Below are 72,089 nucleotides of genomic sequence, written 5' to 3' on the forward strand. Positions count from 1 at the left end.
CTTAATTAATAAACATCATCAAAAGATGTATATTTAGTCTAATTTCACTTATGCATATAGGTATTAGTTTTCCATATTTAACATATTTAATTGTTTTTTTTAAATAAATATTAGTACTCAATTAAATCATAGGAAAAGCTTGAATATATATATATATATTTTTGATTTAGTATAACTTATTTTAAATAAATTCTGTTATTCTAAAATTACTATCTATATTATTAATATTGGTTAATTTAATAAGATTACTTATGTTTTAAAATATAAACATGAAGAATTTGCGTGTAAGAAAATAATGATACTAAAAATATACTTAAAATTTATAATTTACTTATGCAAATTGTCTTCAAGCTATATTATGCATTAACATCATAAGTGTAAGAGTTAAATATTTTTTTGATCCTTTAAGTATTACTGATTTTTTGTTTTAGTCCCTACTCAAAACTTTGATGGCTTTTAGTCCTCATAGTATTGAAACATGTAATATTAGTCCTTAAAAATGGACGGCGTCAACTTTTTATTGATCTGGCAAACGGCGAGGCCACGTCTTCTTCTTAAGTATCTACCACGTTGCTTCTTCATCATCTCAGTTGGGGGCAAAGCTGGGTTCTTCTTCTGGCTAGCAGGGTGCAACCTTGTAGGCCCCATTCCTCCTTCTCTAGGAAACTTGACGAAGCTCACAAACCTCGACTTGTCCATGAACGAACCTCGACATTACTTTGCTTTATGAGTCTTCGACATTGTCTGCGGAGTTTCTCATACCGCTTTCTGTGTATCAAGATATGGAATAAAATTAAAATGATGTTAACACCCCTCCCAGGAAGGAAAAAATCCAAACAATATACATTTTAAGTCTAACAATACATGATGGATTGAGCACAAGCAATAAAATGAATCAAACATTTGGAGATAAAACTTGCATTCCCACCTATTTTGAGTTCTTATAACATTCATCCTTGGTGCTGCCTAAGTCATACCTGCATGTTTAAAGTATTATCAGTAGTTGTATAAATTTTATCTAAATAAATTTCAATCATAGAATTACCATCTTCTGTAAACAAGGATTTCCATTGATGAGATGACAAAGCGTGTTTTCTTCTCCTTTGTGACCATGGTGATTTAAGCCGGCCCCTAAAACACGGGGTAATTAATTACTACTTGCAGGTTAGAGAATAAAGGATAAGGAGCCAATTAATCATAAAAGTAACGAAAGTTGCAGAAAAATGCACATACAACTGTATCCCAAAAATAAAAAGCACAGATAGATATTCTTCCACAAGTAAACAACAATACACTAGCATGAAAGACAACTTCTACAAGTAGTTGTGTCGGTGTATGGGAGCTTACGAGATGAAGGCGCGGCGGAGAGGCTTAGGCGATTTAGGGTTCGTCGCAGCACTCACGATTTGAGATTTCGCTTGGCCGTGGTTCTCGATTGGTCGGAGCGAACTCAGTGTTCCGGCACGGTGCGATTTGGGATTGGGGTTGCTCGCGTTTTCTGGATTTGTTTGAGTTTCAGGTAATTCTGGGAATGCCATGGATGACTCGCGAGGAAGAAAAATGGGCTCGGCTGTTTGATTCTTTGTAGGTGAAGAATGGAGATGCTTGCTTGATCTACGGCTTGGGTTGTTGCGCGATTGGAGTGATGGTGCACGAGAAGCGAAATCGTGATTGCTCTGCCGGAGAAGATGAACGAAGTTCAAGCACAAGCAACGTGGCAGAGAGTGAAGAGGCAAGCTGGCATAAGACGTGACCTTGCCGTTTGCCAAATCAATAAAAAGTTGACGTCATCCATTTTTAAGGATTAATATTACATGTTTTAATACTATGAGGACTAAAAACCATGAAAGTTTTAAGTAGGAACTAAAACCAAAAATCAGTGATACTTAAGGGACGAAAAACATATTTAACCCTAAGTATAAACTTATTTGAACTAAAAAATTGTTGCTGCTTTATATAATGTTCTCATATAATATAACAATTTACCTATGTGACGATTATTTCTCACATTAACTTGTAAATTATGTAAATTACAATTTTAGCTATATGGTTAAATTGAAGAATATATAGAAAATAACATCTTTTTCTTTATAAATTTCACCTTATTTTTCATTGAAAATATAATATATCTTTATAATATATTTAGAAAAAAACATTTTTCTTTTATTAAAATCCCTTGATAGAAACTAGTTTTCAGAAGAAACGCAAGAAAGAGGGAGAGAAGGGGGTGAAAGAGAGAGAAAAATGCTAAGATTGAATGAGACGAGGTTGTTGTACTACATGACTCCCAGACAGGAACAACTTGGTATTGGTCCAAAAATAGAAGATAGAAAGAAGAAACCTAACTGCCACGAATGCACGCACACCCAACTTCCACGAAAAACCAGGCCTTAAAATTCTCTCCACCAATCACCAACAAAAAAGGGAAGAAGAAAAGAAAAGATAAAAGGCAAAGAGCGTTGTTCAATCTCCCCTCCCTTCTCCCTCACTTTCCCCCACAAAATGAGAGAAATCCTCCACATCCAAGGCGGCCAGTGCGGCAACCAGATCGGAGCCAAGTTCTGGGAAGTCATCTGCGGCGAGCACGGCATCGACTACACCGGAAACTACAGCGGTGACTCCGAACTCCAACTCGAGCGCATCAATGTCTACTACAACGAGGCCAGTGGCGGAAGGTACGTTCCACGTGCCGTCCTCATGGATCTGGAACCCGGCACAATGGATTCGGTCAGGTCCGGCCCCTTCGGTCAGATATTCCGGCCCGATAACTTCGTCTTTGGGCAGTCCGGCGCCGGAAACAACTGGGCCAAGGGTCACTACACCGAGGGTGCCGAACTCATCGATTCCGTCTTGGATGTTGTGAGGAAGGAGGCCGAGAACTGCGATTGCTTGCAAGGTCTCCACAAAATTCTATTTTTATTTTACTTCAAATTTCACTTTCAACTCTCTCAATATCAAAATTACTTCAATACACTATTTTTACCATATTAATTACCCATCTGGAATGCACAATTCTTCGTTTGTGTTTTGGGAATTCAAGTTTTTGTTTGTAATTATAGGGTTTCAAGTGTGCCACTCTTTGGGGGGTGGAACTGGCTCCGGCATGGGAACGCTTCTGATATCGAAGATCAGAGAAGAGTATCCTGATCGTATGATGATGACGTTTTCCGTTTTTCCTTCCCCCAAGGTATCAGACACAGTTGTGGAGCCGTACAATGCCACCCTTTCTGTTCACCAGCTTGTTGAAAATGCCGATGAGTGCATGGTTTTGGACAACGAGGCTCTCTACGATATCTCTTTCCGTACCTTGAAGCTTGCTAATCCAACTTGTGAGTTTCAGATTTCTTTTGGTGAAACTTGTGCGCTGAATTTTGTTTTTGGTGCCCTTATTAACATGGTATGCTCATTTTAGTTGTGATTCAATGCTTGGTTTTGTTTTTCTCGTTTGTTGCAGTTGGGGACCTTAACCATCTCATCTCTGCTACAATGAGTGGAGTTACTTGTTGTCTACGTTTCCCTGGACAGCTTAACTCCGATCTTAGGAAGCTTGCGGTGAATCTGATTCCATTCCCTCGTCTCCATTTCTTCATGGTTGGATTTGCACCCTTGACATCAAGAGGATCCCAGCAGTACCGGAACTTGACTGTGCCAGAACTCACTCAGCAGATGTGGGATGCTAAGAACATGATGTGTGCTGCAGATCCACGCCACGGTCGTTATTTGACCGCATCAGCAATGTTCCGTGGGAAGATGAGCACGAAGGAGGTGGATGAGCAGATGATAAATGTTCAGAACAAGAACTCTTCTTACTTTGTTGAGTGGATACCCAACAATGTGAAATCCAGCGTGTGTGATATCCCTCCAACGGGTCTTAAGATGTCATCTACTTTCGTTGGAAACTCAACATCAATTCAGGAGATGTTCAGGAGAGTGAGCGAGCAGTTCACAGCGATGTTCAGGCGCAAGGCTTTCTTGCATTGGTACACTGGTGAGGGAATGGATGAAATGGAGTTCACTGAGGCTGAGAGCAACATGAATGATCTGGTGGCCGAGTACCAGCAGTACCAGGATGCTACTGCTGATGAGGAAGAGTACGAGGATGAGGACGAGGATATTGCTTGAGGCGTCTTTCAGTTCTGAAGGTTGCTTCTAATTGCAATGTTCATGGATGGATTTCAATTGTGAAACAGTGAAAAAACATTGACTTATTCGTTTGTTTCTTGTTTTGTATAAATTGAGGGTCATTGTTTAACCTGGGTTTTTGTTGATAAGGCCTCTGTTATTTAGCCATCGGATGTTTTTCTGGGTAGAAAATCATATACATTGACGTCTGCAGTTCTCGTATTTCTGTTCCCTTTAAAAATATTTTCTATCGCCATCATGATTATGACTGCTTCGCTTTATAATTCATTCTTTTACAATGTCACTCGAACAGAAGAAAATCAGAGTGGGATATGTATGATATATTAAAGAAGAGTAGTAATACGGTGACACGCTTACGTGTCACTTACATTCATTTGACACGGTCCACGTCAGCTTTTTTAAAAAAAAACTGCAAAGTGATGGAGGGTAAAAGTGGAAAAACACCTAGGGTTTGTGTTTTCAGATTCGAAATCCCCATTTGAGTTTTCTTAAGAAACTCGATTTCCACCACTGTCACATGCTTCTCAGTTTCATCTTTCAGACACCTTTTTCGTTTGATTTTACGGTCCAGGTTTGGTCTTCGGATTTGTGTCGCGCGTTTCGTCTTCGGATTTGTGTCGCGCGTTTCCATCAAGAAACTCCATTTCTGTCGCGCGTTTCGTCTTCGGATTTTACGGTACAGGTTTTTGATTTTTTATTTTCTGTGTTAGGCTGTGTAGTTTTTGTGGCAATGTAATTTTTTGGTACATCGGTTTATTGATGTGGGGTTGTGGGGGACCAATCTCTGATTTTTGGGTTGATGAGAGGTGGGGTTGGTTTGTTGGTGATGTGTTCTATGTTGGAGGTGGGGTTGGGGTTGCTTTGCTGGTAACGTGTTTTATGTAGGAGCTTTATGTGTGGTGCGACAGGAAGCAGAGTAGTAAAAAGGTTGAGTCTTTTGAGTTTCATTTTGACCCTAGGGTGTAGGCGTGATACGGGTCCATTCGGTTTAAAATTGGGGAGGTGGTTTTTTAGACTTTTGAGTTTGTTTTTGTCGCTATGCCGTTGACTGAGGTTGGTTTTTAAGACCCTTTATGCATGCATGAGTTGAGTAACGAGCTGCAGGAAGTGGTTATGTTGTTAATCGTATGTGGTTATTTGTAAATCTGGTTTTGTACTGCCGTAGAAGTTTTTTATATTCAATGAGACAATGAGAGCCTTAGAAACAACGAGACCCTTCACAACCTGCTAAGCCAGTGAGCTTGCAGGGCAACCTTTTCTTCCACTCCCAAACGAAATCAGATTGCAATATTCTCCCTGCATTAGCTGGTTATCTTGTTAGTCGGATGTGGTGATTTGTAAATCGGTTTTTGTACATCTGTAGCAGTTTTTATATACAATATCAATGTCCACATTTTAAAGTGCAATAAGTGGTGTTATGGTTAGTTATGCATGCATTAGTTAGAAACATTGTATTTTTTGGTACAGTAAGTGGTCAATGTTCAAATTTTAATATCACGATTCCACTTTATGCATGCATTAGTTTGATACATTGTATTTAACCAATTTATTAATTTGAACATGTGACTGTCAAGTGAGATACATAGTATTATACAATCAATTTTATTTTGTTTTGTTAAATTTGCAGGATATAGTGATATGGACAAAGAAGTCAGTGAAATGGTAAGTATGGTGTATTTTTATTAATTTACCATTAAATATGCACAATGTTGTATTGAATTAAGTAACATACGGTTTGATTTATAATTGCAGGCCTCACTTAGAGTTAGGCATCGAGTCCAGACACAACATATAGTTCAAGTGAACGGTTGCCTATCATCCTTTCAAAAGGAACGTTTAAAGTCAACACCTTTCAAGTGGTTGGTGGATATGGTTGATGATATGGTTATTTCTAGCCCTATTCTTATAGAGTTAATCAGTAGGTGGCAAAAAAATGCCCGATTACACAACGGTTGGTCTTCTTTAAGTATATGTTTGTATTGTTTTAAATGGTTTTTTAAAACAGGTTATTAATTATAATATTTCACTACTGTAATATCAATGCAGGAGCAGTTACAACTTATTCGACAACAAACGGTGTGTGATTGGGTATTACATGAAGGAAATATGCATAGAAGTACAGTAATGAAGAACTGTGGAATGCTATAGCAAATGAAGAAGTCATGAAATAGGATATAACTTGTAATGATGTTGCTGGAATATGATAGAATATGAAACAATTTTTGTTCTATGGTTTTTTAAGTTGTTTACTATGTATAGTGAAGGATTAGTTATGCACTAGTATCACCAATGTCCATTTTGTGTACATAAGCTATTAACTAAATTAGCAGAACTTGCAGTGAACAAAAGTTATTGAGCAAATAACCATATAAAACTTAACAGATAACCACTAACTGTTCGAAAAATATTTGACATTGAAATTGAAGTTGAACACTTGTATTGTTGTGTCGTCCGTCTCTCTTCGTTCAAGCCTTGCTTCTTCTCGTTCGTTCAAGCCTTGTCTCTCGTTCGTGTTCTCTCTCGCTGTGTGACTGGATCCTGGACAATGAGAACATTAGCAGAATGGAAGCCCTAAATCTATACGGCATTGTCTAGGATTGCTAAGAAATTATCAAATTTTGACATGTATAAGATGTTCAAATATGTACCTAATGTTATTTGACAATTTTGACATGTATAAGATGTTGAAATATGTACCTAATGTTATTTGACAATGTACACTATGTGTTTGTAATAAGAATAGTGGTTGGATTTCGAAATGAATTGTTTTTACTTTGCGTTTGTGTTTGTTATAATGACAAAATTAGTGATTGAAAAATCAACGCAGCATTATAATAAAAATTTGAACAGTACGAGACCATTTTCACTAAAATTAATGGTAATTAATGCGAAGGTGTTGGTGATTGATGTGAACGCAAGAAGCGTGGAGTGACCCGTGATGAGTAGGGGGACGAAGTAGTGCAAGGAATGAGTGAGACTGCTGAAAAAAGGGTCTGGTAATCGTTTACAGGACCCCTGTAAACGATTACCCGAGAGAAATTGTGAATTTGTACAGAAAGTCCAACACAGGTACTCAGTCAGATGAACACAGGTCACCATTGGACAAAAAACTGACGTTTATGCTAATCTGCACCTGTCTGAGGCTTGTGCAGGTGTTCCAGAGGTGGGAGAGGGTGGATGGTGATGTGATGTGAGGCCAAGGAGGGTGGGGAGACCCCTCATGAGTTGGAGGAGCAAGCTGTGCAAGGAATGAGTGAGACTGCTCAAAAAAGGGGCTGGTAATCGTTTACAGGACCCCTGTAAACGATTACCCGAGAGAAATTGTGAATTTGTACAGAAAGTCCAACACAGGTACTCAGTCAAATGAACACAGGTCACCATTGGACAAAAAACTGACTTTTATGCTAATCTGCACCTGTCTGAGGCTTGTGCAGGTGTTCCAGAGGTGGGAGAGGGTGGATGGTGATGTGATGTGAGGCCAAGGAGGGTGGGGAGACCCCTCATGAGTTGGAGGAGCAAGCTGTGCAAGGAATGAGTGAGACTGCTGAAAAAAGGGATTCAATTTTAGGCACCCCTCATGAGTTTTAGGCACCATTTTGTATGACATAATTAAATTCATTATAACACACCATTAATAGAGATTCAGTTACACAACATACACAACAAAATGATACATTGTACGTTTCAAATATTACAGTTATCCATGAAATAGTGTTAAAAGAGTGTTAAAAATGTGTTGTTGGAATATCGCGGTCCTTCAGTAAATAACCGAATAAAGTTGTCCATATATCCAGTTAGTGCATCAAAGAATTAAAACTTTGATATTGAATTTAACCAGTAATATTGTTGTACAAAATAAAATTCAGAAATAACCACAAAGGTCTAACAACATAACCATTTATTGTAACCAAATCAGCGCCTATGCATTTAGTGAACGAGCGCTCTCTACACGTGACCGAGCGTTCGTTCTGTACAACTGACCGAGCCTCCAGCGTTTTCGCACATCACCCTGTCGCCCAGGACGCTCGTCACATAGCGAGCGCACGAACATTTCATAGCAAGCTGACGCTCGTCGCCCCCTGCACGCACAAGAGGACGGTCGTCCACAGAAGATCAAGTCCACGCTCGATCTGCTAGTGGACGCTCGTCCATACGTCCGTCGCTGGCACATGGACGATCGTTTAAAGGTCGTGCAGACGCTGGACCAGATGGACGCTCGTCCAGACGCTCATCCAGAAGGACGGTCGTCCAGATGTGGACGCTCGTCCAGACGCTCATCCAAAAGGACGCTCGTCCAGAAGATCGTAGAGAAGTGGACGCTCGTCCATAAAATTGGACGGTCGTCCAGAAAATTGGACGCTCCTCCAGAAAATTGGACGCTCGTGGTGGTGTACAAAACCAAATTGCATAAATAACCACTTGTATTGTTGTAGAAAACCAATTCAATAAATAACCGAATAAAGTTGTCCATAAAGTTAAACACTTTTAATTTTCACGAAATGAACTTCATATAAAACTTATAACATAACGAACATTACATAAGCACTTAATGCAACAACAAATTGATCAACATAAGTTAAGTAGTTCACAAATTTTTCTAAATAACACATCCATGTGACCACGCACAATATTCGACAACAAACAACAACGATAAATCTGAAATACAGGCAAGGAAATTATGAAAGTTTTAAAGTTGTTGCATTTATATTGTTCTTCTTTCATCCAGTGCCTTGAGGTTTGTGAAGAGGTGGAATCAATTTCGATAGAATGTCATCAACGGAGCGTGTTGGAGGCTTGTTGGTATCAATTGGTATTGATAGACGTACTAGGTCATCAGTTGGGCCCCCAATATCACTTCCAAAAACCTGCACAATCCGAGAGTATCATTTAAAGTCATAGAAAAGTTTACAACATATATAATAGTACAATAGAAAATTGTTCACCAAAATCTTTACCTTGACAATATTCCTCAGAGTTATGTCATAGGATAATACATGCAAAACAATTAATTTCGTAAGAGCTGATTCCACAAGGACACTAGAAACAGAAAAAATGGAGAAAGAAACTTTTGGTGTTAATCAAGCACTTAGCTCTATGAAAGAATAATCTATATTTAAATTCATAAATTAGATGAAACTATTCTCTACATAAAATCCAAGGAGTTATAAATAACAGTGGCCAAACACCATATACAAACCACAAACAACATAATCACGCAATATATCTAGGGGCAAACAGGGCACAATGCAAAATGCTAATACAACTGACCAAGAAAGGGCAACCTAGTAGTGATAGAAATAAAATATATGTGATGGATTCCAAAGCAAATTTATCACTGAGTAAAAAACAGTGGATGCAGGTAAATAACATATACAATACATAAATTAAAAATAAAATGGTGCCAGAAGCAAATGTATGAAAAATTCAGGACACCTTAAACTGATGTTCAACTCTCATGACAATATTTCCCTTTTTCTAACTCAAAAAAAATATCATCAAACAGATAATAATGAAGGAACACAGAGGGAGCCAATGCAGCATGGACAGGGAGTTTTCGGACTATAACAAAAAGGGGAATCATTTCAATCAGTTCATGGGAAGTAGCTCCAGCATTGGCGCGAAGACAGTTAGAAACGTTTGCGTTGCATTTCGTGCTGCTGCTGAGCAGAATAACCGTGCTGGGTGGGTGCCATTTTGCAAACTATTCCAATCACTATTCCCTCTGATTTCGTGGAACTTTTTCACTCTCTAGCTCTCCATCGACACTACCCTTTTTCCATTTCTTGTAATCATCTCACACTTTATCCATTTATTGCAATATTCCCTTTTGCAAATAAGCAAACCAAGCCCAAAAACACTAAGGACAGTAAATAATCCTACAGGTTTGCCCAATCCAGAATTTTATCTCTCACGACATTTCCCCCTTTAGTCTAGGGTTTCCGATAAAATACCAAAAATAAAAACAAAGATAGACAAATTCTGAGAAAAGAACAAAGGAACAACAGTATCATACTTTATATTATTCAAACGATACAAAGGGGAGAAATAAGAAAGGGGACAAACCTTCCGCGCTCCACATCGATCACGTCCGGTACGAACTTTGCCTTCGGCACACCTTCGCTGGTACAAACTTTTCCTATCACGTCCAGCCTCCGGTGGCAGCAATGGAGTAGGGTTTGTGTTTTCTCCCTCGATCTCTCTGGTTCTCTCGTTATCTCTCGTTCTCTCTCAATCCTAACCCTAGCTCGAAATTTCGAAATTTGAAATCCCACACACGATCCTAAGCCAGCAAGTTAACTCGAGCGTTTCGAAATTTGAAATCCCACACACAGATCCTAAGCCACACAGTGAAACGCAACGTTTCATTTAACTTTTTTACCTGCCAACTCAGCACCAGCCCATAATGTCAAATGACCAAGCTATCCTTCATGATGTTGACAGTTTTCGGGGCCCACCGCGTGTCAAATGAATGTAATTTGCTTTAACCGTGTCAAAGAATCATTTTTGATTAAAGAATGTCGATAATGCCCACAAAGTGCCCGTCCAAGCATATAAAGCCTCTGCTTAGCCTTTTTCTTTAGATTTTCAAGAAAAAAAAATCTTAATTTTTTTAAGTATTAATTGCTTTAGAATTTTAAGAAAAAAAAGTCTCAATTTTTTTAATATTAATTGATTTAGGCCTTAAAAAAGAAGTTTTAAAAAAATTAAAATATAAATTTTAAATAAAATTATGATAAAAAGAACTCCTTAAGTTTACTGATTTTTAATGCACAAATCTCTTTACAGTATTTGACGTGATCTTATTTCTTTGTTACTTTAGAGAAATTGTTCTAATTTAATTTACCTTGACTTAAATGGTTAATTAAGTAATATCTCCTTTTAATATTAAATATGCATACAAGCTTATTCAATATTTTTAATTTGAATTGATTCTGTATAAGTAGCTTTTATATTCATGTAAATATAACCTGTTACAAGCTTCATGTTGGGGAGAGTTATAAGTTATGGAAAGTGTTTTCCAACCATATTCTCCATGCAAGTCTATTATTAAAGTTTTGAGAAGTAATTGTAAAATGGAAACTTTACATCAAATAAAATCTTCAAATTTTTATAATTGATCTTGAATGATGTTAAGTAACGTGTGTTATAAATTAATTAAATTTCTTTGTATTTTAATACATTTTAAATCTTTTCAATGAATGAGTGACTATTATTTGTTTTAGTTAAAAAAAATAACACTTTTAGTTTGAATTTTAGGTGTTACAACGAACAATAATTGTAGAAAGATTACCACTGAATAAAAATTGAATCGAATAAAATTATATAAATGTGAAAATTTGCTTTCAAGATAACGACAAAGATTAATCACATAAAACCAGATACAAAATACATGATGAATAGTAATTAAAGGTGGGAATTAGAAGATAAGAACAAGAACACATAAAAAGGTCAATTAAGAACATTAGCAAAGATGCAAAAGTGAAAGAAACTTATACAAATGGTAAAAGGGTCATCTTTATGATAAGTTCAAGGAAAAACCGTCACTTGTTTTTAAGAGTTTTAAATAAGATTCAAAGTAAATTTTCATTTACAAAACAATTCTCAAACAAGTTCAAATTGTCATAAATTTTAAAGTAACATCATAAGTAAGAGAAATGCCTATTTATAGCCAAATGGTTGGAACATTACAAGCCAAATGACACTCAAATGTGTCTCTAACTAAATGCAAATAAAGGATTTATAATCCATTCATATGTGGCCAAAAATTATTAAACAAAAAGGAGGGGGGAAACTGAAATTTAAAATTAGAAAAATATAAAAGGAAGGAAGTTCTCTCATGCTTCAATTTATATGCCTTCATGCTTCCTCATACATGTCTTTCTCGCCCTTGATTCTTTCATCGAGATTTTCTTTACATTTAGACTCTAATTTTGCCTTTTACTTTATGTAAGTTATTGATCTTGGATACCTTTTATGGTTTTGAGAAACTTGTATTACCTTATTCCCTTTTTATTATTTACAATATCACAAAGAAATACATCCTACAAATGATAAGTTCAAGGAACACAAAATATAGAAGAAAAGGAAAGCTTTTGTTGAGAAAAAAATGTGTCTTGTCATGCTTCTTGTGATTATTATAGGAATGATATGTTTTTGTTCATTTTTTTTATCTATTTATGAACTCATCACTTTTGGTTTCCATATGCTAGATAAACTTCTCAACACTTTATCAATATGGTTAGGAATATTAATATTTGTTGAGTTCTTTTTTAGTATGGTCTAAAAATGAAATGTTAAGACAAAATTATTTAGAACCATTTAGTTTGAAATTTAACAAAAGTGTTTAATGAAGTATGTCTACCAAAATGACCGTCTAAGATAACACATTAAACGATATATATGTCTAGACAATATCCTAAATGCAAGAAATATAAACTATTCTAAACAATTTGATAAACAAACTAGCATAAACATTATAGTACAAGGACTATGTTAAACGCTATAATAAACGTCTAACATTTTAAATCCAAATATACGAATAGTATTTTTTGTCTATTGTGGTATTTCTCTTTATCTGCGGAGATCCATAAAGAACAAATGCTTTATTAAAAAATTTTGCGTTGATTCAAAAGAACGTTAAGAGATACGAAGACATTCTCAGAATGTTTCATCAATGCTTTTTGTTTGTCAAATCTGTACAAGTAGCATAGTTTCCTCTACAAAAGCAACATAACATCTAACCTCATACAAAAGGCTACACACCTACATCAAAGTCAATGCTTCTAAGTAACAAATATTTCTTAAAGTGTCTATATAAAGAAGACCGCGTGAATAGAAGAAAATTGGAAAAAACTGCATATATTATCACGTTGCCAAAATTCTTTTGTTAGTGTATTGTCTAACTCTTTGAAGAAAAAAAATCTTTGTAACAAGTTTTTCAGATATACTTTGTATTGATAAAAATCGTCTCTAAGAAAGCTTTTCAATATGTACTTGTTTAAAAACACTTAATTATTTTTGGATAATCAAAAGTAATTTGAAACACTTGATTGTTTAACTTAGGGGTAGTTAAACAGTTTTAGCTAATTGGGTCAATGAAAAACCAAAAGTGATGAAACTCATTGTAAAAGCAGAAGTGGTGAAACTTGTTGTAACTTTTTAAAGTTAGTACTGGACATAATTCAGTTGGAGTGAACTAGTGGAAAATGAGCTTTCATCTCTACTATCTTTTTACTGTGTTTTTAAACGCTTTCAAAAATCCTTAAGTGGTAAATATTGTTTGTAGACTGTCGAACCTCTACAAACAATTATTTTCTTTAACACTTTTAAAGACATGAACCTTCGAGTATTCATCTTTAAACAACGAACATAATAAAGCATTGTGTGCTCTCAAGTTTTACAGGTATCCTTTTTTTTTCTCTTTTGTTCATGAGACCATTAGTGTTATTGGGAGAAAATGGTCAATCAAATGTTAATATGGTGCTGTTTGATGGCTTTTTAAGCATGTTCACAAGCCTTCTTTTAATTGGTAACCAACAAGAAATGCATGTGTAATTAAAGGTTAAGTAATAACATAACTTTTATATTAGTTCCCTTCAATATAAGCTACAAAAAGTTATCTAATGCTAATGACAAAAGGTTCCACCAAACAAATCAACTATAAGTATTATTATTGTTACTTATGTCTAAAAAAGAGAACATAAAGTCACTCATGACTATCCTACTGTGCAAGACATCTCCAAACTATCATTTTACAAACTATTCATTTAAATGTTTAAGCATGGGTACATAAAGCCTTTTCAAGAAAAATGCATTTGGCCTCTCTAAATTTTACAATAAAAAGGTGTTGTTTGAATAGAAGGTTCACACTTAACTTAGTGAATATTAAATAATTCATTTTCCTTGCTTTAAAGGTACCATTTGACGATAGTGAAAAATTTACAATGACAATATTTCTTTGTTTAAGACATCTAGAAGATGAACAACAATTTTGAAACTTCAAAGGCTTTTTCATTATCTCATGCATGTGAGACTCTCTTATATTTAATAACCTTTCTTTTTTTTTTCTTTTTTTTGTAAGGAAGAGCTTTCTTACATAGATGTCTAAAATGGACTATTTTAGCTTTTCTACTTCAAAATATCTTGATGTGAGTTTTTTAGAGGTTCATTACGTTGTGATGACAACCTCTGCTTATAGTACTATAAGGAGTTAGTGAAATAACACTATTTTTCTCTAAGATGTCTTTATAACATTAAAAATACCAAATTGAACTTCCATACATCAAAGAATGGTATCATATATTGATGAGTGGTACAATGAGTTAAAATCTTTCTTGAAAGACGTTATCAGTTAACTCTTAGACCTTATCCTGTGTAGCATGAAAATGACGTGTCTTATTCTAGGTACATGTGAAATGCATCTATTCAACTATGGATATGTCATTTGTTGTTCGTACTTTGTAGAGTCGTATGTTCTTTGGCTTAGCGTCAAATGTTATATACATATGTTTTTTTTCTTTTACGTTTCTACTTATGTCTTGTACATTCGTTCTATTAATGTTTTCTTTGGAGATGATTGCTTCACATAGAAACTTCATGTATTAATCTTATTTTGTAGGATAGCGTCACTTGATAAGATCTTCTGTTAGAGTAGAGCATCTAATTACTAATGGTTTGGGCATTTGTTCATGACGTAGTCAACTAACACTTATTGCTTTTGTTGTTAAGTTATTTATTCTTCCACTTGTTTTTTCACTAAGCATGTGTCTATTCCGAGCTTGTTTGATCTTATAATTTATGTTTGAATCTTGTCAAGATCTTGTGCTTTATTTGTGATAAAACATCATATTTTGTTTTCTCCAATACCTTATTCACACTAGGTAACCTACATTAAACACACTAATTAATAGTCTTATTTATCATGACCAAAACTTTGATAATAAGGTAGAACTGAAAAATTTAAGACTTGTCTCAACATTTCTTCTTATTTCGAGATTAAGATTATTTACTCCAAGAACATATCTTACATCTTAACATGTGAATAAATCTACCTTACTTTTATACCAATTTATTAAAAAAAACACACATAATAAAAGAGATTTTTTTTTAAAAGAAGTTATTTATATTATAGATTCCTATATTTTACAAATAATAGTATTTTTCATATCACACACCGATGTATACCAATATTGTTTTTCACAAAATTCATAACTTTGTGAGTAAGAATCAAATTACACTACAACATAATAATATTGTTAATATTAATTTAATAAAAGTACTAATATTATATTTCAGAAGAGAAATTAGTTTTAAATGTGAAATCCTTAGAAAACAAAAACCCGCCTCCCATTCTCATGCTTTCTCTCAACCTCCATCTTTGTTTCCTTTTCAAGCCCTCACCCCTTTTTCTCTTCTTCTTGGTCAAGAGCTCATCTAAGATAGTCATGAAGGACCCTTTAAGCTAAACCATCGATGGAAATTAAGAACAGAGTAAGTTTTCTTCTCCTCGACTTCTAGATGCTCAATCTGTGTTCTCCATTTTTTAAGTCTTTTTCTAAGTTGCATGTGGGTTTTCTTTACTCCCACGAACTCTCTACATGTTGGTGAGTTCAACTTTGTGTCTAGATCTTTGACTTGACTCCCTTAGTGTAGATTGAGTTTCATGGGTGGAAGCTATGAGATAACACGAGTGAGCTTCAAGGACACTAATTAAAGTGAGGGAAGCTAATTCTTCTTAGTTTTATGTAAATTTGTGCTTGCATGTTGTGTTTTGATATATAAGTTGGTTTGAATTGTTGTGGTGCTTGATTTTGAGTTTTGGATGTTGTGAATTAGGTGAAACTATGCTATTTTCTCCCAAACGAGAGAAAATATCACCTAAGCAACAATATTACAGTGTTTCACTTTACTCTTTATAGAGATCGCCCAAGCGACAAAATGTGTCACCCCAATGATAGGCTTCTTGCTTAGGCAAGAAAGCCACTACACTTATTTTGGTTTCTATCGAGCCATTGCCTTGGCGATAAATTTGTTGCTCAAGCAACAACCCATTCCCACCCATGTACGAGTCCCTTACTCTAGCCAGAGAACTCTAGTAGCTCATGCTAGTCTCTGTTAAGGTGTCGCCCAAACAACAGGATCTCGCCTAAGCGAGACTTCCATTGATTTTGTTTTTAGTTTAAATGTGATTATGGGTTATTGATTGATAATAACATGTATTTGGTGAGTTATTGATGAATATAAATGTGTTATATGAAAGGTAAAGTAGGCTAGTGTGATGAAACATTATATATGTACGTATGTACACACATAAACACACACATACACACATAAGTGATGGATAGTGCATGAAGTTTATTTGACTAAAGTAAGGTTTAAATGTTAATAATACAAAGAATGCATGTGGGAATGAGAACCTTATGGAATTTTGTTACAACATTCGTAATTTCAAATGGGAAGATTATATTGTAGTATCAAGCAATGTATGCAGTGTAAAGGTTCGTGAAAGTAACTGTGAATTGTATTCTAAGGAAGTGTGATGACTTTAAGAGAGTAAAAATGGATTCGTTGAATGGAATGAGACAAGTTTTGAATTATATGATTGTTTTGGGTTTTGTCTCATAAGGAAGAAGTACAAATCCTTATTAATTTCGTGTTATGTATTGATTATGGACACATGTCGATCATGTAATCACATACTTTACTAGGCATATAAACTCACATAGAGTGTCATAGCCTGAGTGGTAAAAGTTGAAGGAAATTTTTATAATGTGATTAGGGGTGGCATCCCTTGTTTAGCGATACCATAACTTACCTTGTCTAGATGGATTTTATCGATTTATTAGGTTAGGTGGAGCCAAAGCCTTTGTTGCAATCCATTAAAAGATTTTATGACAGATGGAAGACTTCTTGTATCCAAATCAAGGCATAAATTTGGATATTGAATCTAGTATTATATTCTGCTTATATGTCTGTGAATGTTTTGGTGATGAGATCATTTGCTATATGAAGTTATAAATTGTTTATGTATGTTTAATGTTATCATTAGGTTATCCTTTCTTACTTGTTTGTTTTTGTTGTGTTTGTGTCATTTTTTTGCAATGATCATCATTCATTAGTGTAAGCATGAGATGGTGCAAGAGTGGATACATCTCTAAATGTGGTAAAAAAAGAAATTTGAATCATAGAATAATTGTTATGTGTAATAGGAAGAAACTCTTTAGTAGCACAGTAAACTTCTTGAACATGTTATGTTGCTATGGTGATTTCTCTTATCACTATACTAATATTTTATATGTTGTGTTATTAAATTTGGATATTATACGGTCTTTCCTAAATTTAATATTTAAAAAAAAATTGAATGATTAAACCAACGGAAAATAACAACATAAATAAATAATATTAGAGAAGCATAAATGTCCTTAAACTATATTAATAAGTCATCATAAGATTAAATAGGAGAAAACGTAGTCATTAGTAATTAATTTAATGATTAAACACAATAAACAAAACTTATCGTAGAGCATCTTGGATCTCATAATATTAAGATAGAATAAAGTATACACATACATATGTATATAAAAGCAAATTATAATTAATAATAGTAGAAAGCTGTTTACGGTTCATAAACCATTTGCTGATACCATAAAACCATTTTCTGATATAATTGGTGTGAAGCAAAGATAATGCTGTAATGCTGCTGTCAATGTCAAGCTGAAGCGAAGCAAAAGGGACCTTTTATATATATTCATAAACCAACAACAGGGACTTTAGCCAGTAAAAAAATAATAGCTTCGATTTATGGTTACTTTCTGGATATTTTAAAAGGCGAATATTTAAATTTATTTCGTTTACAAAATAAATTATATAATTTTATTTCGACCATCACAGTAACCATTAACATTTTAATATATGTAGCATATATTATTACAGTTCAGCATTGAATAATAATAAGTAATATCAGTAGTGGATGGATTATTTAATTTTTTCTTAATTAAATTTAAAATATATCATAAATTTATATATAAATTTAAATACTCTTAATTGAGTTATTATAAAAATTTAATGCTCAAAATATTTTTTATTTTTTAATTCATTATTTGAATTTTGTTCTCTTAGTTTGTTCTTTTCTCGTCATTATTTCTTCCAATGTATTAGTTAATTTGCGTATTGCTTTTTAAAAGGGAGTTGATCAATAGATTAAAAGAAAATAGATACGAAAAAATTGTTAATCTGCAAAAAGATAAAAGTACTAATTATAGTCTTGTTTGATTATAAAACGAAACTTCAGTGCAGTTAGATAAAATAAAAAAGTATTACATTTTTTTAATAATAACTCAATTAAAAAATATTAAAAAAATTACTTACATTTAAAGGTGAGTAATCAAGAGGAATTAGTTTTAAGAAAATAAAATTAGAAGAAAGAGAGTGATTAAGGAGGATGATGCGCTGGCAGTGACGGAAACCAGAGACGGAAAATCGGCGTAGTTTTCTATTCTGAGGGAGAAAGAGTTAACGGCTAGAAGAGAAGGAAGAGGAAACATAAAATGGAGGTTCATATTCCATTCTCATTCCGCTGAATAATACATCACACCGCATTCCAACTCCCTCTCCTTCGTGAAGAGGGAGCTCCGCTTCTGCTTCGGATCGCACCTCTCTCTCTCTCTCTCTCTCTCTCTCTCTCTCTGTCTTTCTGTCTCTGCACTGTACGTTTCCCTCCCCATTTTCATCTTCCAGATCTGCATTTCTTATTCCTTATTCCGTTTAATTTTCATTTCTTTCGTTCTTTCAGCACCAAGATGGTTGCCCAGAAATTCCTCGTGGATTTGAACAAGCCTCTTGTGTTCCAGGTAAACCCAATAACCTGCTTTTCAATCTGCATTTTCAGGAATTGCCACGCGTTTTTACCTTTTCTTTCGCTCGCAGGTTGGGCATCTTGGCGAAGACTATGATGAGTGGGTTCACGAGCCTATCGTAAGCAAGGAAGGTCCTCGCTTTTTCCAAAGCGATTTTCTGGAGGTACGCACATTCCTATCCGTTATCCAATTTCGTTTTTTTATCAGATTGCCACATTGGATCGAATGTTAGGTTAGCTAACTTTGTCGTGGTTCTTCATTGGGACAGTTGTTCACGCGCACTGCGTGGTGGGTGATTCCGACCGTTTGGGTGCCTGTTGCTAGTTGGTTCATTTCCAATTCTGTAAAATCAGGCCTCCCTTCTCAACAAGTGGCTCCTTTCGTCCTTCTGGGAATCTTTGTGTGGACTTTGGCGGAATACACCTTGCACCGATTTCTCTTTCATGTTAAAACCAAGAGCTATTGGTGTGATTTCTCTCTTTCTCTTCACAACTCCTTAGCTAGTCTAGTTAATCTATCTCTGTATTCATGTGATCAATAAAATATATATGCATGAGATTGATTACTTGTTTTGTAATATTGCATCAGGGGAAACACCTTTCATTATCTTCTCCATGGCTGCCACCACAAGCACCCCATGGATAGTTACAGACTTGTTTTCCCCCCGGTTGCAGCCGCTATGTTAGCTCTCCCGGTAATTTCATATCTTACCTAATATAGAAAAAATCATGCTTTTCCATGCATTCAGAGTTGTTACCATGGTTTGAACTTGCGGTTTTGTTGTGGTTCAAATGCGGCTTAATTATGCAATTGGTGATTTTAAAAACCTTTATAGCTTAAGGGAATCCAATGATTGCCCCTTCACCCGGTCATCTAGGATCCGGCTTCTCTATAGTAAAAATTCAGTCTTGAGGATAGAGTATATCATTTCAGATGTTTATAAGAAGATCAACGGTTTATATTAGGCGCTAACAATCATGACTGCATTGGAACTCCATCTGTTGATTTTCTCAATTACTTAGATTAGATTTCTCAATTTACTGGAGTAAGATTCCATAATCTAGATAACATTTTTGTTATGAGAATCTCTGTTTTAACATGCATAAAAAGTTTCACTTGTTTTGTTGCATACAAAAAAGTTGCCAATTAGTTCATCAAGCTCCAGTGTTATTATTATTGTGGCTTCAAAAACCTTGTTGTAGATGCAATGCAATAAAATTCATTAATGCTGTGTGTGAAATATTGTATTTGTTTACATACTAAGAATTTTTTCTTTCACTTGCTTTTGCGTTATATTGAAGTCTGTTAATTTCAGTTTTTATTCGTGAAAGGAAATGCTATTAAAGAAGGTAAATGAATGTAAGGATCAAATTTAGTATCCTGAGAATTTAAAATGCATTCAATACTTTTGTCACTGAGAAAATAGTAGATTTAGTGGGAGAATTTTGTAGAAAGGTAATGAATTGTTCCCCTCATGAAATGAAACCCAAAAGTCATTAGACTTATCAAGCAAATCTTCTGTAGCTTCTGAAAGGACATCTTTATAACCGTGATCATCTTCTGATTGGAGCTTCCAATAAGTGGCTGCTTCTGGAATGGGCTTTGTTGATGTCATAGGGAACCTAAGCACCTCACCGTCTTAACAGAGTTTGCAGATTTCCTCTTAAAACAGCCAGAAAACCTTTTTTTTAGCATTATGTGAAAATGATTGATTTGTATGAAGATGTGGTGAAACATCTATTCTGTGCCCATTCTTTTCTAGCTGAAATTGATAGGCGGCTCCATGAGTTGATTTTGTTGCTTTTGTCTTCCGTGTTCAGATCTGGAACTTAGTGAAGCTTATATGCACCCCTTCAATTGCCCCTGCCATGTTTGGAGGTATTTTGTTGGGCTATGTGATGTATGATTGCACCCATTACTACTTGCACCATGGTCAGCCAAAGTCTGAAGTGCCCAAAAGTCTAAAGGTAAAAGCGCTTCCCTTCCTTTAGCTGTTAAATTGCAGAGTCCAATGTGCAACTTGCAGAATCATCTTGTCAATGAATAAAACTTGGGCTGTTTATCAGCTGCATTTCATAAAAAAAATTGGTCTCTGTATTTAATTCGATTAGAAATTGAAGGTCATTGAATTCATATGCCGTGAATATTGAGGCATTCATTTTCATTTTTAGTTATCCTCTAAAACTGACCATAAAATATGATAGCATTCTCCTCTCTCCAATCTTCTAGAGATTTGTGTTGTCTCATTTCTTTTGGAGCAAGATTTTTTCTCAGAGCATTATAAGCATGATGATGTTTGCCTCTTTCTTTTTTGTTATGCCATAGATTTTCTGTTGCTTATGATGTATTGGCAGCTATCTAAAATTATAAGCCAGGAAAAGGCATATCATAATTCCCTCGTTATTTTGCAGAAATATCACTTAAACCATCATTATCGTCTCCAGAACTACGGCTTTGGAATCACTTCACCTCTGTGGGATAAAGTTTTTGGAACTGTTCCGCCTCCCCAATCAAAGGGTGATGCGAAACGCAGATAATTAACTGCCATGGTTACATTTGTTCATTGGTTAAGCATAGTATATAATCAGGAGCTTCAAACGAGTATGTTGATAATTCATTATTCATGTCTCGGTTTGTTTAAATTATTTTGCTCCTCGATTGATGTTTCTGAGGGTTAACGTGCTACCATCTACCATCTTGTGTCAAACATCCTGTAAAATCTTTAAAATGTATCTAATTTTTTGCATAAAACTCGCGTCCGTCTGCACAGTTCTTCATGCTGCAAACTTTGCTTTCTGTGTGACTCCTTTGCCTGGGATACCTAATTCTGTACCTTAACTTCTAATATCAAAGAAATCAACGTAGACAGACTGATAGGTCTTCACACTTCAGTATCATCACAGTACCTTACAGCTGGACTCGTTTTATTTTAAGCAAAGGTGGGTTCAGTATTTACTTGGCATTTTTTTTTCTTTTTATAAAATAATTAACTTCAAATTCATTCTTATTATGTTTTTGTCTCTAAATAGTTACTTTTAAATTTTGTTAAGGTTTAGGGTTCATTGTTTACTTAGCATTTCTTTTCCTTTTTATAAAAGAATTAACTTCAAAAGTTGGTTGGTTAAAGCGAAATAAATAAGTAAAAATTAATATTTTCAAAATTAATACTGATATATTATTATTGTTGCTCGTATTACAAGAGAGTTTACTACGAACAATTAAGGGTAACCTCCATTCAATACATGGAACAAGTTTTCTCATAAATAATTATATCATTGATTGTATTATACTTTAGTGGTAATTTTTGTGCTTTTTTTTTACTTGAACTCAAGGAAGTTTTTCTTGTGAATTTTGTTGATTTTTTTTTATAGTTTTTATAAATTTCTATTTTATCAAATACTAATACTAATAATAATAATAATAATAATTATTATTATTATTATTATTATTTTCCTTCTTATCCTTTATTTCACAAATACCAAATAAAAGTAACTATGGTTATTCAATAGGATTAGGAACACCTAAGAGTGATTTAAAACACTCAACTATACTTTATTGAATATTTAATGAAATCCTCTGAGTTAACTTAGAGAAAAACTGGACGTAGTCCTAATAGGTGAACCAATATAAAACTGTTTGTGTATCATAGTCTTTTCAGTAAACAATTGGTTCTTGATGAAGGCAATCTTTCTAGGTCCTCAAGTTAGCTTTAAGCTTTTGGCTAACGTTTACATCTTTAACAAGTTACTACTTAAGAATCTTTGGAGAAAGTTGAGTTAGTTCTATAAACGATCTCTATGGAATAACGTTTATAGACGAAGTATGACTAACTCACAAGTGTTGCGTACATCATGCTTAGTTCTTCATCCGCGAAAAGATCTAGAAAACACTATTCAACCCATCTTCTAATGTTTTCTCACAGCTGTAGTAAACAAATATTACAATGACACTCGAGAGTATTGCTTGACTTTTCTTTTTCTCTTCTCAGATATTATCTTTTTGTTTGAGCTTCTCTTCTAAACGCTTTTCGTAGGATTGATATTTACGTTGTAAGTTAATTCTTCCTTTGAATGATATTTTATTTAAAGGTTTTTTCAAAAAGTATCTGTTAGACTAAGCTCGTGGCCTTGAATCTTGTGTCTTCTCTCTCTTGCGTGTGAAGTAGCCATTGGTTAAAGTCAACTTGTCATATCAGACTTGCTTTTTCAGTACTTTGCTCAAAGTAGGTTGTACTATCTTTCAGACATGTTTTCTTATGAAGAGAACATTTCATGACTATCTTCTTTGTCTCTAACGTCCACTTCTGATATATTTCAAATAAAGCATGTGGATGGGTGTAGTAGGTTATCTACATAAAATAGAGTAGATTGTGCATACAACAAATATGTTTTATCTTTTATCACTTTTGTTGATTTTGAACGTTAATAATTTAATGACATTTAATGTTTGTTCAGAACAACAAAATACTTTTTTCATTTTCTACCGTTGAGGTACCATTTATCATTTAAGCTTTTCCTTAAGATACCATTCGTTGAGTAAGAACTTCATCGTTGGAAAAAGTAAAGATTTTAGCTCATGGTACCGTCTAATCTGTTATACACGCTCTTTGGATATTTCCTTTTTAGAGCTAGAACGTTTAACATGTTTTATCTTCTATAAATCTTTTATCTTTGTTTAAGGCTTTTAGAGTGTTTGGTCAAAGATATTGTCTCGACACCTTTTTTTCTTCTTGAGAGTTCAACTTATTACCATTGGGTACAATATAGCTTACGCGTTTAACATAACCCTCTTAGACACTTTGACTTGTAAGTCGTTTAGCATTGCATTTGGAAGCTTTAACCTAATTATTTTCCTAAGTGTTTTCTTAAGGTTTTTCTATGTTGATGGATGATTGGGAATCCTATTCCTAATACTTATGTTTCAGCCTATCCTATTCTTCTGGTTTAAGTATTTTCAGATTCTTGTCTCGTTTAATGTTATTCGATTAAACTTCAAAACATGAGAGTGTTTAGATATTTTGTCTTATAGACGATTTTGTCTTAACATTTAAAACATTTTGGCACGCATCAGCTCATTGATAGATACATTTTAAAAGTAAAGCATTTGATATATGATCTTTAGATGATATAAAACATTAAATGCTTATTTTATAAAACAACCTTTAAGTTTCATTACATCGTGTAGTTAACTTTTCCTAGACGATTCTTTTCTTTAAAAGCTTATCTATTCAACACATTTTAGATATAATATTTTAAGCGTCAATGTTTCTTTAAGCGTACACATAGACGTTTCCTTTTGTTAGACGTTGTTTGTAAAACATTCTCTGTTAGACGATATATGTTGAAAAACGCTATGTTTAGAAAATTTTATTTTAATAGACAATTTATTTGTAAATGCTTATTTCGTTCAATGTTGTTTGTTAAACTTCAAAACAAGAAATGTTAGACGATCTTGTTTCTTTAGATGATCTTGTCTTAACAACTTACACTACTCGTCGTTCTTTATGATCTTCTCTCATTAATCTTCATGATTCTTGGTGTATTCTTGGTGATTTTAATTAATGTTTTTCTTTGTGCTAAGGATGTGAAGGGTGGTGTTTTCCCTAGTCAAATTTCTTGTGCTGAGTTTTTAAATTGTATCAATTTTAATGAACTTGTTTATGGCTTCATCTTTTGGATGTTATTACACTTGGTGAAACTTTAGAAGAGGTATGCATCATATTGATATAAGAGTTGATAGAGTTTTTGATAATTTTCTTGTCTTGAGAATTTGTCTTCTTGTCTTATTAATATATTACTTCGAAACTGTTTGGATCATCATCTCTTACTCCTTTTTCTTTCTCATTCGATTGAGTTTTCAAATATTCTTCTTTTCGATTTTTAAAGATGTGGAAGTCTCATGAATTATTGTTCCCTCATCCATAGCTCTTGGAATGCTCTTACTTCTAATTTGTCTTATGTTGATTTTGCAAAGGAAATTGAAACATCTTAAAGTTGCTTTGAAAGGGTGAAATAAAAATGTTTTTGGAAACATACATAAGTTGGTGGTGGATAACCAATGCCTAATTTCTAATATTCAACGACGGATTTTAAATGTTTTTCATCTAATTTAGATATTTTTCTAATTCATGACACCAAGATAAAAGATGATTTAAAATTTTCTCTGGATGGTTGGCTGTTTATGGAAAGGAAAAAGTTAAAATGAATTCATTTAAAGACAAGGATAAAAATATTATATTTTTTTTCATGCTTAGGTTCACAAGAGGCATAATACAAGAGTATTTTCAAGTTGCATCATGATGGTTAAGTTATTTATGATCCAAAAATGATTGAAAATCCTATTGTCATTTTACTAATTTATATGTTTCTCCTATTACTCTTGATGTTTCGATTACTTATATGTGGTCTTTTTGTTATTTTTTATATTTTTTCTCTACTTATTGATGACGGAAATAATTGTTTTATCAATGTCCTAATTTTCATGAGGTGAAACATGTGATTTTTTCTTTTAATGATGATGACACTTATAGTGTAAATGATTTTAGTGGATGTTTTTATCATTTTAGTATATTGTTAGTGTTGATGTTTGTAAAGTTATCCAACAATTTTTTTCCGATAAAGTTAGATTCTTCATAATATGAATTTAAATATTGTTTCTTTTATCACTAAAATTATAACCAAATATATTAAATATTTTTTTAATGCCTTAAATGTATATTAACTCACTGCTAATAACATAGTTATGCATCGATTTCATGTATAGTGTTTTCGGTTTAGGTCTTATAGACACTACTGACCCTGCTAGTGTCACTTTTAGATCTCAGTATATTATTTACAAATTAAAAAATCGATTAATCTACGGAGTTGTTTCAAATATTTTATATATAAGCCATTGATTAATGTTCATAGAAAGAAACAAAAACAGCTAGCAGTAATTAATATTTATTCCTTTTATTCTTAGTCAAACTTACATATAAAATGTTGGAAAAATCATTTGACACCATTTTATCATTGTTTGATAATTTTTACCGAAATAAAACGATAAAATAGTCTTAATAAAAATTAACTTTTATATTTTTTTAAAAGAAAGAAGAACAAATAGTAAGAAAGAAAAGTAAATAGTAATGAGAGAAGAGTAAATAATAACGAGAGATAGTGTGAAATGATAATAAAAAAATTGTGGTTAAAATGTTATAAAGAAACCAGGCGTATGAAAGTTGTCCAATAGTTCCTGATTTCAAGTCAATTAAATACTTCTTTTTCTTATGATTAGGTCAAACAAGTATATTCAAGTCTCACTGAGTAGCCATTTATGTTGACAGATTTGGAACAGAAAGAAAAGTCTTAAATGTTCAAAAGTAACAGAGAAAAAGTCACTTAAATACTAATGGCAAACCAATGGCAAAACGCACAAGAAAAGAAACTAATGGCAAACCAATGTAATTGTTAATGCGCATATTATTTGAGCAGATTCAAACGAAGAACACAAACATATGTGTGGAAATGAAGAACACAAACAGATTTAACCACAATTTTCATATTGATCTAGCATTCTAGCCATAATACAGTGGCATACCCCTTTGATCTATCTAGCTTATTATGCTAATGGCTTCTACCCTCTCTTAGCAGTTGGCAAAAGAGGGATACTCTGTTCATGCCGAAAGAAATTAGATGGATCAACTTTAGTTTTCACCTTCACTAACCTGTTGAAGTTACCCTTGAAATACCTATAACCCCATGACCAAGCCTTGACAAAACTTGTGTTATTCTTCTGGTTCATCCCTATATCCAAGTCTCTGTAATTCACATATGTTTCTCTTGGATACTTGGAAACATAGGGAGTTGTGTGGATGTAAAATTTCCTCATCCAGCTCATGTGCTTTGCCATACTCTTTTCTCCATCAAGCCATCCTGTTACATACTGAATTTTGTAGAGAACTCCCTTTCTGTGAGGGAAAGGGGTGGCAGATTCTGCAATCTTGCTCATCATGCCTCCATAGGGGTTCCAAATCATTAGGGGGCCATCTTCCTGCAGAAAAATTTTCCAAAGGGTTTTCAGGGACTTCTCTGGGATCACTTCCCTTACAAAGTCTGATTTGGCTTTGAAGTAAGCCTTTGATGTGGGCTTCCCTTGGAGCAAAACTTCTGGGGCTGTTCCATCTGGGTAGCCAGCAATGTAGAGCACAGATTTGATCCAGCTAGTCTCCACACAATTTTTTCTTGTCAAACCCAACTCAGGAAAACCATGTTTCATCACTTGGAGAAGCCTATCAGAACCACCAAGAAAGAGAGCATTGTAAGATGTGGTTACTGTTCTCTGGCCTGGAACACTGCCATTCCCTGGCTGAATGAGCACTCTGATGAAAAGATCTTCATCAATCTTTGTAGCCTTTGTCTGCCATCTATGAAGAACCTTGTTCCCTCCTTGTTCAAGGGTCTTGGTCACTGTGAAAACAGTCACAGTTTGTGGCACAGGAACCAGCTTGATCTTCCACCACAGAATAACTCCAAAGCTTCCTCCTCCACCTCCTCTTATCGCCCAAAATAGGTCCTCCCCCATGGCTGCTCTATCAAGAACCCTCCCATTAGCATCAACAATTTTAGCATCTAGAACATTATCAACACCAAGACCATACTTTCTCATCATGGAACCATATGCACCTCCTGTGATGTGCCCTCCAATTCCCAAGGTTGTGCAAAGCCCTGCAGGGAAGCCATGGACAGAACTTTTCTCCGAAATTCTGTAATACACTTCACCAATAGTGGCCCCAGCTTGGATCCAAGCCGTGTTGTGCGCGATATCAACATTCACTGCACGAAGTTTGGCCAAGTCCAGGACCATGAATGGCTTCTCAATAAGGGAAACATAAGAGAGCCCTTCATAGTCATGTCCCCCACTTCTCACTCTCATGTGAATACCAAGCTGTTTTGCACAAATCACCGCTGCTTGGACTTGAAAGTCATCAAGAGGGGTGTATATGAAATCTGGTTTTGGCAATGAGGGCAACAAGTACCTTAGATTTTGGGCAGTGGACTCAAGGATGGAAGTGAAGGAACCATTGGTAGAAGTGTAGATTGAAGAGGAAAACTGGTTAGGAGTTTGAGAATGGAGTTTTAGGCAATGGTTGAAAGCTTCTTCAATTGGAACTGAAGTGGTGAGTGAAACTGATAGTAGAACTACAAAACTTGCTAAGGTGAACCAGAGAAACTGCATGGTTCTTTGGTTTTAGCTTTCTTCTGTGTACAAATAAAAGGTTGAGTTTGAGTAAGATATATAATACACTGATTGTTTCTTGGTAATGGTAGTTTATAGAGGCAATATACGTGTACTTGAGCTAAGTCAAACGTCATGTGAATGAGTATTTCAGTTTTAGTGTTATGAAAAATAATGATAATCACAGTGTGGAATTAGTTTTCAACATTCAGTGTGGAATCCGATACATTTCACACTCAATATTACCATGTGATATCGTTATTTTTCCTATATACAACTTTTTGTTCTTCCCACTACCATGTGTACAGAATTGTATATATAATATCCTAGGGGTATGATTGAAATTGACTTTTTTTAACCGATTGGATGAACTAAACAAAATGAAATGATACTGAACGAATTAAAGCAAAATGAAATAAAATATTCATGTTCATATTTCAGCATGTTATAATGGAGTAAAGTAAAAGCTTCATTCTATATCTTCTCATACAACAAATAAAAGTGAAGGTAAATGAGAAATAATAGAAAATATGTTTCACTAGTTTTATTATATTGTATCCATATTAAACAAGAGTTCAAATAAGAGAAAAAAAAGGTTTACGTTAGTAGTGTGTAAAGTTTTTTGCATTATAATTTCAGCACAAAATATCATATATCATATTTCATCACAAAATCATACAATATAACCATATAAAAAATTCTTAACTATTAGGTTTATATCTTGTGAATATTTAAAAATTTATATATATATATATATATATATATATATATTAATTTAATGTTATTTTTAGGATGAAAGGTTTCTAATATACATTTTTACGTCAAAATATAAATATTAGAGATATAATATTTGATATTTGTGAATAGTCCATAATAATAAATGACACAATCCTTACAACATATATCTTTAGATTACACTCTAATATCATATACATAATATAAGTGATCTCATATATAACTCCCAGAACCAAGTTGTAAATTAGATATGCACCTCTCTCTCTCTATATATATATATATAATTTGATCTTCTATCTACTAAGAGATATATAATAATAATAATAATAATAATAATAATAATTAATATGAAATGATTTTGCATTACCTATAGTTCAAATTTAAATGCTATTACATGATCAAAATGTAACTGTTAAAATACGATTTTAAATATGATAAGTGCTTATATGTTATGAAAGTTTTGCACATATTAATAATATAACTAGTTAATAACTTGATTTATATAGACTAATTGGTTTGAAATGTTGTATAAAATTGGTGTTTTGAATTTACTTAATAACTACTGTACGAGTCTAGAAAACAAAGATATGACAATGTATTTTAAACAATGAGAATCAATTATTTTAATATTAAAAATTTAAAATATAAATAAAAATTTTATAAACGAATTTTATTATCTGAAATCACACTATTTTTCTATATATTTATGTTCTCTAGAGCTCCCTACCCTCATTTTAAGGATCCTAACCTATTGTCTATTTGTTTGAAGATAAAAACCGTCTCAGTATTCCTTGACGCAAGGTCGTCAACTTTTTCTAATCAACTTCTGCAAAATAGTAAGTTAGTTTCTACTCTTTTTTCTTGTCTAGAGTCTTCTATAAGACTCTTTACTGATCAATGGTCCTAACTGTGTACCCTGACCATGTTTTTGTTGTTTGTAGGAGCATATAGAGTTTCTTATGCTTGTAGAGCTGTTTTGAAATAGATAGAGTTGTTTGATCATCTATTAGGTAAAGGAAGCTAAATGTTTTAGTGTGCGTGAGTTGAACAATTGTTGATTGAAATTAGTATAATGAATATGAGTGTTGTTTGTTATGAATTGTATGGTATGTTTGATTGATTGAACTGATGTTAGTTTGTGTTTAGACTATGGTGATTGAGGAAAATGAGGATCTTACCATTTGAGCTGGTTGATGTTCAATATGACTTTAAAAACTATTTTTGAACCAATTATTAAGTCAGGAAAACTAATTTGATCTTCTGAACACGTCCTTGGTTCCTTAAATCATAGATTTAAAGTGGCTATTTTCTGATATGGCATTGAGTGGGACTGGTGTGGTGTTGAGCGCTAGCTTGGTTGTTTAAGTTCGAAAGCAATTTTGCTCTAGACCGATGAGCCCTCACTTTTCTTGTTGAGTGACCATTTTTGCTAATGATTTGGCGTTGAGCAGTGGTAGGGCACCATTGACTGCCACATTTCACTACAGGTTTCAAACCATTTTAATTTCCGGTCATTGAGTGATAGAATGGAGTTGTTGGGTGAGCCATTTTACGCGAAGAATGGCGCTGAGCACCAGAGATTTGACATTGAACACCACTCCCAATGTCAATTTATACGATTGTTTTGGTTTATTCCTTTGGTTGTTTTGTATTGATCTGTATCATTCCAAAATTTGTTGATGAATATAATGGCTGCATGAATGTGTATGAAAACCTTTGATATGTTTATGGGTGGTATGGTTGTTGAGATAATTTCAAGGAGAAATTCTATGTTTTGGTGATGTTTAGTGTATGCTTGACATATGTGAGTTTAGAAAGGAGGTATCCTAATATACTACCATTCATTCAAAACATATAGAGATGAATGGGGTGAAGGAGAGAACGACAAAAGGTCTTTACCTTAGAGTTTTGATCTTAGACATGAAAGATAACCTCGTGAGTAGTAGGGGGATAACCCCTATGTTTATGACTTTACAGAGTACAAATACCACTATGGGTGCACACCTATAATGAAGCCCTATCTCAAAGTATGTATCTCGATAATTGAGTTTAGAGTCATCTGTTTGTATGTTCATATGAGTTATGATATTTTATAAATGTTGAACTAATATGTTATATACTTGAATCGTTTTATGAAGTTTTCTTTGAATACTAGCTTACTCTGCCTTCTTTTCTTTTTATGTTGTTTCACTTTTGCAATAATCTCCTCTTGCTGTTAGTAGAAGATGAGTTAGGTATCGACATGCCTTTAGTGAAGATCAAGGATGTTACCGAGTGTTGATTTATGTTTTAGTTTGTTGTTTGCGTAGTTGTTTCTTATCTTTTGAAAATCTTATATAGTTTTTCTGTGATCTTGTACATATACTATGTTAGTATAGTTATTACTCTAGATAATTGTATTAATATTTTGTATGTTTTCTATTTATTTGTTGTGTATTATTAGAATTTATATTTATTTGGTATTGTTATACTATTAATTGGTATTTTACATTTTTTTAGCAGAGCAATAGTTCCTTGAGTAGATTTGTAGGTATAGGCTTGCTTAGGCTCTATTGCGTGTTCTTTATGTAAGGTTAGTTAGTTGGGTGACTGTCTTGTTTTTAGACTGATGGTTTCTTTCTCGTTGTGGACAAAGTTATGACACTTAGGTCGCCTCTTCCTCCTCATAAAAGTTCATATATGCCCAACCTGGTAAGGGTAATGTAATCCTTTGTAGTAACAATGCAATAAAAAAATGCTTCTATTGTTCAGCAGCACAACATAGCCATGTTGCAAATGGAGTTTGCTAGGCTATCAATTGAGGCATCACAACAATAGTATCCAACTAAGTTTAATGGTAGGAACTTCTCAAGCTCTACACCCTCAAGTCCAAAAGTGAAGTTTGGAGAGTTTCTTACAACACCATCCAACTAAGTTTAATGGTAGGACAAGCCCAAATGAAGTAGAGCAGTGGATTAGGGACATGGAGAGAATTTTGATGCCAATAGGTGTTCGACAGAGAATAGGTTAGCATATTCATGGTATATGCTTCTCGGGGAAGCTACACTATATTCTAGGCCTCAGTCTTAGGAGACTAGAGGGTTTCCTTCTCAGCATCAATATAATACATCTCAGGTTCAATATTTCTCGTGTGGAGGGCCACATTTAAGGAATATGTGTCCTCAGGTAGGCGGTGGTAGGAAATGCTACAGTTGTGGAAACGATAAGCATATTGTTAATGATTGTGCTCTTAACAAGAGAGTTGGGACTCAATCGCAATAGGCAGTTTAGTAGCAGAGGAAGGGAGACAAACCCCAGGCTTCAAGGCGATTGTGTGCTATGACGGGGGCATAAACAATTGGTTCAGGTAACCTTATCATTAAAAGTTGTGTGATTGTGGGTGTAAGTTTGTGTGTGTTGTTTGATTCTGGAATGACATACTTTTTTTTGTCAGAATCTTGTGCTCAAAAGTTAGGTCTGCTTGTGATGAAGCTGTGGTAAGATATGATGGTATCTACCGTAGTTTTATGTTTGGTCAAAACATCTACAGTCAAGGCTAGATGTTGAGTGTTGGTAGATGAACGTTGATAACAGTTGAAAACACTTTTATTTGTGATGTAATTTTGACACTAAATGTTCCCTTTTCTGCTTAGAAACTTACTTGGAATCATGTTTTTCTGTTAAGTTGTGTGAATAAGAGAGTTGAGGTTGAATTTGATGGTTTTATGATTAATTTCCCTTGTTTTGGCAGGAAATGAGATATTATGGAAAGCAGAGATGAAGTGCCATGGAGATGGAGCTCAGAAAGGCCCGAAAAAGCACTAGAAGGGAGGAGTGCTCGAAACTTGGGCGCCCTTTTGGAGGCTGGAGCGCAGAGAACCATCGCTTACCGCTCGGGCGCCCTAAGTGGGGCGCTTGAGCGCTAGTGACATGGGCTTGAGCTTTGTTTCTGTTCTGTTTTTACTCTATTTAAAGGATCCAAACGTCCTAGGTTTTGTATCTTTGGCTGGAGGAGCACAACAGCATACTCTTTCACCCTCTAGAGGCGAATTTGGATGCGGGAGCTTCCATCTTCTACTTTTAGGGTTTTTCTATCTCATTCTTCTCCATTGTTCATCTAGTTTCACCATGTCTATGGTGAACTAAACTCTATTTGTTGTTGGGGGATGATGTAACCTTGTGAACTCTCATGTATTTGAATTGATTCTTAATAACATATGCTTTTTCATTAATTGTTAGAGTAATTCATCTGTGATTATTACATGCTTTGTTTAACTCATTCATAGCGTGATGTATGAATTGCATAAGTGTTGGGAGGTTCTTTACAATTCAGGTTCTTGTTGAATTACTCCCAAGAGTAATATTTCTCAGGGATGAGGATATGAGTCTTGTTCGTCTTAAAGCTCTTGATCTTCACATTTAATTACTAGGAATGTTAGGAATTGCATGAACTGGTGATTAAGGGCAGACTTATTTCGCCGAGGGATCATGTTTAAGTGATTTAGTGAGTGACGTTAACATTAATGCATAAAGAAAAATTCTTACATACATGAGAGGGAACTTGGTGAAATGTAACCCCAACAACATACTCATCTCATATTAAAAACAACATCCGTTGATCACTATGCTATTCTGCTATTGATCAAACTGCATTCATATTTAATTTTCTGTTTTTCCATTTGAAACCAATGATCTCGTTTTCTTTATATCTTAACTAATCGAGTTATCACATGACTGTCTAGTGCCGAGAGTCCTTTGGGATACAATACTTGGTCTTACCATTTCATATTACTTGTTCGATTCGGTACACTTGCCGATTCAACAACAGATTTCAAAGTCAATCTTCTATGTCTACCTCTGCAAGGGTTTGATGTGATCTTAGGGATGGATTGATTATCAACCAATTATATTCTGATTGATTACAACAACAACAAGTTGTTGTTCCCAAGTTTAGAAAACCTTGAGTTGTTGTCTTCGTAACATGTTGTTAAAGAGGTCAAAGAATGGTCTTAGTGTTGTCATCTTGATTCATTTGATTGTGGAGAAGGGTGATAGGAATACTGAGATTCCTGTATTGAAGGAGTTTGTGGATGTTTTTTTCTGATGAAGTTTCAAGATTGCCACCTAAAAGAGAAGTGGAGTTTATAATTGATTTAGTGCTTGGAGTAGGACCATTATCAATAGCTCCTTATCGTATGACTCTAGTAAAGTTGGAAAAGTTGAAGAAACAGATAGAAGAGTTGTTGCAAAAGCAATTTATCCAGCCTAGTGTGTTGTCATGGGGAGTACCAGTTTTTGGTAAAACAGAAGGATGATAGTGTTAACACTCGGCAAGTGTACCAAATCGTATCAAGTAATAATAAAAGGTTTAAACCCTTTAGTTGTCCCTATTTATGTGGGTTTTTCCCAGTTTGATCCCCTTCTTATTAGAATCACCAACTGAGTCCTTATAAGTTCTAATTTGAATCAATTGAGCTCCTGCCGTTAAATTTAGTTAACGGGGTTAAGTTTTTGCACAAGTGGAAGATTGATGTGTTAAAATTTTAAGACGTGGCATGGTGAGAGTTGAAACGTGGCATGGTTTAGGCCTGCGTGGAATTTTGGTAAAATGTAATAATATAATATTAGGATTTCTGAAATGGGATTTAGAGTTCAATCAAATTGAATGAGATTAAAAATCTGAGAAGTGGTTGTAGATCAGACGAAGGGATGAAGATTAAGTGGTTGTTGATCAAATCTACCCCAATTGCATTTCAGCAAATTGGGGAAAATTGTTCGTGCTTCTACGCCGCGAAGGGGAGATGGTGCACTACCGCGACGTGGGTTTGGCTAACTAAAGAAGGATTGCAGTTTCAGGGAGAGTGGCGATTTCAGCAAATTCTTCTCTTCTCTTTTCCTTTCTTCATTCCTCATTACCATGGTTTCCCTGTCAACCACCACCCCCTTTCTACCCTTTACTGCACAAAACGCTTCCACCAGAATCCCTCCTCCCAACACCTTCCGTTACACCAACCACCGTCATAGGGATCACCGGAAGGTTGTGTGCGCCTGCATCGCACCTCTGCAGAACTTCAAGAGCCAGGACTCTTCCCCTGTTAATTTCAATGTAAATGTCTATACCTTAATTTCGCTTTTTGGTTCAGTAATCAGATTTTGTTGTTGGGGTTGGTGTTAAGTGAGTCTGGGGTTCTGGGTACACACAAAGTTTTGTTTTTTTTCTTCCAATGGATATCTGGCTGACGTTGCCAGGGTTTGCACAAATCAGAACAGCTGAGCACGGCGCGAGATTAGGATGATGAATCTGATGTTTTTATTGAGTGTAGAGATGTGTACAAATCTTTTGGGGAAAAGAAAACCTTAAATGGTGTCAGCTTTAAGGTGAGGGGTTTTGTACTTGATAATGGTTTTGGTTATATCACTTTGCTAATGATGGAGGAGAAGACTTGCGATTTCAGGGAGAGTGGCAGTTTGGTTTTTTTTTTTTTGCGTTTTCTGGATTTTGGGAATTACAGGTGAAAGAAGGAGATCGCGCAAGGAGATTCATGGTGGTGCTCTGGATGTTGTTTGGGTTTTTCTGGGTTGGGTTTTTACTAGGAATATCAGCAAAGTCTAAGTCTATTAGATTCTTCTCAGATATCAATCTCCTTTCTTCTTCTGGCAATAAGATTCTCCAACTGCGTGTTCCTTTCCAGCTCTAAATTTCCCAGATCCATGAGGTTCTTTTGGTCATCCTCTGTCCATTTAATGACAAATTTACTTTCATCTTCTTTGCCACCTATAGCTTCTTCTTCCTCTTCTATGAACCCTAAATCCCATTTCAGAAATTCATATTATTAAAATTTAAAAAGTTGCTAAATTCCACGTTCAACTCTTAGTATGCCACGTTTTAAAAATTTGACACATCAATCTTCCACGTGTGCAAAAACTTAACTCCGTTAACTAAATTTAACGGCAGGGCCTCAATTCATTCAAATTAGCACTTATAAGGACTCAATTGGGGATTCTAATAAGAAAAGGGTCAAACTTGGAAAAACCCACATAAAAAGGGACAACTAAAGGGGTTTAAACCAATAATAAAATGGTAAGACCAAGTATCATTTCCCAAAGGACTCACGGCCTAAACAGATATGTGATTCGTTGATTAAATTGGACTTGTAAACGAAATCTTGTAGGTTTAGATGCAAATACTGAAAAATAAATATGAATGCATGTGTTGATCAATTGGATCGAAAGAAGTAAAAGTGATTGATGTAAAATATGGAATGATGATGTTGTTGGGGTTTCTGATTCATCCTATCCACTCTCATGTATCCAAGAATTCATCTTTCTTCATTAATGTTAATGCCACTTTCTAATTTACCTTAAACCCGATGTCTCGGTGAAGAAAGCCTATTCCCAATCACTAGTTTACAATGTCTTGTCTCCCTAGCAATTATTCATGCATTACATTCGCACAGAAGCTTAAAGGCAACAATCCTCGTATCCCTATGTCTAGGTAATATTGCTCTTGGGAGAATTTCCTCAGTTCTAGATGTAGCTATATGTGTCTATATAGATAACATCAATGATCATGCAATTGAATGAGTTAAACAAAGCATGCATAGAGAGTAGAAGATAAACCCTAACAATTAATGAAGAGAGCATATAAAATATAGAACCAATTCAATACATGAGAGTTTCAAAGGATTACATCGGTTCCCCAACAATAATGGAGGTTTAGTTCACCATAGACATGGTGAAACTAGATGAAAAACAATGAAAGAATGAAAGATAGAACCCTAGAATTTGAAGAAAGGAGCTTCCGCATCCGAAATTCTCCTCCAAGGGGTGAAGAAAGTGTGATTTCGCCTCTTTCTGTCCAAAGATACTAACACTAATTTGACTAAAACCTTATATAGTTTCCTAAAAATTTCAGAAAATAGGCCTAAGCCCAAATAAATGGCGCTTATGGCACTTTTGCCGCTCAGCGGTAACTGCGGGTCTTCAAAATTGACGCTCAGCTGCAGTTTTGGCCCTTAGCGGTGACTGCGGAACTTCAGAATGCCGTTCAGCGGTAGAATTGCGCTAAGCGGTGACTGCGACTCTTCTTTTAAGAACTTTAACTTCCTTTCTTGAGTCCAGCTCCTTACTACTTCAACTTCTTTCATCTAATTCATCTCAATTCCTGCAAAAACAAGGAAAACCAAGCATAAAACCCATCCAACTCTCTTATTTCCAAAACATAAGCAAAAGCATGACTCCAAACTAATTTCTAAGTCATAAAGGTTATTTTTGGGGTCAAAATTAAGTATAGAATTAACAGTTTTTCAGCTGTTATCACAACCCCAAACTTAGAACTTTGTTTGTCCTCAAGCAAACAAGATGTAACTCAGTCTTCCACCAATCCATACAATGGTTCACCACATTCAAAAACTCTTTCTTTCAAGACAAGTAATTACTCAAATCAGCTTATCACAAAGAATTCAGTCAAGATGCACACATGCTTTGGTGTTCACATAATCACATAGTATCCAACAAATGCTATTCTCATGATTGATCAATTAACTAAGCATAGAGGTAATCATGTGCTCATGGAATCTTTCCTCACCAGATAAAGTGTTTCACTCAAACACACAAGTGTATAAGAGGTCACTCATTCACTCTACTATCACAATGTCACATGAATCAACTTTGCCTTTCATTTAACCACAATCAAACACATTCATAAGCAAATAGCATCGCAAGGGCTTTTCTATGGCTTATAATGTGGTTGGGCTAACAAGAAAATTGGTTTTTCTGGATCACAAAATCCTTGAGTTAAATGAATCATCTACACACAACCATTCTTCCTTCTTCCCAACTTTCTTTTGCATTGAGCCTTTCTTTTTCTTTCTTTTCTTTCCTTTTTATTTTGCTTTTCACATGCTTAGCTCAATGCTTTTTATTTTCCCTTTCTAGACTTCCCAACAACCCCAAACTTGAACCTTTATCAATACCCCAAGATATTTTTCAACTCAACTCAAGGTAAAGCTTTTCAAAAAGGATTTTCTATCATGTTCAAGGCTAAGGGTTCAAAGGATAGAACACATTGTGCTCTCTTTTATTGGGTAACAATCATGCATTTGGCTAATAAAGGGTTACCAACAAATGGCCTTGATCATATGATACATACAAGCAAGTGATTCGATCATAGAAATCTGGGCAAAGTCGTTCATGCTTTCAATGTAATAACATTCAATCACACAAACTCTGGAGTTCAAAACCTCACATATAAGCTCATCCAATCATTCCACATACACATCCTGCTTAGCATCATAATCACAATCACAACATCATGCATCTGTTCACATAACTTGTGAACAACCACCTATATATCAACATATAGTGCACAATCTCAACATCAATCTATATCCAAGCATCATCAAGCAATACTCATCATGCATAAATAACAAGCAAACTATCATAGCAGATAAAGTTTCACACTAAGTACATCACAACCTATTCTAAGAACAAAAGCAAATAATTTCAAAAGTACAAAACAAAAGATAGAAAAAAAATCCCGCTCTATTAATGATAACATCCATCAGTAGATGCTATCTCATCCCATGCTGTCATCTGAATCTTCCTCCTCTTCATCATCCTCAGCATCTTCAAAAGCATCCTCCTCATCATCATCATCATCCATAGCTGAAGCTCCAGCTGCTCCAACTCCACTACCCTAGGTTTGCTCCTCTGGCCATGCCACCACATTATTAAACTCATCCATGGTCCACCTATGTCTTGGGGGTGTATCATACATCCCAATAATCATCTCAGTTGTGGCCACCTGCCCTCTGTGAAGGGACTGCATCCTGGAATCCATAAGAAACATATACATGTCCCTCATCTGAAATGGCTCTGCCTCATGAGGCTCTGCAGGTGCCTGACCTTGTGGTGGTCCTCTCACTCTGCAAGGATGGCGTGGTGGTACTGGCTGAGCTGCCTCATCACCGCCACAATACGATCTGTAATAGGCCTCATAAATAGCTTTCCTAGGTCTCTCAAATGATGGTGTAGAGATATTCACCCCGGCTAGCTCACATAAGTGTGTAATCAAAGAGGGATGTCCCAAAGGTGCCTTGTTGTTCATAGTGTTGGCACACACCTGTATCTCATTGGCTATGACCTGGCCAATGTTAATGCTCATCCCTCTGCGCACACAGTACAAAAGAAGTGCCCTGCTAATAGTAATATCTGAGACATGTGAGCATGGCTGGATGTTGGCATGAGAAAATGCCATCCAATACTTTGCTAGAGGAGTCATATCAGCTCTCCTAATGTTCACAACTGCACCATTCCTGCTCTGAAAGTGCCCTCCTGGCACACATAGTACACTCTCCACATCACCAAAGTCTGCTCCTTCTTCCATATTTAGAGCAAACTGACACTGCTCACCAGCCCATGCAGTATCTAAAAATTTGTTGATAGAATTAGGGTCATACCGAATGGCGTGTCCTCTAACAAAGCTCAAATAATCCTCAGCAGGATATTCACCCAACCTCCTTGCGTTGGTGTAGAATTCTTTCACTATTGCTATGTTAGCTGGTGCAGGGTAAGTGACTAGCCTTCCCCAGTTCCTGGTCTCCAATTGCTCTCCAAATTGTGGAGCAAAATCAAGTATTACTCCAACCTTCCTTTCCATTAATAGCCTCCTATCTTGGACAACATTAAAGTAGCGCTCATGTTTGCGGGAAAGGAACTTGCTGGAATAGGGTTGATATGGTTCCTTCTCCTTCCTTTTGGATACTGTAGTCTTGAATCTCTTGCCCGATGAGGAGGCCATCCCTACATCAAACACAATTCACAAAACCACAAGCACATCATTAAGCATTAGTAAACCACAAATAACACCCTAAAACCATTTTTGTCACCGTTGAGGGCAACTAAAACCCCTCAGCGCAACCTGTGCATCAACACCAGCAAGCAAAATAAGCACAAAAATCATTTTGCCAGAATCGCGCTCGGGGGAAATTTCCGCTGAGCAACGATTCTGCAGATTTTTCAAAATCTTGCAAAAATGCTCCTAATTTCCTCCCACATGCATTCTTCCTAGTTCCAGACCCAAATCAAGCAGTTTAATCGGTCTAAATAGCAATTAATTCTTCTAATCATGCATAAAAATCAAAATCCCTCAAGAATCACGCTTAGACAACCATGTTCACACCAATTCATGCTTTCAAAAACCCTAGAATGTAAAATGCTTATACTTACTTGGGTGGAGATGCTAGATGAGTGAAGAATGCTCTAGGAATGGGCAAAATTCAGCCCCTAACAGCAATGCTCTCACTAAACCCCAAACTTTGACGGAAACTTTGTGCAAAAATAAGTGGAAGAGAGTTTTTATGAAGGGGGAAGAAGGGAAAAATGAAGAGAACACTTGGGAGAGTGCTTGAGAGTGTGTGAGAGGAGTGAGATCTGAAAGTGCCTACCAAAACGCGCTCTAGGGTATGAAAAAGACCTAATGGGCCAAATCCCGCTGAGCCTAATTAAAACAAAACCAGCTACCTAATAAAACACTATCACCCTACAACATAGACCTGAGTCTAACTAGTGATGGACAAATTTATGAGCACCAAAATATGATGTCACAAACTTGTTTTTCAATCGGCAAGTATGACCGAATCGTTCAAGTAATAAACTTGGTAAGACCAAGTATCGTTCTTCCCAAAGGACTCACGGCCTAGTTTAGTTATGTGATTTCTTGATTAGCTAAGACTTAAAGACGAAATATTTGGAGTTTAATATGCAAGAGACGAAAATAAACATGTATGCATGAAGTTTTGATCAATGGCAAAAATCAAAAGATAAACACTTTCAATGGAATATATGAATGAATATGTTGTTGGGGGTCAATTTCATCTTATCCACTCTCATATATTTTAGGAATTCAACATTCAAATCATCATTGTTAATGCCACTCTCTAAAGTACCTTTCTAGAAGGCTTCTCCCTAATCACGAGTTCATACAATTCCTAGCATTCCTAATGATCAGTTCATAAGTGCAGGAGCTTAACGACAACCAACATAATATTGGGAGAAATTCCCCGGATCTAGACTTCCCCGTACGTTCCCGTATCGACAAAACCAATAATCATGCATCGAATGAGTTAAACAATGCAAGCATTAAGCAAAGAGGAAAAACCCTAACTAATGATGAAAGAAAGCATAAATCTTAGATTAAGATGCAAGCATAAATTCCATATATGAGAGCTTCAAGAGATTACATTGATTCCCCAACAAACATACAAGGTTTAGTTCACCATATTCATGGTGAACCTAGATGAATTACAATGAAAGTATGAAAGAATAAACCCAATAAAGGTGAAGAGGTAGCCTGAGCATCCAAGATCCTCCTTCAAAGGGGTGGAAGAGAGAGTGTTTGCCTCGTTTCTGCCAAAGATGCCTAACCCTAGGAAACCCTAAGGCTTATATATCATTCGTAAATTACAAAATTTTAGGTCCAAGCCCATTAAAGTGCCGCTCAGCGGTAAACTACCGCTCAGCGGTAAGTGCGTCAGCTCGGTTCTTCCCTTCAGCGGCCATTTTGCCCCTCAACGGTCCTCCCGTGAGCTTCTGAGTGCCGCTCAGCGGTAAACTGCCGCTGAGCGACAGTTGCGGCTTCTCTTTTTGCACTCTTTGATTCCTTTTCTGATTCCCTCTCTCTCATTCTTCACTTCTTTCACTAAATTCACCTTAAAATCTGCACAAAAACACTGAAATCAAGCATAAACCTGTCCAGCTCTCTTATTTCTGAAAATATGGATAAAAGTATGATTTCAAGCTAGTTTCTAAGTCTAAAGGTTGCTTTTAGTATCAATTTTAAGCATGAAAATAACAGTTTTTCAACTGTTATCACAACCCCAAACTTAGAACTTTGCTTGTCCTCAAGCAAACAAAATGTAACTCAATCTCCAACCAATTCATATGATGGTTCACTCATTCAAAAATCCTCTTTTTCAAGATAAATAACAACTTCACTCAAACTTATGACTAAGAGTTCATTCAAGATGTGCACATGCTTTAGTGTTCACAAAGTCATTTAAATTCCAACAAATGCTATTTTTCATGAATGATCAATCAATTTAAGCATGGATGTTCATGTGCTTATGGACTATTTCCTCACTAGGTAAAGTGTTTCACTCAACACACAAGTGTATAAGAGGTAAAGTGTTTCACTCCTTCACTCTACTATCACAATGTCACATGAATCAACTTTGCCTTTCATTTTACCACAATCAAAAACATTCACAAGCATGCATCATCACAAGGACTTTTCAATGGCTTATAATGTGGCTGGGCTAACAAGAAAATTGGTTTTTCTGGATCACAAAATCCTTGAGTTAAGAGAATCATAACAACACAATCATCTTATTTATTCCCAACTTTCTTTTACCTTTGCATTTGCATTGAGCTTTACTTCTTTTTCTTTTCTCTTTGCATATTCTTACTTTTTAGCTCTTAGCTCAATGCTTTTCTTTTCATGTTTTCCCAACAAGCCCAAACTTGAACATTTAATAATACCATATAAGATCTTCTACTTAACTCAAGGTAAAGATTTTCAATCAAAGGTTTTCAGTGTATGTTCAAGGCTAAAGGTTCAAAGGATAGTGTTAGCAAAATGATGAAGATGAAGTTTTGATGATGTCCAAATCAAGTCAAGAACAATCAAGACTCATGAAGAATGATCTTTGAAGACTTGTAACCTTTTGTAATAATTGTATGAACATAGGAAAATTAGTAGTTTTATGTATGCATTCAAAAGTGATGTAAAAATAAATCAAAAAGCCAAAACTGTGTAGGGCTAATCGATTAACAAAGGGTGTTAATCGATTGTTCCAGTGCGCCATGAAGAAGCACAAAAATGCAGACTAATCGATTAGCAGATCAGACTAATCGATTAGCGCTAATCGATTAGCAGGGGCTGTTAATCGATTAACGTTAATCGATTAGCAGAGCAGACTAATCGATTAACACAGTGACCGTTTGAAAAACTAGCCGTTTTTAGAGCCGTTGGACTATCCGTTGGGGTGCTAATCGATTAACCATTGTAGCTAATCGATTAACACAGTGAGAAAGGCTGAAAACGAAAAATGGAAGAGTCTTTGGATGAGTCTATAAATAGACTCTCATTTCCTCTCAACAACTAGAGACACAGAAACTCTTCCCTTGTGCTCAAATACTCAGAAATTCTTGAGACTTGTGTGTTCTTGTTCGGCTTGTGAAACTCTTGTCTGTGGAGCTGGTGAAGTGCTGCTACGGTGACAGAGGAAATAGCCGGTTCATCCTTGGTGTGTCTAAGGAGGTGTTCGGAAGAGAATCATCCTTCGTGAAGTATTCGGAGGAGGTGTTCATCCTTCGTGAAGTATTCGGAGGAGGTGTTCATCCTTTGTGAAGACTCAAAGGAGGTGTAGTTTCATCTCTTGTGGTATCAAGAGAGGTGGTTTCTAAACTCTTACAAATTGTATCTTTGTGATTGTAGTTTGTAATTGTTTTGTGTTAGTGAAACTGTTTATCTTGTTTTGAGATAAGCGACTGGACGTAGGATTGGTAAGATCCGAACCAGGATAAAATCATCTGTCCAAATTTCTCTCAACCTTACTCTTGCTTTATTTGTCTTTGTTAATTGCTAAGTAAGTTTAATTGAGTAGAAATTAAAAGGCACACGTTTGAATTAAAAACCCTCTTGGTTTGTTATTCCACGCTAACCATTCCGCTGCAGCCGCTCTTGACAATTGGTATCAGAGCTTGCTTTGATAGTCATTCAAATGGCAGGATCACATCAAACCTTTGCAGAGGGTGCATCAATCAATAGACCACCACTATTCACAGGTGAAAATTACGCATTTTGGAAGGTCAGAATGCAAATTTTTATGGAATCTATTGATATAGATATTTGGGATGCTGTTGCATTTGGTCCTTTTGTTCCAAGTAACAATATGCAGGAACCAAAGCCCCGTGACCAATGGACTGCTCAAGATAAGAAAAAATTTGGTAATGATGTAAAAGCTCGTAATATTATTTCATCTGCTTTAACTGTTGATGAGTTTTACAGGATTTCTATTTGTAAAACTGCACAAGAAATGTGGGAAGTACTAAGAGTAACCCATGAAGGTACAGATGATGTTAAGAGAGCTAGAAAGAATACCTTAATCCAGGAATACGAGATGTTCAGGATGAAGCAAGGGGAAACAATAGTAGATGTTCAAAAACGTTTCACCAACATTGTCAATCATCTCATTGGACTAGGTAAATCTTTCGATACTGATGAGCTTAATATAAAAATTCTGAAATCTTTAGACAGGTCTTGGCAACCAAAAGTGACTGCAATTTCTGAGTCACAAAATCTCAACACCATGACTATGGCGGAACTTTTTGGAAAGTTGAGGGAACATGAACTTGACCTCGGAAGACTAGATGAAGAAGAAGCAAAAGCAAAAACTAAGAAAAACAGTCTAGCCTTGAAATCTGAGGTAGAAAGGAGCAAGAGCAAAATGGAAGATGAAGATTCAGAAGATGAAGAAAATTTGAGACTCATGATAAAAAGACTCAATAGGTTCATGAAATCAAAAGACAAAGGAAGATTAAAATACGAAAAGAAAGATAATCCAGTATCTTCCTCAAATTACCGATGCTACGGTTGCGGAGAAAAGGGACATTTAAAAGCAGACTGCCCAAATCAAAAGAAGGGTGAAGAAAAGAAATTCTTCAAGAAAAAGAAGGCATACATTGCATGGGAAGACGACAATGAGACCATTTCAGATTCAAGCTACTCAGATGAAGAAGCAAACATCTGTTTAGTGGTGAACGACGACGCTGGAAGCCAAGTAAGTACATCTAGCGATTCTGATAATTCTAGTCAAATTAGTGAAAATGAGTTGCATGAAATTTATGCTGCTTTAATAGTAGAATCTGAAAAATTAGATAAAACCCATCAGAAATTGAAAAAGGATTTCAAAGAGTTAAAATTGAATTTTGAAAATACTCTTGAAGAAAATCAAAATTTAAAAACAAATTTTGAAACTATTATTGATGAAAATAAAACTTTGAAAAATAGAGTTTTATTTCTTGAAAAGGGTAAATTTACTAGTAGTGATGAATGTGCTTCTTGTGAAAATTTTAAGAAACTACTAGAACAAACAACCTCAGGAGAATGTAGTAAAACTAATAAGGTTGTTAAAAATAAGTATGTTCCTAGAATTAAAAATAAACATAATCATAGAACCCGTAGAACTTGGGAAGAAAAAGGAACAACTTATAGGAACACAAATGTTGCATCATGCTTTTATTGTATGAAAAAGGGTCATACATCTAATAAATGTAAAATTAAGCATTATGGTGTTCCAAGTGGTAGATTTATTTGGGTTGTAAAATGATTTCAAATTTTTAAATTAACCCAAAGGACCCATACAAAATAGTTGGGTACCTATTGTTTAAAATTTAGAATTTCTTTAAAACAATATTTAAGAAAATTTTTAAAAATTGTTTTTGTTCTAAATATTTGAAAAATTAAGAAATTTTTATTCCAAGGTAGATGGAACTATTCTTTTAATATACAAAGCATATATAGTTTTCAAACGGAAAACATTTGAAAAAGAAGAATGTGTGCATGTTGTCTTTGATGAAATTTTAGACCTTGAGGCAACACCTCTTGAGTCATTTAAATTATTTGCAGGCAATGATGAAAATTTGTAGAAGACAACAAATGAAGTGAAGAATGATGACAATCCTCAAGATGAAGATCTAAACAAAATATGAAAACAACCTAGAGGATTCTCATTACAAAATTGGAGGGATATCTAAAGGGGTACTTTATATTTCTATGTTTTTATTAGTGTATGCCCTTTATATTTCCTTGTATGCTTGCCTCTTTAAATTCAATAAAATGTATGTTGTTTTTCTTATTATTTCTATACATACATGCCTTTATTGAGGGGGAGTATAATTTCTAATACATTTAGGGGGAGAAATTATACATCACTTTTTAATAATGATCAAAAAGGGGGAGAAATATTTAAAGTCTTAAACTTATTTCTAAGTTCACTAACAATTGTTTCTTCCTTAAGTTGTATTTTAAAAACAGATTATTACCAAAAGCTTTAAATCAAGAAGGTTTTGATCATCATCAAAAAGGGGGAGATTGTTAGCAAAATGATGAAGATGAAGTTTTGATGATGTCCAAATCAAGTCAAGAACAATCAAGACTCATGAAGAATGATCTTTGAAGACTTGTAACCTTTTGTAATAATTGTATGAACATAGGAAAATTAGTAGTTTTATGTATGCATTCAAAAGTGATGTAAAAATAAATCAAAAAGCCAAAACTGTGTAGTGCTAATCGATTAACACAGGGTGTTAATCGATTGTTCCAGTGCGCCATGAAGAAGCACAAAAATGCAGACTAATCGATTAGCAGATCAGACTAATCGATTAGCGCTAATCGATTAGCAGGGGCTGTTAATCGATTAACGTTAATCGATTAGCAGAGCAGACTAATCGATTAACACAGTGACCGTTTGAAAAACTAGCCGTTTTTAGAGCCGTTGGACTATCCGTTGGGGTGCTAATCGATTAACCACTGTAGCTAATCGATTAACACAGTGAGAAAGGCTGAAAACGAAAAATGGAAGAGTCTTTGGATGAGTCTATAAATAGACTCTCATTTCCTCTCAACAACTAGAGACACAGAAACTCTTCCCTTGTGCTCAAATACTCAGAAATTCTTGAGACTTGTGTGTTCTTGTTCGGCTTGTGAAACTCTTGTCTGTGGAGCTGGTGAAGTGCTGCTACGGTGACAGAGGAAATAGCCGGTTCATCCTTGGTGTGTCTAAGGAGGTGTTCGGAAGAGAATCATCCTTCGTGAAGTATTCGGAGGAGGTGTTCATCCTTCGTGAAGTATTCGGAGGAGGTGTTCATCCTTTGTGAAGACTCAAAGGAGGTGTAGTTTCATCTCTTGTGGTATCAAGAGAGGTGGTTTCTAAACTCTTACAAATTGTATCTTTGTGATTGTAGTTTGTAATTGTTTTGTGTTAGTGAAACTGTTTATCTTGTTTTGAGATAAGCGACTGGACGTAGGATTGGTAAGATCCGAACCAGGATAAAATCATCTGTGCAAATTTCTCTCAACCTTACTCTTGCTTTATTTGTCTTTGTTAATTGCTAAGTAAGTTTAATTGAGTAGAAATTAAAAGGCACACGTTTGAATTAAAAACCCTCTTGGTTTGTTATTCCACGCTAACCATTCCGCTGCAGCCGCTCCTGACAGATAGAACACAACGTGTTCTCTTTTAGTAGGCTAACTTTATGAATTTGGCCAATAAAAAGGGTTCCAACAAATGGCCTTGATCACATGATGCAAAACAAGCAATTGATTCAATCATAGAAAACCTGGGCAAAATCATTCATGCTTTCAAAGTAATAGCATTCAATCATACCAAAAACTCTGGAGCTCAAAACCTCACATATAAGCTCATTCACATTTGACATACACATCCTGCTTAATCTCACAATCACAATCATAATATCATGCATTTGTTCACAAAGCTTGTGAATCACCTGTATAAGCATTTTAATGTGCACATCTATCTCAACCTCAATCAATCAATAAGCATCATCAAGCAGTACTTATCACACAATCACAGTTAATAGCAAACCATCATAACAAACCAGGTGTTCAATAGAGTACATCAAACCCTAATCTAAAAACAAAAATAAATAAGTTCAGAACACTAAACCAAACAAAAGCATAAGTCCTGCTCTAGTTATGATAGCATTCATCAGTAAATGCTATCTCAACTCTTCCTCAATCTGAGTTGTCCTCTGTATCCTCCTTCTTCTTGGATCTTATAGTCTTGATTCTTTTTGCCCGATGAGGAGGCCATCCCTGCATCAAACATAATTCACAAAACCAAAAGATACATTGTTAAGCATTAGTAAACCACAATGAAGAAATCAGCCCCTTCAATGATGCTCTCTCCCAACCCCAAACTTTGATGGCACACTAGTGAAAAAGTGAGTGGAAGAGATTTTTTTCTTAAGAGGTAAGAGTGAAAAGATGTGGAAAACCTAGGAGAAGATGTGTGGAAGTGTTTGTGCAGAGAAAAGCCAGAAAGTATAAGACTTTGCACAGCTTAGGGTTTAAAAATACCCTAATGGGCTCGGGTCCCGCTAAGGGGAACTAAAGCCCATTCTGCGCGAGTACCGCTCAGCGGTAAATTACCGCTCAGCGACACTTTCGTGATGTGCTCCTCTCCTTCTTTTCTTAACCTACGTGTCTTCCCTACATGCCCCTCATGGGTTCCCTGCAATTCAATGTTAAAAATGCTTATGCAAATCCTAACTAAAATAAACAAACAGAAACAATCAATCAACTGGGTTGCCTCCCAGGTAGCGCTTGTTTAACGTCACGAGCCTGACCCAAAATCCACCAACACCCATCAGTAGGTGCAAAATTTTCTCATTAACACCCATCAGTAGGTGTTACAAACCTAGTATCCTTCAGTAGATACTTAACCACCTAGCATCCTTCAGTAGATGCTGGATCCACCACAATATTTACAAGATAATGTCCACAGGTTAAAAATTATAAAACTAAAATCAAAATCAAAAGTTTGTCAATCACTGGGTTGCCTTCCAGCAAGCGCTCTTTTAATGTCATTAGCTTGACCCAATAAAGTTCAAGTTCCATCTTCTTTATAGTTGATGTTATCATTCCACCAACTTCTCAACTGCTTCCTTTGGACTGTCTTGGTTCTTCTAGAATATGGAGACTCTATCTCTATCATCTCCTTCTCTTTAAAGCCCTTCACAACCCACAACTTATTCTTGATTCTTACTGGTGTGCCAAGTTGGAGTCTTCTTTTCTTCCAGTCTCTAGGAATTTCTTCTCCTCTTCCAATCTCCTCTTCCTTAGGTACCTGAAACAACAAACAATGGTTACCTGAAACCTCAAGATCTTCATCTTTATGTCTAGTCATGGGTGCATCTCGAAATGCAGCTTTATAACTAGCCTCTTCCTCCTTTGCTTGCGTCTCATCTTTGAAGACATCCACCACCACTCTTTCCTCTCTGTCCTGGAGCACTACTATACCTTCATTTACATCTATGATGGTCCTGGCCGTTTTCATAAACGGTCTTCCAAGTATGATAGGTATCTTCTCGGTCTCCATCTTCATCACCACAAAGTCTGCTAAAAACTGAAGTTTGCCAACACAAACTATAATGTCCTCTGCAATCCCACATGGCTCCTTTGAAGATCCATCGGCCATTACTAGATTAACCTTTACAGGTTTCACTTTAACACTGCCAATTTGCTCCAGTAAAGAATAAGGTATCAAGTTAACACTTGAACCTAAATCAAGGAGAGCTTTCTTTACCTTTTTCTTCCCTATAGTACAAGGGATAGAAAAACTACCTGGATCTGGTGCTTTAGGTGGGAATGACTCTTTCTTAACAGTTATACACTTTTCTTCCTCAACATCTCTACGTCTCTTCTTTGTAGAGGTTCCTTCATCTGATTTTGTGTAAACTGCAATTTTCTGTAGAATTTGTTCCCAAGGTGCGTCATTATCCACCATTCTGAATAACTCTGTGAAGTCCATTTGTTTCTCTTGATTTGTTGGGAAAGGAAAAGTGTTCTTTCTTTCTACTTCTCTCCTTTCTTCTGTTTCTCCTTCTTCTAACTCAATTATCTCTTCATTAACACTCTTTACCACTTTGCACTCTTCTCTGGGGTTAACCTCAATATTAGCCCCAAAATTTCTAGTTGGCCTCTCTTCCAATTGCTTGGTAATCTGACCCATTTGAATCTCCCAATTCTTTATAGCAGCTTCAGTGCTCTTTTGAGAAGATTCTATTTTCTGGATGAATTGCTGAAGAGTTTCTTCCAACCTTGTTTGTCTTTCATTAAGCATAGATAACTGTTGCCACAAGGTTGGTTGCTGCTGCTGCTTATTATATTGATTAGCTTGCCCAGTTTGTCCTTGGCCAATGCTCGGATGTGGTTTCCACCCTTGATTATAATTCCCTTGACGGTATGGAAATTGATTAGCCATGAAATTAACATCCTCCACGGCTTCCACTGGAAAAGCACACTGACCATTGACATGATCACCTCCACATAATTCGCACAACTGGGTTTGTACCTGTGCAGCAGATTTCAACTCTTTAGGTAATTGAGCCAAAGTTTTAGTCAGAGTCTCCAGCTGTTGAGTTAGAATTTTATTCTGAGCTAGCAAGGCATCATGTGTTTGTAATTGAAGAACTCCTTTTTGTTGCATAGGAGCTCCTCTCTCACTGTGCAGCTCATTATCACTAGTAGCCATGTTTTCTATAATTTCAGTTGCTTCCTCTGGAGTCTTCCATTTAATATTGTCTCCTGCTGAGGCGTCCAGCATCATCTTGGTTTGTGAACCAAGCCCTCCAAGGAAAGTTAAGACTACTTCTTGATCTTCAAAACCATGCGTGGGAGTTTTACGTAACAAGCTTTTATACCTGTCCCATGCATGCCCCAGTGATTCTTCCATGCCCTGCTTGAATGAAGAAATCTCTTGCTTGCCTTTGGTCACCTTAGATTGTGGGAGGTACTTGTTTAAAAATTTTGTGACCACTGCTTCCCACTCTGTGAAACTTTCTTCTGGAAAAGAATTCAACCAAAGCTTAGCATTGCCTCCCAATGAGAAAGGAAACAAGCTAAGTTTGATAGCTTCGTCTGGCACCCCATTAATCTTGACTGTGTTGCAAATCTCATTAAAGGTAGTAAGGTGCTCATATGGGCTTTCATGAGATAACCCATTAAATTGATTACTCTTCACCAGTTGAATTAGTGCTGGTTTGACCTCCATATTGGCTGCATTGACTCTAGGTCTAGCTATGCTGTTAAAGTGCTGAGGTCGAGCAATATTAGTATAATCTGCAAGAGTTCTTCTAGCATTATTGTTCTCCATACTTCCTGTGCTATGAACAAAACCTTGTGGTGATGATTGTAAGAGAGTTTCTGGAGAAGGGAAAAGTTCTCTAGACGTTCTGATTCTTCTCCTCCTTCTACTCTCGTCTAGACCTTCAAGAAGAGGTTATGTTGCTTTCTTAGTCCTAGTTCGAATTGCCTCCTGCATACACAAGAAAACAAAACCCTAGAAAATATTTGTTAGCACAAAAAGATATAAAAGATAAAAGATTCAGAAGATAGAATAAAAATAAGATAGAATAAAAATAAAATCTAACCTAATCTAAAAGATAAAAATAAAATAAAATCTAATCAAAAATAAAATCTAATCTAATCAAATAAGATAAAATAAAATAAAAACAGAAATTCAAAATTAAAGTCAAAGATAATCAATAATCACACAAATTAACCAGTTAAACCACGAGTCCCCGGCAACGGCGCCAAAAACTTGATGGACAAATTTATGAGCACCAAAATATGATGTCACAAACTTGTTTTTCAATCGGCAAGTATGACCGAGTCGTTCAAGTAATAAACTTGGTAAGACCAAGTATCGTTCTTCCCAAAGGACTCACGGCCTAGTTTAGTTATGTGATTTCTTGATTAGCTAAGACTTAAAGACGAAATATTTGGAGTTTAATATGCAAGAGACGAAAATAAACATGTATGCATGAAGTTTTGATCAATGGCAAAAATCAAAAGATAAACACTTTCAATGGAATATATGAATGAATATGTTGTTGGGGGTCAATTTCATCTTATCCACTCTCATATATTTTAGGAATTCAACATTCAAATCATCATTGTTAATGCCACTCTCTAAAGTACCTTTCTAGAAGGCTTCTCCCTAATCACGAGTTCATACAATTCCTAACATTCCTAATGATCAGTTCATAAGTACAAGAGCTTAACGACAACCAACATAATATTGGGAGAAATTCCCCGGATCTAGACTTCCCCGTACGTTCCCGTATCGACAAAACCAATAATCATGCATCGAATGAGTTAAACAATGCAAGCATTAAGCAAAGAGGAAAAACCCTAACTAATGATGAAAGAAAGCATAAATCTTAGATTAAGATGCAAGCATAAATTCCATATATGAGAGCTTCAAGAGATTACATTGATTCCCCAACAAACATACAAGGTTTAGTTCACCATATTCATGGTGAACCTAGATGAATTACAATGAAAGTATGAAAGAATAAACCCAATAAAGGTGAAGAGGTAGCCTGAGCATCCAAGATCCTCCTTCAAAGGGGTGGAAGAGAGAGTGTTTGCCTCGTTTCTGCCAAAGATGCCTAACCCTAGGAAACCCTAAGGCTTATATATCATTCGTAAATTACAAAATTTTAGGTCCAAGCCCATTAAAGTGCCGCTCAGCGGTAAACTACCGCTCAGCGGTAAGTGCGTCAGCTCGGTTCTTCCCCTCAGCGGCCATTTTGCCCCTCAGCGGTCCTCCCGTGAGCTTCTGAGTGTCGCTCAGCGGTAAACTGCCGCTGAGCGGCAGTTGCGGCTTCTCTTTTTGCACTCTTTGATTCCTTTTCTGATTCCCTCTCTCTCATTCTTCACTTCTTTCACTAAATTCACCTTAAAATCTACACAAAAACACTGAAATCAAGCATAAACCTGTCCAACTCTCTTATTTCTGAAAATATGGATAAAAGTATGATTTCAAGCTAGTTTCTAAGTCTAAAGGTTGCTTTTAGTATCAATTTTAAGCATGAAAATAACAGTTTTTCAACTGTTATCAACTAGCTACCTAAAAAGGCTATGAACTCTCTCCAGAAGCCAACTTTGTGTTCAATAGTCATTTCTCAAGAAAACTATATAAAGAAGACTCACAAAAGAGAAGATGTTGTTGAAGTTGAAAGGAGGTGAAAGTAGAAGAGAAAATATGAGAGAGAGAACATATACAAGAAAGATCATTAAATATTAGCTTTGCTCTACCTCAAAGCTTATATTGTCTAAAGTTCTTGAAACTAAGAAAGAACTTCATAAGCCCCCAAATTGTATTGTATTGCATTGATCCTCTCTTTGAGAGTTACTCAAATTTGTATTTATAGTCAAACACTGATTGTGTATATATTAAAATTCTTGTATTGACCTAAACGTATCAATTAGGATTGACTAGGGGAACCAAAAGTGGTTGAGAATACTTGTATACCAGGAGTGGTTAGAATACTTGGATACTAGGAATGGTTAAACTTGAACTAGTCAAAATTGACTTGGGGAACCAGGAGTGGTTACAATACTTGGAAACCAAGAGTGATTAGACTACTCGGTGTATACCAGGAGTGAAATGTACTCGTTTTTAATCTTAGATAAGATTAATGGAACCCCTTAAGAGTTCTTAAGAGCTTAGGACTGAGTGAACAAGTATAAAAATACTTGAGTTATTTCTTTCCCTGCTTAAAACATTTTCGTAAATGCTTCCTTAAAAACACAAACATCTAATAGCTATTGCAGACCATCTAACTCCTACAATAAGCATTGATATGTGAAAGATTTAAGAAACACTATTCACCCTTCCCTTTTCTAGTGTTTCATAATGATTTCAACCTTTTTGCGAGATGTTTCGTGTTGGGTGACAATTTATATGATTGTTTTGATTTATTTCTTTGTTTGTTTTGTATTGATCTGTATCATTCCTAATTTTTCTAATGAGTATAATGGTTGCATGAATGTGTATAAAAACCTTTGATATATTTATGTATGGTATGGTTGTTGAGGGAATTTCAAGGAGAAATTCTTTGTTTTTGTGATGTTTTAGTATATGCTTAGCATTTGAGAGTTCAGAAAGGAGGTATCCTTATATACTATCAACCATTCAACTCATATAGAAATGAATGAGGGTGGGGGAGAGAATGGCAAGAGGTATTTACCCTCGAGTTTTGGTATTAGGTGAGATTAACCTCGTGAGTATAGGGTGATAACCCTTGTGTTTATGACTCTAGAGAGCATAAATACTACTACGAATACACACCTACAGTGAAGCCCTATGTAAAAGCTTGTATCCGGATTGAGTCTGGAGTCATTTGTATGTATGTCCATATGAGTTATGATATTTTATAATTGTTGAACTAATATGTTATATACTTAATTTTATGAAGTTTTCTTTTGAATACTAGCTCACTTTACCTTTTTTTCTTTCTATGATGTTTCTCTTTTGCAATGATCACCTGTTAGTGGTGAGTAGAGTGAAAAGTAAGGATGCTATTGAGTAATAATTTATGTTTTAGTTAGTTGTTTGTGTAACAGTTTCTTATCTTTTAAAAATGTTATATAGTTTTTTTGTGATATTATACATATACTACGTTAGTATAGTTAAGACTATGGATAACTGAATTAATATTTTGTATGATTTTATTTATGTGTTAACTTATAATGTTTTATACTATTAAATGGGTTGTTATAATTACTATTATACATAATAATTACTAAGATGAATTGGTTAAATATAAATAATGCAAATTTGAAATTATGTAATACAACTTTGATTTATGTACAATGTAAAACTTAATTAAAATTTTGAAAATATTTGTAGCGACAATAAGTAGTAAAATTCAAACATGAAATTATTCTTAAAAAACACAACTTTCACTTTCAATTGGGACATGTGATTATATATACAAGTTCGATTTCTACATAGATAAATAACATAATTACACAGGGACATAAAGATTATATATTCGAAATTGAATAACATTTTTATATTCAATAACATTTTGATAGAAACATTATATACTTTCCTGATAAATTTGAGTTTAATTTGTGTTTTTTTAACTTTATACCACCTTTGTAATCGTGTAGCATATAAAAATTGTAATGGTTTTGTTTATATTTACAATTCTAAAGAAACAAAAATAAAGGCGAAAAAGACAACTCATACATGATGAACATTTCCCCGAAACCTGCCAAGGAATCTTTCACAATTATATATATATAAAGGCAAAAAGCAAAAAAGATGCCTTCGAACTAGCAAAGAGTTTAAGCATGCGATGAAGGAAGCTGCCGGGAATATCAAGTGTGCTTTTAGGTCTTTTTCACGTATAATTCCTTAACCTTCAAATGTATCTTTTTTATGATTTCTATATATTTCAAATTCTAACTCATTTTCAAGTAAATTTCTTAATTGTTCCTTTTTTTTTTCAAACGTAAAAGTAATCAATAATCAATTCCACATTTAAATCATAAACTTACATGAGTCATATCATATGATTTCAACTATTTCTAAAATGATTTAAGTGCTTCCTATAAAAGAGAAGATAAAAAGTAAGCAAACTGGATAATGTTTGACAAAAGCAAGAGTTCAACTACTCATTTTAGCAATCAATGTCAGAAGTTACAATCATCAACTCCTTTATTGCACTTTTTAAAACAACGTTTTCAACATTGAGTTAAATTAAACAAACTACATTCAATAAATAGAAAATAAAATCGATACTATATTTATTTAATTTCTTAAAATATTTATAGAACTTTTGGAAAATAAAATTCTTAAAATATTTAATTTCTTATTTTTTCTTGCAAATAAAATTCACTATCTGGAAAATGTTCAAAAAGTAATCAATGAGTGACACCACATCCTGTCCTCAACGTGGTAGACAGCATGTTTCGTAGAGTCAATAATTTATGTATGATAATCTCTTTCGGCCACAATTTTAAAATAAAAATCACCAACTTTATTAAAGTGGTTCCAATATGACGAATGGTAGTTATATAGATATTACAATATTTTACTGAACACTATTCATTAAATAACATAATAAAGCTATGCATATGTATATTTCTCATCATAACTAATGTAATGCATGTTAATATATATATATATATATATATATATATATATATATATATATATATATATATATATATATATATATTAATATTTGATTTTTCTCTTTCTTCAAATGAATTTTTATATTGTTATCTTTTCAATTTTTTTTATCTTCTCTAACAAGACAAAAATAACTTCAATAAGTTAAATTTTTTAAATTAAGATTATAATAAATACTATTTATAGCTATCTCTTTTGGGTTATCTATTTATATTATGTATAATGGTCATTTACTTTTGTACAAGATTGAGAGAGTCTCAATCACTCCATAATTAGGATTATTAAAGTCAATCAAGTATAACAATCTAATCAAGTTACTTGCAAGTTTGTTTGCTAGTTCTCTCTCTTTTCAAACTATTATGCGATTATCATTACCTTGTATGTAAGCTATGTAAGTTTACGGTTTGAGATCGAACAAGTTCTGGTTCGGGACAAACAATCATATTACATTGGTCCCAAAACCTAAGTATTTGTTACAAATATTTGGAACAAGCACTTGAAAAGAAAATTTGTTCTTTGAGATTGACATTTCGATCATCGGAGATGCCCTCAATGTATACTAGAACCCTTGACCAGAGAGCACCATCCTTATGGTTGAGATGGTGTTTGAAGGGTTGTACCTCCTTTGAAATGTGTGCCAATGCTTGTCAAAGTTGATGTGAAACGGTAGAATTCCTTGTCAGTTGGATTGAGTTTGATCTGACAATTGTGATTTGGTAACAATTGAGTTCTTGCGTTTAGTTTTTTCTATAAATAGTGATGAGCTCTTCACCTTTACGTTGCTCATATTTTTGGTGACAAGTTGAAAGTATTTTTGTTTTGTGAAGGTAATAATGTCCTCTTCTAATGGTCTTTCGTCATCTAAGGAATTTTCGCGATCAAGTGGATGTGTTGTCGCTTTTAGAGTTGTGCTTGGGTGAGGAAAGTTCCATTAATATGAGTGTTAGTTCTTTGAAAGGTGATGAGGGAATAAATCTATTGATGATGAGAACATTCGAGAAGGGCCCCAACTCTTCTATTTTTACCTTATGCAAGCATTTTTAGCCCTAAGGGCCTTTATCTCTTAGTGTTTTTTTCTTTTTAAATTTCCAACCACCTTTTTAACTTTGATAATAATGTTGTACGATCAGTTCAATCTTCTCGAGTTGGTCCAACATTGCTAGTTACCTTTCGCAATGTTACCATAAAGTTATCTTGAGATATTTTACTCTACCCTAGACTCCAAAATGTTCCTACAAAGTTGGGTGTGTCTCAATAATCCTTGGTTTTCTTCAACTTCTTTAAGAAACGTTGTGCACTATTGTGTTCTTGGTCTTTTGGGTTTCCTCAAAGGATACCTACAAAAGGTACTTTTATGTTCAAGTGAGATTTTCTCAATCGAGAATATAATATTATCATAAAAGTCCCAACTACCTTGGCTAGGTTAGCTATTTATACTATCCATAATTGCTTTTACCTTTGTATTGGCCTAATTGGGGGACAATCACTCCATAATTGGTATTATTTAGGTTAATCAAGTTTAACAACCTAATCATTTTATTCATGAGTTTGTCTACTAGAGTTCTCGATCTTCTTGCACTATTGTTAAAATGTTATGTGATTGTCATGACCTTGTATGTAAGTTCAAGGTTCTAGACCAAGCAAGTTCTCAACATAAGACAAACAATCATATTGTACAATGTATATATATAATTTTAGATACACCATTATAATACTCCCACTTTAATAATTCTTTTTTATATTTTAGTAACTTCTAAAAATGTTAAATAAAAATGTATTAGGAAGAATCAATGTTAAAATATAAAGTTTATTAAAATATTAATCAAAATAACTTGATTAAATTCTTTAGCCATTAATAAAGACTGATACTTGTTTACAAGACCATTAACATTCTTTTTAATTTGAAAAACTCACTTGTAACTTGTTTATCATGGGGAAGACAAATACTTGTTTACAAGATGATTAACATTTTAGGCTAAAGAGAGTCTATTTCACAATTTTGGGTTCACAATGTGTCAAAAGAAGTGAAGAGAAAAATTTAGATTGGTAAATGCTATACTTAAACTGAATTTGCAAGGGATGGACATTTAGTGGTGACCTTTGAGAAGGAGAATTATGATTGTAAGAAGGAGAGGGAGATACAACAACTGGAGAGACATGCGATGTAGAAATTATTCACTAGAATTAGGTAAAGGGTAAGAAAAATTAGGAATAACAATAATATCATCAACATATAAAGAAGTGTGAGATGTAGTGTTGCAAGTAGAATTTCAAGGAGAAGAATATGAAGCATTTATTTTGCATATTTCATCATATTGAAATCTTTTCATAGTATTCATAGTCCATCAAATACTGTTTTCACCTTTATATAGACTATTTCACGTATTTTTAGATGTTACCCATTTTGGTTTAATTGGGCAATTTTTGAATTCTTGCATATCTTAGGAACATTTTTATTTCAAGAGTAATTTAGCATTACATTATACATTTTAAGAAGATAAAAGTATCATTCAATGCATAGCAAATTAAAAAAAAATTACATAACCATGGATTGTTATACTTGGCTAATTTATGTCAATTTTGGTTCAAGTAGTGAAATTGCGTTCCCAACATATTTTATTTTGTCATTGTATTGCATCCATACTCTTATATATATAAAAATGTGTCTAGACCAGTATCATAGCATTAGATTCAAGATTCTACATCATCATAGTTGCCATCATAGCCATTTTTGAGGTTTTTTTGTTTCTAACTGATAACGGTTGAAAATACTGTTATCTGTGATTCAATTTTGATATTAAATCAACCCTTTTTGACTTAGAAGTTTGCTTGAACTCATGTTTTTAGTATAGTTTTGTGAGTAAGTGAGTAGAGGGTAGATTTGATGATTTTATCACTAAATTTCCTTGATTTTGTAGGTTATTGGAATGATTTAAAAGAGGAGTTAAAGTACCAAGGAGTTGGAATGCAGAAAAAGAGAAAAAGACGCAGTGTAGAAAAGTCACGTTGAAGCTGAGCGCCAGAAAGGAGCATTGAGCGCTAGCTGTAAGATCCTTGAAAATATTTGTTAGTTACTATAAAAAAAAAAAAATTAGTGAATAGTAAAAAGTGAATAGTAAAAAGTGAATAGTAAAAAAAAAAAAAATATTTTTGGAAAGGATAAGTGTTACACGTAGCTTTGAGATCAGAATTCACCAATTTGCAAATAAAAAATTATTTTTGCAATAGTAAAATGAATAAAAAAATGAATAGTAAAAATGAATAGTAAAAATGAATAGTAAATTTGTTTTACTATAAATAGCCAAGGAGGGGAGGCTGGAAATTTACACTAAAATTCTAGAGAAATTGTGAGAGAAGAGAGTTGGAGTAAATTCTAATTGAAGAGGGGAAATTCTGGAAGTTTCTGGAGAACGGTTTGAGAAGAGGAAACTAAGTCTGGAATAGAGGTAAGGGGAGCTAACTTTGAGTATTTCCCTTTGTATTATCTTGAGTCTTGAATATGCTATATTTTGCTTTTGTCTGATCTTAAATCTTGAATATGGAGTATTTTGTTTCTGTATGATCTTGAATTTAAATGAGAGTATGCTTTTGTGTTGATATCCAAGTGTGATAGTTGTAAAATGTGATGTTGATTATGTTATGCCATTGGTATGTTATTAGTTGTTTATTTTTGTATTTTGGAAGGATTAGAAATTGTCTAACCGGCTCTGCCAGATTCAATTTCTTGTTTCCCCAAACATTTTATTGCTTTCCTTATTTATTTTTATTGTATTTTGGAAGGATTAGAAGTTGTCTAACCGGCTCTGCCAGATTCAACTTCTTGTTTCCCCAAACATGTTAATGTTCGTGTTATTTAATTATATTGTATTTTTGGATGGATTAGAAGTTGTCTAACCGGCTCTGCCAGATTCAACTTCTTGTTTCCCCAGACATGTTAATGTTCGTGTTATTTAATTATATTGTATTTTTGGATGGATTAGAAGTTGTCTAACCGGCTCTGCCAGATTCAACTTCTTGTTTCCCCAGACATGTTAATGTTCGTGTTATTTAATTATATTGTATTTTTGGATGGATTAGAAGTTGTCTAACCGGCTCTGCCAGATTCAACTTCTTGTTTCCCCAAACATGTTAATGTTCGTGTTATTTAATTATATTGTATTTTTGGATGGATTAGAAGTTGTCTAACCGGCTCTGCCAGATTCAACTTCTTGTTTCCCCAAACATGTTAATGTTCGTGTTATTTAATTATATTGTATTTTTGGATGGATTAGAAGTTGTCTAACCGGCTCTGCCAGATTCAACTTCTTGTTTCCCCAGAAATTTTATTGTCTTATCTATTTTTTTTATTGCATCTTTGTGGAAGGATGAGAAGTTGTCTAACCGGCTCTGCTAGATTCAACTTCTTGTTTCCCCTGAATTTTTATATTAATATTATTTTGATGGTAAGGGCAACTAATTATTTTTGTATGAATTTATAAATATACGAATGTTGAACTGGTGTTCTCTTGCGAAACTGTTTTATGACTTTTATTATATTGGGTGTTATAACTGAAACTGTTAAATTGTACATGTTGAGATGCGATGAATTTATTGAATGAGTTTGTTGGCTGAAATTGATCTTGTTGGAAGGTCTGGAGTAAGGGTTCTGTAATTGCTTATATATGAGTATTAAATAGATATACAGATACTGTTTGAGGTTGTTGTGAGAGGAAGTAAAAATATTAAAATTAGGCATTTTAGATTTAGAGCATAAGACAACAAGGTAGATAAATTAAATAAATAAATTGATTAATTATTGAGGGCCTCCGTTTGTTGGTAGGATAGAGGAACCTTAAAAACCTGAGTTGGCACATCCCTGATCATAGAGTAGCCCTGGCCTGGTCCAGTCAGTTGTGACTAGTCATATGTGCTGGCGTCGAAGGTGAGTTTGATGCGTTCAGACATCTGGGTCCTCTCCGGTGACCAATTGGAGTAAAGAAAAATTTCTACTAGGATGAAAATAAAATAAAACAAGTTGATTGTAGATGCATAATATTATCATGGTAAAAATTTCATATATATTTTATTTATTATTACATTGATCCCAGACTTTAATATGTAGTTCCTACGATATGTTGATATATTTTGGTTGATCCATGATCTTTGTTTGGTGAAAATATGTTGAGTCATACTCGTTATGGGCAAAATGAGTTTATAATATGAAGCATAATATATGGTAAAATGTTTAATTTATTGATACCAAAACGGGTTATTATGAATTCTTGATTAAAGAATGAACATGATTGAGTTAGGTGGATAAGAGGGTATGAATTGTTGGTTTTATGAAATGTTGGAGTGGATATGAGAAATCATTACTTATGAAATGATGTTTACTACCGGGAGTAGTATGTTCGAGTTATACCATGAGAGTTTGGTATGAGCAAAGTAACACCTGAGGTTTATGAAAGCAGGCAGAAAGTAGTCTGACCATAAGGCTTTGACATAAACATATGATTCGTAAGTTATATAGAAGCAGGCAGAGAGGGGTCTGACCATAAGGCTTCAGAAAGTAAGACATAGTATATAAGTGAGGCTTAAGGAAGCAGGTAGAGAGCAGTCTGACCATAAGGCTTCATGAGTAAGCATGGTACACTTGTAAGATTTATGGAAATGGGAAAGATGACTTTGATAATGACGAATTAATGACATCGGAATAATGATATTTTATCAATTGTAGAAATACGTGATTAAAATATTTTTATTACAAGTTTAATGATTTTATGATAAGGTTGGCTTACCCTTATTTGTTTGTACTATGATCATATAACTCATGTTATATGTGATTAGATAATGTTGCAGATGCGGTTGAAAAAGCTTAGAGATGAGAGGGATGCGGGGAAAAACTTTCAGGGATTTTTGTAAAAAGAATAAATTTGTATTGGGAAGATTATGTTGTGTAAAACTTATAAGTTGAAATTTCAATGGTGAAGACTATATTGTTTAAAGTTTGTAAGTTTGGCATTGTACTTTGGATTAAATGAAATAAAGTTTGATTGTTTATAAGAGATATCAAATTAATTTAGTCTCTACTATCAGTAATACCCTTTAAAATAGTAGGGTGTTACACTAGCCAGTCAAGGCTGAGCGCCAGAAAGGGGGGCTGAGCGATAGTTTCATATATCGCACAAAGCTTGGGCGCCCTTTTAGGGGCACTGAGCGCCAGTTTTCTCGCAAGCTCGCTTGGGCGCCCCACTTAGGGCGCTGAGCACCAGCGACGTTGGCCCATGATCCAATTTAGATCTATTTAAGGACTTGCACGACCTACGGTTGGTATCTCTTTATGGCTTGAGCACAAAAACACAGTTTTCGCCCCTTGGAGGCAGATTTGGGGATGTGGGAGCTCTCGTCTTCAGTTTCTAGGGTTTTTTTATCTCTTCCATTCCATTGTTCATCTAGTTTCTCCATGATAATGGAGAACTAAATCAATGTGTTGTTGGGGGACGATGTAACCTTGTGAACTCTCATGTATTTGAATTGGTTTTAATTGATATATGCTTCTTTCATTAATGTTAGGGTTATTCTTCTTTGCTCTATGCTTGTTATGTTTAACTCATTCATGACATGATTATTTGTTTTCGTGATATAGACACATACGGGGAAACCTAGATTTGGAGAATTTCTCCCAAAAGCAGTATTGCTTAGGGATGGGGATATGTGTTTTGGTTATCTTAAGCTTCTAATCGTAATGTAGAATTAATTATTAGGGATACAAGACATTATGATCTAGTAATTAAGGATAGACTTTCTTCGTCGAGACATCGGGTTTTAAGTAATTTAGAAAGTGATGTTAACATTAATGAAGAAGATGAATTCATATATGCATGAGAGTAAACTAGGTGAAATCTAAACCCCAACAACATAATAATCTCATATTATCAACTTCATCCATTCATTCTAGTGTTTAGCCTCAATTGATCAAATTGCATTCATGTTTATTTTTATTGTATTTGCATTCAAAACCCCAAAAATTGTTCTTAAGTCTTAATTAGTTAAACAATTACACAATTGTTTAGTGTCGTGAGTCCTCTGGGATACTATACTTGGTCTTACCATTTTATATTACTTGATACGATTCGGTACATTTGCCGACATCTTAACAGTAACGCCTCAAATTCAGGGTGTCAGTGTTATTACATAAACCGATAAATTTCAATCTTTATCATAGCTCAAAAACGTATTTTAAAAAATATTATCATAACACTATTCACGTGGAAAATAGAAGTAACATGGGAATGCACTACGAAAGAAGTTAAAGCTCAAGTCAAACATTATTATATCACCAATTTAGATATTGCATACATGTTCCCATTCGTTCCCACCAATAATAACCCATTTTCCTTTGGCAATAAACCGATTATCATGACACCAATGTTCCTGGAGTCATCACTACTCCAAGGCTAACACCACTACCCTTTGAAGCCTTCATTGCACGTTCCACAACACAAATTCAAAGATGAACTCATGACATACAAATATAGTGCTAGGAAACTAAAATAGTCGTATAAAATGAAACCTCCAAGTATCATACACTGATATTTCCAGGGAATCAATAATAGAAGAAGAGAAACATGAACAAAAAATAATACCTATAATTTAGAGATAAACCGGATTAACACATATACCCCCCCTGAAAACACGTTAAACTCTCTTTGACACAAAACTCTAGGTGACCATGGACCACCCTTACCACCAAGAACTCTCCCTACCTGTGGCCTTCATAGTAGACCAGAACTTTCAGCATCCTTACCTTTCAGTCATTCGAAACAGTGATGAAAACAAGAAAAAAACATAAACCCAATTAATAACCAAGGTATCAATACACTCACACGTTACACCATCATATTATAAAAGGGAGGATCCGTGGAATACACAATAGTAAAACAACAGCCATAAACAAAGAAATAATCTTAGGTTAGTACCCATGCAATGTATTCATGATCACCATCATTCTAAGAACTAAAATAATAGATATACAACCCAAGGTCTCCCCCTACCTGTATGGATCTTTACTTTCCTTTTTATCTCACGTTACAGCCCCAAGGTCTCCCTCTTCAAGCTTTTCCTTCCTCTTCAATGGCTTCCCGCAACGCACACACAACTTTCTCATGGTTCTCGTTTTCCAGCGTCTCTCAACTCTCTCTCTCTCGCGTTTGTCCCAATTTTTCCTCTCTTCTCCATCCCTCCTTATGTATTTTTATTCACAAAGAAACAAACTCTAAAAGATATCTACTATCCTCTTTGGCCCTCATCCGTTACTTAAATCTATTATATATATATATATATAGATATACCTATTCTGTTTATTTAATCCCTGGAGATACATGCTTGTATTTTCAGTTTCTCTTTTGTTCCCAAATAAGCGTTTCACACTTCTATCTCATGTTGTCCTCTTTTTTCTAAACATACTATATGCACTAAATCGAGGCCTCACACGCTACTTCTTTCTCTTTTTAAAAAAGTATCCCTCTTGAAAAACTTTTACATGATTCTCTCTACAATCAATAATTTTGCATTGGACCGCGATATGTTGACAACGTAAAATTGACAAAGTTTTGCCAATGATAGGTGTTAGTGTTCAATTCGTTCAATTTCAATAAATTTATTTAAAAGGAAACTGATTAGAAAAAGGGTTGAGGGGTTAAAGTGTGTTTATTCCGAAAGTACCCTTGTACGTGAAGTACTGTCTTCATTTGAGGGTTTTCATTTTTACTTCTTCTCTCTCCATTTTGTCCATATCTTCCTGGACGTTGATCAATCTCCTTCGCCGGTGTGTTCGAATTGTGCCCTTGTCTCTCCATTTTAGGTTTTTGATCGATCTACGTTGACGATTGGAGATCTTTGCATTGTGTGCAATGGATTCCACCGTTGACATTGGTTCTTTGAAGAAGGTAAGAACTTGAATGATCAATTTTTTTGTTTGTTTTTTTCGTAACAAGAAGTATACTTATTTTTGTGCAGTTGTTTGTTCGTCATTCAATGAAAAGCAAGTTTGTTGGTACAATGAAAGAACTAGTGAGTGAGGAGCACAAGTCAATCATTTCGAAGACGCCATTTAGATGGTTTTTAGAACTTAAGAAAAATGTTAAAACGAGTAGGAATATTTTGAGCGAATTATTGATTAGATGGGTTGATGAGAGTGGTTGTTTATTTTTTCGGAGAAAGACTTGTGGAATTGAAGTCCATTGATGTATGTTTGAGTTTAGGGTTGAGTTCAGTTGGTGAGAATATTAAATTAAAGGAAAAGCAACTTATAGAGAGTGATTGTCGCAAGTACTTTGGTGATGAAAAGCAAGAATTGCAGTTCATATATGATTTCCTTAAGAAAAAACACAAGAAGTTGCCTTCAGCACATTTTTGTAGCTTGTACATTTTGGTTGGAATTTGTGAAGTGTTGTTTCCTAATCGTAGCAAAACTGTCTTCCCAATTATGTTTGAAATTTTTGATAGAATAAGTGATTTGGGTAATTATTGTTGGGGTCGTATAGTGTATCATTATCTATTTAGGAGTTTATGCAAAGCTTCTATAGCGTGGAAGAAAGGAGAAGGTCCGAGCAATGTGTATGTGGATGGTTGTGTTTACGTGTTGCAGGTAAATGTTATACATTGATTATTGTTGGTATTGAATTCCAAATACTACTTATATCCCGTGTGATGTATTTGCAGGTTTGGTTTTGTGATCATTTCATTCCTTCTCATGTTCGTGTAGAGAAGTACCCTAGACTTTTGCATTGGATTAATATAAATGTGGGAGACAAGTTCATCAAACGTGCTATGGAGAGGGGTGTGGTATGTATTTCGTTGTCCATATTAAATTAGTTTGAATGAATGACTTTGTACAATGCTATTTTGGGTTTAATTTCAGATGCTTGATGATTACGGTGCATCAAGCAAAGAAATTAGTGAGTTGATTATGAAAGCATCCGTGAATACAATGGGAGAGGATTTGAAGGATGAAAATAAGGCAAGACGCAAAAGCAAACATAGAGAAGCAGTTATGGCTGCTTTAGATGATCAAGATACTTTAATTGAAGAACTTGAAAAAGAGTTAATTGAATTGGAGGCCGAGTTGGTGGAAGAGAAGAATAAAGATGATGGTGGTTACTTCATGCTTTGTGCAACAGAGGACTTTCACAATGACTACGCAACGGAGGGAGGACTTTGTAGAACTCCGTACACAGGATATAGTCCGAAACTTTATTGATTTTTGTAATTAGTTAATAGTGTAATATTGTTATATGTTATAATGTATGGATCCTTCTAAATGTATGAGAAGAAATTTAATTAATGTTACTGAAGACATTGGTTAATGCAATTGAGTATATTATGTTCGTTTGATTTCTCGTTGTGTAGTATTATTTAGGATTTATCTTTAATATGGTTGGAGAAACCAACGTGGTGGGAAGACCCCCGTAAGGGTGCTATTAGGATGATAGTGGGGGGGGGGGGGGGGTCCTGCTCTCAAAATACACCACTGAACCCCAGACGTTGTAAGCGATTACCTATTCCTGATAATCGATTACCGGGGGAAACATGCGTATTTGTACTAAAAGTGTAGCCCTACTCTCCAGCTGCGGTCACTAGGCTCCGCATTCATGTTTCGGGGTCCTTCCCACCCTGTTCTACAGTTTTGGTCACAGGATGCAGGGTGTGTGTCATGGTTGAGTGTGTCCGCATCAAGATATCCCAATTGAACATCCCTTTGTGTGTACAAGACCCCCTAAGGGGTGCCTTGGGTCACGAGTGTTGGTGTCCCTGGGCATGGACACAGATGAGGGGCGTTGTAATCGATTACCTATTCCTGATAATCGATTACCAGGGGAAACATGCGTATTTGTCCTGAAAGTGAAGCCCTACTCCCTAGTTGCGGTAACTGGGCTCCCCATTCATGTTTGGGGGTCCTCCCTGCTCTGTTCTACACTTTTGGTCACTGGATGCAGCGTGTGGGTCATGGTTGAATGTGTCCGCATCAAGATATCCCAAGTTTGGACATCCCTTTATGTTTGGAAGACCCCCTAAGGGTGCCTTGGGTCACGAGTGTTGGTGTCCCTGGGCATGGACACAGATTAGGGCCGTTGGCAATCGATTACATATTCCTGATAATCGATTACCGGGGGAAACATGCGTATTTGTACTGAAAGTGAAGCCTTGCTCCCTAGTTGTGGTCACTGGGCTTCCCATTCATGTTGGGGGTCCTCCCTGTCTTGTTCTACACTTTTGGTCACTAGATGTAGGGTGTGTGTCATGGTTGAGTGTGTCCGCATCAAGATATCCCAAGTTTGGACATCCCTTTGTGTTTGGAAGACCCTCTAAGGGTGCCTTGGGTCACGAATGTTGGTGTCCTTGGGCATGGACACAGATGAGGGGCGTTGTAATCGATTACCTTTTCCTAATAATCGATTACCAGGGGAAACATGCTTATTTGTACTGAAAGTGAAGCACTGCTCCCCAACTGTGGTCATTGGGCTCCCCATTCATGTTTGGGGGTCCTTCCTGCCTATTCTACACTTTTGGTCACTGGATGCAGGGTGTGTGTCATGGTTGAGTGTGTCCGCATCAAGATATCCGATGTTTGGACATCCCTTTGTGTGTGGAAGATCCCCTAAGGGTGCCTTAGGTCACGAGTGTTGGTGTCCTTGGGCATGGATATAAATGAGTGGCATTGTAATCGATTACCTATTCCTGGTAATTGATTACCAGGGGAAATATGCGTATTTGTACTGAAAGTGAAGCCCTGGTCCCCAGCCGTGGGTACTGGGCTCCCCAAGAATGTTTTTGGTATGTCCTCATTGTTTTTGTTCAAGTAATAAAATATGAAGTTGGACGGATAATTAGTAATGGAAACATCATTGATTAATTAAAACACGATTCATTTAGTTCATAACCTCAGTTAATGTTATAGAAGATTGTGTCAAGTCTATCGGCCACGAACATGCGGAAGTCTTTGATTTTGTTCATAACCTCAGTCAATGTTATAGATGATGTGTCTTATGGATTTTCAGAATGTTGTCCTACTTTTGCTTCATCATTGCCTACTTCTTCTTCTTGATTTCCAACGTCGTCTTTGTGAACACATATTCCTTTATCATTTTTATGATAACCAAATGACGATATAACTTCTAAACCAATCCTTTGTTTAAGCTTTACTTGGGTAAAAGGATCAGTGTGTGTAGGCACACCAAAGTGATCCATGAATATCGTAATTAAATGCGGATATGTTGGGTGTTGTCCCTTAAAGCCCTTTTCATCTTGTGTTAAATGACATGCCCCCAGTTAATCTGAATAGAATTGAAAAGTGCCTAGAGCAACATAATGTCCTCTTCGGTTGCTTGTGCAACATTGGTTGAACGAGGAACTAAGATACGACAAATAACATATTGAAGAATCCTACTCTGTACCTTCATATTCCCCGCAAGTATTCTACTGTGTATGTTTGCATTAGGTTTACAAATCAATTCCCTAGCATTAACTGATTTCTATTGGTCCTTCCACTCATAACAATATTTCCTTCATAGAGAACCCCAACAGAAGGGATCGTTGTTAGTTCATGAAAAAGAGAAGGGGTGATTGTCATTTTTACCTTTTTGACTTCGCTTCGAATAACTCTTGAATATGAGATTTGCATATTACAATAGAAAACTCTAACTAATTCGGGATGGAAATGATCTCTATAGGACACAAAATCCTTTAGACCCGCAGTTGTCAAGATGTTGTAGAATTCAAAATTCCTGTCTTGAAAGAATTCCTCTACAAGATACTTCCCTTCAAGAATTAGACGCTCAAAGAAATGGGAACTGAACCTTTCAAATTGGTCGTCAGTGGAGAAGAGTTCGTTGCTTGTTGGTGGTGTTGATGGTGGAGGGGATGGTTGTGGGATACGTCGACGGCTACGCGCTCCCTTTGTTGACAAAGCCCTATGCTTTTTCGGTGGACGATCTGCCATTGGAGGTGTAATTGTGGTCATGAAACGACCAGGGAGGTTAGATGGGTTATAGGGGAATAAGGTTTTCAAAGGGGAGAATATTTAAATTGTTTATTTTGAAGGGTGAGAGAGACGAAACTGTTACGGGGGGGGGGGGGGGGGGGATTTGGTGGGTGGTGACGGAGTGCATTTTATTACCTAGCAAATTATGGTTTTAATAAGTGGAAGCCAAAAAGGAAAATTGTTCCTGATTTAGAAATCACCACGTAATCGATTACATAGTAAAAGTAATTGATTACAATAAGTCTATAATCAATTACAACGTATTCATAAGAAATTACTACTTCCAGTGGATGTGGTTGTGTTTGTTTTACAAAACTGCACTGTGGACATTGTGTAGATCACTCCTATAACATGAGGTAAAATCAAAAGGCATTTTTCCCAGAGGATATCAATTCATGGAATTAGTTAAATGTAATATTTTGGTGACCAGAGGATATAAATTCAAAAGGCTATTCCTTTTCATAGTTACTGTTTCAACCCATGTGTGGATAGTAGTTGTTCCCACCCACAATCAAAGGCCGTTGCAGTACCACACTCATAAACAAGCTCTTTAAGATAAGTTTTGATAGCCACATAATTTTTATAACCTTGTAACTTTTCCGGTATCTTTTTCATTATGTGCCATAAACACCACCTTGCCTTGTTTTGGGGAACACTTCTTCAATTGCATTTGCCATAGCCCTACATTGGTCGGTTACTATACCGAGGGGGGCCTTGTTACACATGCATCTTAGCCAACAATTGAAAATCCATATAAATGAAGCAGTGTCCTCTGAAGAAAGCAATCCACATCCAAGTAGAATGGATTGTCCATGATGTTTAACTCCTATGAAAGGTGCAAAAGGCATGTCGTACTTGTTTGTTAAGTATGTGGTGTCGAAGGACACAACATCACCAAAATCGTCACATGTAGCTCGACTTCTACCGTCAGCCCAAAATACACTTCAAATTCTATTGTCTTCATCCATTTCGATGTCATAAAAGAACTCATTATTAAGGTCTCTTAGTTTAGAAAAATGCCACAGAAGCGCTTGACCATCACTCATTATTAAGGTCTCTTAGTTTCGATGACAACCCTCTATGTTGACGAATGAAGTTCCTAGCATCTTGCTCTACAAATTGCATATTTTCAAATCCACCTGCTTCGCCTACCATGTTAAGGAAACTCTAATTGATATGTACACCGGCATCATCATTTACCTCCAATGTGTGCTTCGCATGCATGTTCAATTTTCTATTTGCACAGATTAAATTGGACCTTTTTGGACAAAGGTCATGACTGTGTTCTAGAACAACAGTCCTTATAATCCATTTTTCATTTTTTCTTGCAATGGTTATTCCAGCTGGACATTGTTTTGTCTGACTGGGAAGAGTTTTCACTTCCGGTCGAATGGAAGAAAAATATTTACCTTCCCGTGAACAAACCAACCTCAAGTAGTACACTTCGTTTGTATCATTCTTTTTTGAAGTTGTTGTTCGTACACCAAATCCATATCTCATCCCATACTCTTCATAAAATTTCTTTGCTTCTTGCATTGTGTCAAAACACATGTGCACACTTGGAACCAAGTTCAAACAATAGTCATCAACGATATTTAGTTCCTGAACAATTTCATTCTCCACATTGTCCAAGTCTAAACAATTGGCCATAACAATGTTGTTTTGCCTGGACGTAGTTAACAATAACTACATCAAGTTAATTATTTTTTTAAAATATAACGAAACAAACAATATATTCTAAACTAATAATCAAGACAGTTATTCATCTATAAAACACAATCCCAATATTATTTAATGTCAAAATTATTGATTAATAGGTTCATTTTTTACATACAAATTACTAAAGAAATCGTTAAGAAAGATACCCAGCATATGTATATTGTTTTGAAAAAAAAAACTTCACAATAAAGGTTTAATAGGTATACGTACAAGGGAATAGCTTGAACGAATTAACTCCCTCCTTCAATGGAGTTGTTGTGCTTCCCACCAACCTGGAAACAGTGCCTTTAATGTGTTCTTTAAAACAGAGCAAAGAATTAAAAATGAGAGAACACGTCCAACCCTCGAAGATGAAGCAAATGGAAACCACAAGCAACCAATTCATTTGGTTATTAAGGTGGCAACATTTAATGCAATGACAAAAAGTACGTAAGATTTTCCAAAAGGAAGAGTGTAGAAGTCACTTTTCAATCCCCACATTACATGGATGAAGGAAAAAGTTTTCCAAATACACGGGGAAGTGGGACAAACCTTTTGCCAGGGTCATCATTTAAGCAGCCCTCATTAATTGATTGGGAAACTTTTGCAGTAAAATATTAATACTTTATTTCACAACACATTAATACAATGCCTTATGTGTTGCCGTGTGTAGTCAATTCAATTTAATATGAAAAAATATTCAATATTTGAGTTATGCTAAACAGAAGAGGTTATTAATTTTTCGTCCTTATATATGGCCATAGTTAGTACTTCATAAGTTCACTCTCACTCTCACTTTGGTTGCACAAAAAATGTTTATTTCATTCTTGTTTTACATACACATAGTATGGATGCATGGGAAGGACTAGTAGTGGATGAAGACGTCCTTGAATCATTTCTGAAGAAATGTGATGCGTCAACATCATTGATTCCTAGTCCTGCTGGGAATGTTGAAGCATCATTCATGAATAGGATAAGCGATGACCAACGTACCACCCAACAATTTGCTGAAGAAGTTGCTCAAGCAACGTATGATAGAGATTTCAACTCCAATGCCTGGAACTGGGCTGAGATGTTCGTCCAACACCATGGTCTGTAATTCAATAAACTTACAAATTTTCTTTCATACATTCAATTTTTGTACTCATGAAATCTCAAATGTAGAGTCGTGCTGGACGGAGATATGAAAAGCCTGAATAAGCTAGATTCAGCAAAATCAGTGGCAAGACTGCCACTTATTGCTTGTCTTGTCAAAGAAAGTAAGCCCAATGGTCTGGGAGATATGCAACTCACTATTAAGGTAATGATTTGTTAGGTTAAGGGTTTCAAAAACCAAAAACTTCAGTTGTTTAAGTTAAGCAATGTGTCACATACTTTGAGCAGGACCCCAGTGCTACCATGAAGGCCTCATTACATAGGAAAGTTCTTCAAGATCAACAATTTGGGCCACATATTGGAGTTGGTTGTGTTTTGTTACTTAACCTTGTAACCCATATTACTAAAGGTTTTATTTTGTAGTAAGGACTTTTTTTGATGTCTTATTCAACTAAACATTGTCCTCCGCAATGTAGTTAAGGTCTTTGCCGCTGACGTATGCCCTCCTACAAAGCAACTGCTGGAGGAAACATCCAAACCTGTCATTCGTCA

The 72,089-nt window shown here is 35.1% G+C and overlaps 3 protein-coding genes and 1 long non-coding RNA gene across 4 annotated transcripts; 2 read left to right on the forward strand and 2 right to left on the reverse strand.

Moving 5' to 3' along the window:
- Window positions 1-2,223: 2,223 nt before the first annotated feature.
- LOC108319412 (tubulin beta chain) lies at window positions 2,224-4,376 on the forward strand. Its single transcript, XM_017550531.2, has 3 exons — window positions 2,224-2,896; window positions 3,060-3,329; window positions 3,455-4,376. Exons 1-3 carry the CDS (start codon window positions 2,503-2,505, stop codon window positions 4,120-4,122), a joined length of 1,332 nt encoding a protein of 443 aa, XP_017406020.1. The 5' UTR covers window positions 2,224-2,502; the 3' UTR covers window positions 4,123-4,376.
- A 4,306-nt stretch (window positions 4,377-8,682) lies between these two features.
- Window positions 8,683-10,167, reverse strand: LOC128195482 (uncharacterized). Its single transcript, XR_008247075.1, has 2 exons — window positions 9,099-10,167; window positions 8,683-9,008 (listed from the first exon to the last, which is right to left on the reverse strand). It is a non-coding gene; the product is annotated as an uncharacterized LOC128195482 (long non-coding RNA).
- Window positions 10,168-18,556: 8,389 nt separating this feature from the next.
- On the forward strand, window positions 18,557-21,889 carry LOC108319376 (dihydroceramide fatty acyl 2-hydroxylase FAH1). The gene is made up of 7 exons (XM_017550488.2): window positions 18,557-18,848; window positions 18,935-18,992; window positions 19,069-19,161; window positions 19,267-19,463; window positions 19,587-19,692; window positions 20,819-20,965; window positions 21,410-21,889. Exons 2-7 carry the CDS (start codon window positions 18,942-18,944, stop codon window positions 21,533-21,535), a joined length of 720 nt encoding a protein of 239 aa, XP_017405977.1. The 5' UTR covers window positions 18,557-18,848; window positions 18,935-18,941; the 3' UTR covers window positions 21,536-21,889.
- A 4,548-nt stretch (window positions 21,890-26,437) lies between these two features.
- On the reverse strand, window positions 26,438-28,308 carry LOC108319384 (berberine bridge enzyme-like 13). Its single transcript, XM_017550498.2, has one exon. The coding sequence runs from the start codon at window positions 28,209-28,211 to the stop codon at window positions 26,610-26,612; it is 1,602 nt and encodes a 533-aa protein (XP_017405987.1). The 5' UTR covers window positions 28,212-28,308; the 3' UTR covers window positions 26,438-26,609.
- Between the last annotated feature and the right edge of the window lie 43,781 nt (window positions 28,309-72,089).

Source organism: Vigna angularis, chromosome 1 (genome assembly GCF_016808095.1).
Source record: "Vigna angularis cultivar LongXiaoDou No.4 chromosome 1, ASM1680809v1, whole genome shotgun sequence".
In the NCBI taxonomy this organism is placed as follows: Eukaryota; Viridiplantae; Streptophyta; class Magnoliopsida; order Fabales; family Fabaceae; genus Vigna; species Vigna angularis.

Bases quoted from the DNA above. Each gene is read 5' to 3' on its own strand.
- LOC108319412 (XM_017550531.2), top strand. From the start codon at position 2,503: ATGAGAGAAATCCTCCACATCCAAGGCGGCCAGTGCGGCAACCAGATC. The intron at 2,897-3,059 runs GTCTCCACAAAA...TTGTAATTATAG, and splicing joins GAACTGCGATTGCTTGCAAG to GGTTTCAAGTGTGCCACTCT. The intron at 3,330-3,454 runs GTGAGTTTCAGA...CGTTTGTTGCAG, and splicing joins GAAGCTTGCTAATCCAACTT to TTGGGGACCTTAACCATCTC.
- LOC108319376 (XM_017550488.2), top strand. From the start codon at position 18,942: ATGGTTGCCCAGAAATTCCTCGTGGATTTGAACAAGCCTCTTGTGTTC. The intron at 19,162-19,266 runs GTACGCACATTC...TCATTGGGACAG, and splicing joins TCCAAAGCGATTTTCTGGAG to TTGTTCACGCGCACTGCGTG. The intron at 20,966-21,409 runs GTAAAAGCGCTT...GTTATTTTGCAG, and splicing joins AAGTGCCCAAAAGTCTAAAG to AAATATCACTTAAACCATCA.
- LOC108319384 (XM_017550498.2), bottom strand. From the start codon at position 28,211: ATGCAGTTTCTCTGGTTCACCTTAGCAAGTTTTGTAGTTCTACTATCA.